Raw genomic sequence first — 72,089 nt, 5'->3', positions numbered from 1 at the left:
TGTTTGCTTCTTACCCAAATCTTCCATGAAACCTTGCATCCACACTATCTCCTTGCACACTTCTGTAGCCGCAACATATTCTGCTTCTGTCGTACTGATAAATACTATCTTCTATAACTGAGAGACCTAACTGACTGCAACACTACCCAGAGTAAAGACATAACCTATAGTGCTTCTTCTGTTGTCGATATATCCTGCCAAATCTGAATCTACTTAGCCTTGTAGCTTAATTTTCGATCCACCATAGCATAGCCCTATATCCATAGTACCTACCAGGTATCTGAGGATCCACTTCACAGCTCCCAATGTTCCTTCCCGGGGTTGTTCATGAACCTACTAACAACTCCCACTGCTTGAATAATGTCTGGCCTCGTGCTCACCATAGCATATATGAGACTCCCAATAACTGACGCGTATAGGACTTTAGCCATGTAGTCTGGTTCCTCCTGCATCTTTGCACCTTGCTCCTTAGATAGCTTGAAGTGGTTGGCTAATGGAGTGCTAACCGACTTAGCACCTCCCATATTGAATCGATCAAGTACCTTGGTTATGCTGTCTGTGATAAAATAGTTTCTTGTTTTCCCTGTCATGCTTTATCCTCATGCCTAGGATTTATTTTGCAACTCCTAAATCCTTCATGGCAAATTCTTTAGACAGTTATCTTTTGAGATCTGAGATGTCCTTCATGCTTGAACCGGCCACAAGCATATCATCAATGTACAGAAGAAGGATGATGTACAACGTATCAAACTTCTTCAAATAACAACAGTGGCCTGCATGACATCTCCTAAAACCTTTTCTCGACATGAAACTGTCGAACTTCTTGTACCACTACCTCAGGGCCTGCTTCAGGCCATATAGACTCTTCTTCAATCTACACACCTTGTTCTCCTTTCCTGGTGTCATATATCATGTCGGCTAATGCATATATATTTCTTCTTCAAGGTCCCCATGAAGAAAGACTATCTTAACATCTAGCTGCTCTAGATGTAAGTCCTCTGTAGCCACTATACTCAAGACCATGCAAATCGTAGACATTTTCACTACAAGTGAAAATATTTCAGTGAAATCGATACCTGCCTTTTGTTGAAACCCTTTCGCAACACGATCTTTTACACTTATTCAAAGTAGAGTTATCAACGGCTAAGGCAAGGTTAGTCCAAGCCCGACCTACATGGTAGAACTTAAGCCTAAGCCCAGCCAGGGCCATTACAACCAAAATGGATTGGCCTGAGCCTGATCCTGTAAGTTAATAAGCAACACAAACCAACTTCAGACTAACCCAAGATGAATCTATTTACCACCTCTAGAATTGGAATACTCATTTAGAAAAATATTAATTTTTTTATTATTAGTCATTTAAGAGAACATTAATTACAATCAAAATTAGAATAGTCATTTACAAGAATAAATTTTTTAATCTAAATAAGTCATTAAATATTTTTAAAAATACTTTAAAAAAAACTTTTGAATATATCCTTGAAAATCATAAACCAATTAGTTTGGGCTAAGTTCAAACCGGGTTAACGGACCTTTATGCCTAGCCCAATAATAAGTGTGCTCATTTTTAAGGCGAGGGCTAACCCTCGGGTCACATATACCAGCTTGAATTCTAGCTCGAAGTGGACTAAGCCCATGGGCTCGATGGGCTAGCCCGACCCATTGACAGCCTACCCTAATTAAGAGGGAATATATGATGGTTCAGGAGTTGAGGATGCTCGAGGATATAGTAGAGTATGATTTTGAGTACGACCTGCATCTTCTATCGTGCAGTTATCGAGCCTGTCGATTCAACCCTCTCTTGTCGCAAGGGTGGTCGAGGCTCAACAGGCCGATGAGTCGTTGAAGAGTTATATGGCTGAGGCGGCATCTGAGAGTCAGGCAGATTGGCAGATTAGTTCTGACAATGGACTTCACTTTAGAGGCCGATTATGTGTCCCGAATGTTCTTGAGTTACGCAGAGATCTTATGACCGAGGCACATCGATCGCAATTTTCTATCCACCCTGTCTCGACGAAAATATACCGTGACATGAGGCGACAGTATTTTTGGACGGGGATGAAGCACCAGATCGCTAGTTTTGTGGCCAAGTGTGACACGTGCCAATGTGTCAAGGCCGATCATCAGAGAACCCCTGTTCTATTGCAGCTGTTGAGTGTCCCGATGTGGAAGTGGAAGTACGTGTCGATAGATTTTATTATGAGCTAACCGAGGACTCAGCGCTGTCATGACGCCATCTGAGTTGTTGTGGACCGTCTGATGAAGTCGGCACAATTCCTTGCGATTCGTGCGACTTGGCCTTTGGACCGGCTTGCGAGATTATTCGTCGAGGAGACTGTGAGACTGCATGGCATTCCAGTTTCAATCGTTTCTGACCGAGACCCGAGGTTCACGTCTCAGTTTTGGGAGAGCTTTCAGAGAGCGATGGGAACTGATTTGCAGCTCAGCACGGCGTACCATCCGCAGACCGATGGCCAGACCGAGAGGATTAACCAGACCCTTGAGGATATGCTTTGGGCCTACGTGATTGATTTCAGGGGTAACTGAGATGAGCATCTATGATTGGCTAAGTTCGCATACAACAACAACTATCAGGCGACCATCGGCATAGCTCCTTTTGAGGCACTATATGGCAAACCATGCAGATCACCGAATTGTTGGACCAAGGTTGGAGAGCGCCGTCTCCTAGGTCCCAAGCTTGTGCAGGAGACGTGAAATGCTATCGATATCATCAGGCAAAAGATGCACACAGCTCAGAGCTAGCAGAAGAGTTGATGATCGCCGGCGCCGTCCCTTGGAGTTTGATGTAGGAGACCATATGTATCTCAAGGTCTCGCCCATGAAGGGCGTAGTTCGATTTGGAGCGAAGGGCAAGCTTGCCCCGAGATTCATAGGACCTTTCGAGATCACTGGGTGCATTGGTGCCGTGGCCAATCGTCTTACCTTGCCATCTCAATTATCTGGCGTCCACAACATTTTCCATGTTATTGATTGGCAGCCGTTAGAGATTCGTGAGGACGCTTCGTACATTGAGCAACCAATTTATATCCTTGATCGGAAGGAGCAGGTCCTCCGGACTAAGGTTATTCCATTGGTGAAGGTTCGGTGGGGTCACCATTCTGTTGAGGAGGCTTCTTGGGAGCGCGAGGCCGAGATTTGAGAGCGCTATCCGCATCTCTTTGATGATTGATTATGTATTGTATTTTGTATGTTATCTCTGATTTTATATGATGATGTTATATTTCTTATTCCTCATGAGTTATGTCTAGTTGCGATGATTGTGTAAATTTTGAGGATGAAATTTTTATTGGGAGGGGAGAGCTGTAAGACCCGTATCCTAGACCGTACCATTCCGTAAGTTACCGCAATCCTTCCTTTCGAATTTCGGCAACCTTCGACCTTTATATGACGTTTGCGCGCGATCCTAAGCTATCCTGTCAACCTAAAACTTGTACCCTAGTAACCGCGTCATCGTCACGATTCCGATGCTGCGTCTCGCGCGCTGAGGTGATACTCAGGCCAAGAGATGTAGGCCCCGCATTTAGTTCGAGAAAAATGTCTCACGTGCGAATACCGAGAGAATCTCTACAACATGTTAAATTAATCAACCACATCACATCTCATGTCAAGTACACATCACCTTTCACCCATTCCCAAGCAACCCCAAAGTCAAAAAGTTTTACACAAGCCCATACCTTTCATACACTATTTACCCCTAAAGTCAAAAAGTTCTAACACCCATCACTCACCACATCCATCACTCCATCACCCATCTCTCTCTCTCTCTCTCTCTCTCTCTCTCTCTCTCTCTCTCTCTCTCTCTCTCTCTCTCTACAACCCTCTCTCTCTCATTTCTCAAACTCACTCTCCCAAGCAAGAAAAGAGATCTCACGTCCAAGCATGTAACGACCTTAGAATTTCTGTGCTAATCTTTCCTTAAGTAGTTGTTTTTGGGGTAATTAGCGCTATACTCGATTGCTTGTGAAATTCGCATCAATCACTTTAAATTGTATCTGCATGGCTCTAAACTTGTAGATTAGTTAGAGCTACGTTACTCTGAAATCTGGGATCCATCGCTAAATCCAGTTGTTTTGGAGAATTTTTGAAAGATCTGGATCGAACCTAGACCGCGCGTCGAAAGTCCGATAGCGATGATCTTAGGCTGTTACGGTCACCGAGTTGGGCTTGACCATCACCTCGAAAATCAAGTCCATTTGATTTTATGGGTCGATTTGATTGAGTTCGGAGTGAAGAGTGTGAGAACGGTTGGATATTTAATAAGCTTTTATGAAATCTGAGTCGTGTCGCTTGCGCGACGATTTTAAGCTATCTGACCGTTGGATTCTGACCCAATTTCACCCTCTGATCAGGGAAGGTGGCCCAGGCATATCCTAGTGCTTGTGGACCTGATCGAGATTTCGTGACCGTTGAATTGAGTGTGGTCCGCCACAGCTGATCTGAAGAGCCGGTCGGTATAAAAACTCAGCTTGACCTAGATCCATGGTCAATGAGCTTAAGTCCGACCTTTCGTGGTTATAGGCCCACCAGAAGTGCTTCGTTGGATCGTAAGAGGCAGGTTTTGGTTATACTTTAAGTATACCTTGACCCTGGGATTATTTTCATCAATTTGAGGCCTATTTATAGTCCTTAAACCCTAGCTCTCTTTTCCATACGAATTTTCTCTAACCCTAGCTTGGAAAGAGAGTGGAAAAGAGAGAGAAAGTGAGAGAGAAGTTGGTGAATCATCTTGGATTCTTTCTTGTTCTTCTTCATCTTTGAACCTTCACTTAGAATCGTTATTCTGACGGTTCTGAGTTCATTTTTGGGTAAGTTAACCTAACCCTAATCTGTGTTAGAGCTTAGATTAGTCTTGGTATTGTTGTATCTCATTTCTATCCTTGTTTTAGGGTATTCGTTCGCCGTTGACGAAGACAACTCGTCTAAATCAGTTTGGTGTTTCTTTTCTTGCTTAAGGTGCGGACTTTAAGTGTATATGTTATGGTTCTCAAGGCTTTCAATGCCAGTTAATGATTTATTATTGTTATGGATGAGATTTCACATGCCAAATGTTGTGTTTACATTGCTTTCCTGTTATGCATGTGTTATATTGAGATTTGTGTATTCTATGTGTATGTATAAAGTACCGTATATGTATAAAATATGCACTTGTGTTTGCCATGATTATTTGTCATGTATGTATGCTAGATGTATGTATGACAACTCCTTGGTAAAAGGAATTGTCTAAATGCATGTATTTCAACATACGTCGTGTATGTTGTTCCATGTATGCTAAGCGTTTGTAGAAATGCATGAATGATCTAAAGTGTAACTTATTACACTAATTGCGGGCGTTGAGAAGTGATTCTCAACACTCCTATTGATGTGCATGATTTCCTTATGCAAGTTACATTCCATGTTATTTAAATTCAAGCATTTCATATGCTTACATTTATGTTAAGTTGATATTCTTCAAATGTCTATGTACCATGATTTGAGTTGTTGTTCCTTTACTGTTTTACATCCAATATGAACATCTGTAGTAGTGAAATGTGTTTGGGACTATGCATTAGTCCAGGAAATTGGTAATCGACCCTATGTTCGTGGTTGAGGTTGCTTTCGCCACGTAGGACGTATTAGACGAACCCGAGCCGTATTAGAGTTGTTGGCAGTGGTTTGGCCACGCTGAGTGTTTGCGCACTCTATGTCGCTCAATTCACCGTGCGCTCGTGCTAGTCGAGTTCGTCAAGTAACCCGATTGTCCGATATATGTTCACCATGTATGGTCGCTACTGCTTGAATCTAAGGTACCGAACTTACCAGTGAAATCCTGATAACCATGGTACCTTGATCCGCTAAGACTCATGAGCCGGACATGGTGGTATGGGACACCGTGGTCAAGCTGTCGGCCTACGCTGGGGTGACGAGCCTCCCCGTAGTGATCAGTGAGCAATTAAACTCGTGAGCCGATTATGGTGGTATGGGACACTATATTCGTGCTGTCGGCCTACATTGATTGGTAACGAGCCCTTTGTAGTGACCTCGAGCATACTTGGATACCGCAATGAGGTGACGAGCCGAACTGTGGTAGTAAAGGTGTGAAAGGCGTGATTTGATTGGTGACGAGCCCTTTGCTATGACCTCAAATATATGATCGTATGAGATGTCTAGGATTGACGACCCTAGAATGGATCACTGTTTGGATGGTAACATGAGGAAGGTATCTTAGCTTCTCAATCCTGCTGTATGAAATGGACTAATAACAACTTGGTAATCATATCCATGCACCGCATTTGCATGTGCTTTGTAGATGTGGCGCACTTTGAGGTGGTGTCATGCATAACGTAAGATGAAGACGCTGAGGGTGTACGCGTGAGGGCACGCATCGTATTGCATACATCCTTGCATTAACAAGAGTACTTAGGATTTATTTAATTGTTCTGTTTTATCATTACTGTTTGATTGAACTGATAACATGTTAACCAGTGCCTTATTGTTCCACTGAGTTGATCACTCACTCCCACGTTTCTGGGGCGGTGTTAAACACCCACCAGACTCTGTCTTAGGTTCTGATGTTGCAGATGTTGATGCGACTTTTGAGGCAGAGCGGGAGATGGATGATGATGAGGCTGCCTTCTCTTATATGCAGTTTTCAGACGGGTTCTAGCGAGCCTTAGTCTGATGCGCTGGATGCTGGGATTATTTTTGAGAATTTAAATGATGTAACTTGATACTTATAATTTTGTTAAATAACACTTTCATACGACCTGGCTTGTATATGTACTTCAGGGATTTACACTTGTACACATATTTTTCTATAAGTCTTCCGCTTGCTTTATTCACTTATCCCTGAATCATATCTGTGTTTTGGCTTAATCTATTCCATGTTTTATGCACTAATACAGTCAACATATATCCATCATTAAATGTGTTGCATAAGTGATGTTTTGGAACTCGGGAGCTGAGTTATGCTCGACCCCCGAATTTCAGGGCGTTACAAAGCTCTTCACCCTCCAAGAGAACTTTGTGTGTGGCCCACTTCCTACCCTCTCATCTCCTATCTCAACCATTCAAACTCCATATCTTCTGTTAGGATCGAAGCTAAGGAGCAAAGGAAGCAAGAAGGATTGGATGGTGGGTGATCATGGACCCACATCTTTCCCTTTTGTTATTTATTTATTTTGTGATTTAAGGGCCACATATGGTGGGACCCACCTTAATGTATGTTTGTATACAAGAGGGGCCCATAGTGGCGGGGCCCCTCCGTCATTATTGATCTCTCTCCTCTCTTTCTCTCTTTCCCTCTTTCTCTGTGATGAATGGTCCTCCTATGATGTATGTATTTTATCCATGCCACCCGACGAATGGGACACCTTGATCCCAAATTGGGGCATGCATGATTGGACGGTCACACATGCCCGGATGAAGGGAAAAATAAATATCGGCTTGATCCAAATCTAGTGGCCCACTGCGTGGGACCACTGTGATGAAGGTGCATCATTCAGCACCATCCAGGATGGTGGCTGGACGCTGGGCATATGAATGATATAAATACATACATATATATACATATATACACACTTATGAGATATGTATATATTATATAATATTATATTATATTATAATATTATGATATGATATAATCTTATATTATATTTTTTATATATATATATACACTGTATCTATCCATGCATGATACAGATATGCATCTGTACGTGTGGGCCATGTGGGACCCTGAAATGGCCAAGCTATATGTCCTAGAGGGGGGGTGAATAGGACTATGCCAAATTAAAAATAAATACAGTGGAATATGAAATAAAGAATAGATAGCAATCACAGAATAGGAATAGAAAGCAACCTAAAATAGAGAAATAGAAACACAAATTGTTCTAAGGACAACCTTACACCAAAAACCAAAGTTTATGGTAAGACAACCTTATTTCTAGAACAAATAGAGAAACTGAAGCTCAACGTAATAATAAAGAGATAGCAAAACTATAATGTTGAAATGTAAATCTAAATTATTACAACATTCCCCACTGTGCTTGAAATGTAAAATTTACAACATTCACATCCACACATACATTCCACAATTCTGAATGATAAAAGATAGGAAATATAAATCACACATCCACAACACAGAATTATAGTGGTTCGCTTGTGTGTTCACCAATTGTTAAACAACAGCCACACAGAATACTACTCCACTCCTAATATCCTCACCTAGGGGATATTAGCGTTCACTATCAAATAGGTTTTCACAGGTTCACCCAAAACCTTCACAATTGTGTCTTTTTCAAAGGGCTTACACAATTCAAAAACCCTCACTTCTGAGTTTTCTATCTCTCCTCAGATAACCAACAACTTTGAGATTTTTTTGGCTTAACCTCAAACAAAACCAAACAATGTAAATTACACAAATTGTAAAATACCTGATTTTCTCCTTCGTTGTAGCAGCCCACAAGAACCAAGTCAGAGTAGAGATTTGAATGTCAAAGTTCAATGTCCAATACTCACTTTATAATGGTTCTAGGTTCTAATAGATTTTAAATTAAAACAGAAGGGCTAGCTCTAATTGATTTTGATTCCAGAAAAAGGAAAACAACAATTCCTCTTTTTCAGATTAGATTGGAATGCAAGAAACAAAATCAATTAAGAAAGCTAAAGAAAGAGAATATTAAATATGCACACTTAGCTTATATGGAGCACCGACTTATCTCTCAGAAGACCGAATTAATTTAGCTTAAAGTTCATATTTAATTCTGAGATTTGTGCTCTATTTATAGGTGAGCAAATCACACCTTCGACTGGTCTAAGGACCTCTATGACCGATCGTAGAACCAACAGATTTGAAAAATTCGGGCGCGATAAGATTTGGCAGTTTTACGACTGGTCATAGGTGGTCTACGACTGGTCGTTGGTCTCCTACGACTAGTCGTAGGCTCTCACGACTGGTCAAAGCAGGTCAATTTTCAGTGCTGTACATTGAGTCGTAGGTCTATGACTGGTCGAAGATGCAGTCGATACTCTTCCTACGACTGATCGAACAGTCCCCAGGACTAGTCGAAGCCTAACAGAAAATTTTCAATTTTTGTAACAAACTTACGACTGATCCAGGAATTTCTTAGATAGGTCGAAGCAGTGCTAGGACTAGTTGAACAAAGTCCAAGACTAGTCTTAGAACAGACCAAACTCACTTATAGAAAACATATGAATTATGTATCCAAAATGACCTACTCTAAAGGTCAACCTAAGGTCAGTCATACCTCAGGAGTGAAGTAAGGACATTGAACATAGGAGACATGTGACCTTTGAAGTCTTGATGGAGCTCAAACTTGAAAGCTACTTGAGATCTTGAGGTAGAACTTGAATGCATCTTGAGATCTTGATAACAAACTCACTTTCTCGAGTCTTAACTTGTGAACAGTGCTTGTCACCCTCAATTAATCTTGAGTAGAGCATTGTTCTTCATAGATGCAAGCTTCATAACAGTGTCTTTGGCACCACAAATTTGACAACACAAAGGGATATAAACTATGGCACTTACAATCTCCCCCTCTGTCAAATTAGTGACAAAACACACTTTCAAGATATGTTTCATAACACAGAATATCCGATTAAAGAATCATGCACCAGTTATTATCAACCAGCATCCTGCAGACTTGAAACCAATTATTATCAACCAGCATCCTGCAGACTTGAAACCAATTATTATCAACCAGCATCCTGCAGACTTGTAAATCAATATTCAGTCCACCTCTGCACACCACTGCACATACTCCCCCTGAGTAACATACTCATAAAACATCATACAAAACAATGCTACTCCCTCCTCATGACAACATCCATATATAACATATAACATATCCATACTCCCCCTTTTTGTCACAATAGGACAAAGGAAGCACAAAATAGATGGCTGAGGAGAAATAATCAATGAGAAATATGAGAGGTAACATAGAATAAGCAACATACATAATTCATAAACTGAGTTAAGTTAAAGAGAGCGACAAACTCAAGACAAGTTAGGAGTAATAAAGTTATTACAAACCAGTAAACTTAAAAATACTAATTTGACCCAGATGAAGGAGCAGAAATGAAAGGATCAAGTTGATGCATGCCTTTGTTCAAGCGTCTAAGATATTTGTGAATATATTTAAACTGTAAATCATGGGCAACAGACATGCTTTCCATCTTAGCATTTAGACCCTCAACTTTATCTTCCAATGCACTTAGACGTGCATCAAATGAAGAAGGCTCATAATTTGGATCATTTGTAGAATCGGACTCAAGCTCTTTAAAAATATCATCCATGTTAATATCATCAGGAGAAAGATCACCAGCTTCTTCCTCATGTTCAGCTTCCAGACCGCCAACACCATCACCTTGGCCAGGAAGGTAATCCAGTTTCATCTTATTGATATTGGAATTGTTAAATATCAAATGATGGATAGGGGCCTCTCTAACTGGCATATCGACAGACATATGTGTAGCCAACACAATCATTAAATATCCAAAAGGAATGTCACTATGACGAAGGATGGAGACGAAACTGAATGATGAAATGACAAATCAAGGATGGTAAACAAATGTTAACACCTCTAACAACAGAATGAAGAATACGAACCATGAAGGACATCAATTCAGATTTGTTACCCGACCGAGGATACAAATTAGACACAAAGATTTTGTGAAGAATTCTGTATTTGGGTAACAAATACCTTGAGGGAAGCGCATTCCCTTTATGCGTCCATTGTACATCCAAATTGCATAAGTCCTTAGTCAGCATACATTTTTCAGTGACAGAGGGTTTATCATATAAAGTATGGATAGGAATACCCTCATCATTCACTGGAATATCCATAAGGGCTGAAATTAAATGTCGATCAACTTCAAATGGCCCTTCTTTTGTGGAGATAGAAAAAGTTAAATTTTCCAGAGAGAAAGCACATATACATGCAAACAAATGGACCGGTACGCAGGCCCACCCCAAAGCACTAAGTTATCAACCTATGGATTAGAGCATAGGAAAAATATCAAAAGGAGCAACATGATTAATATCAACTGGATACTCAACAATAACATTACGCAATCGGATGTCCCGTACATAAGATGGATCGTCCTCAAGAGCCCTAAGATGACGCTTAGTGATAGGGGCTGACATAGAAGAAGAAGACGGACCACGGGATGTAGATTTTTTTCCTTTAGAAGCCATATGCAACAAAGATTTAAAGAATATAGAGAGTTGCAAAGGATTGAGAAATGGGTTTTCTCAAATCAGATTTTTCAAAAGAAAATCCTCAAATCTTAACTAAATTCGAAATAGATAACTCCAAGAGAGAAATAGAAGCAATCTGGACACAAATCTACAAGTAAAATGCAAATAGAGCACTAACCTCGAAGATTTTGGAAGATGGGTTCGACTAGTCGTGTGTCGGCTCGTTAGAGAGAAAAGTTGAAATGAAGAAGAAGATGTTTTCCCCAAATTTTAAGTGAATCCACGTGATTCACGACTGGTCATGGATATACACGATTGGTCGTAGCACGACAGGTCGTGAATACTCACGACTGTTCGAGTACAGGCCAAAAAAATCTGATTTTTGCATATTTTTCAAGATTTGAAAACTAAACTAGCAAATATAAACACTATGATACAAATAAGCATAATTAATCATTTTAAAATGCACATACCAAGATCAAATTTTATTTTGTTAAATCTGCTTTTGTCGAGCAGTTTAGTGAAAATATCAGCACGTTGATTCTCGGTAGGGATATATTCCAAAGATATAACTTTTTCTTGTACTAATTCTCGAATATAATGAAATCTAATGTCAATGTGCTTAGTACGAGAATGCTGAATTGAATTTTTTAAAATATTTATGGCACTGGAATTATCACAATATAATAACATAAAATCCTGTTTAATTCTATAATCACTTAGCATACGTTTCATCCAAACAAGTTGTGTACACGCATTACCAGCTGCGATATATTCAGCTTCAGCTGTTGAAAGTGATATAGAATTTTGTTTCTTGCTAAACCAAGAACTAAACAATTTTCGATATAAAAACAATCACCACTGGTTGATTTTCGATCATCAAGATTACTAGCCCAGTCAGCATCCGAATACCCAGCTAATTGAACACTAGTCTCATGTGGATACCAGAGACTGAGATTCACAGTACTTGCGACATATCGTATAATCCGCTTGACAGCAATCAAGTGCGATTCTTTAGGTTCAGACTGATATCTAGCGCAAATACCAACACTTAGAGCGATATCTGGTCTACTAGCAGTTAAATACAATAGACTACCAATCATACTCTGATATAATTTTGGATCCACATTTTTACCTGCAGAATCTTTTGAGAGTTTCAAGGTTGTACTCGTAGGAGTATCAAAATTCTTACCATTCTCAAATCCAAATCTCTTAATCAAATTCATAGCATATTTAGATTGAGAAATGAACATTCCATCAGTTTTTTGTTTTACTTATAACCCGAGGAAATAATTCAATTCCCCAACCAAGCTTATTTCAAACTGAGATTTCATCATATCTGTGAACTCAATAGTCATGTCAGTACAGGTAGATCCATAAATGATATCATCAACATAGATTTGTACTAATAAGATGTGATCCTTATGTTTTTTAATAAACAAAGTTTTATCAACACATCCCATTTGAAAATTATGGCTTAATAGAAACTTTGTTAGTTTCTCGTACCATGCCCTAGGAGCTTGTTTTAAACCGTAAAGTACCTTTTTAAGACGATATACATGATCAGTATTTTTGGGATCTTCAAAACCCATTGGTTGTTCAACATAAACTTCCTCATGCAGATCGCCATTTAAAAATGCACTTTTCACATCCATTTGGTAAATCTTAAACTTTCTAAAACACGCAATGGATATGAAGAGTCTGATTGATTCAAGACGTGCTAATGGTGCAAAGGTTTCATTATAGTCAATACCTTCAATTTGAGTGTAACCTTGTACCACTAGCCTAGCCTTATTTCTAATTATATTGCCAAGTTCGTCAAACTTATTTTTGAAAATCCATTTGGTTCCAATGATGTGTTTATCTTTAGGTCTAGGTACAAGATACCAAACATCATTTCTCACAAATTCGTTAAATTCTTCTTGCATCGCAACAATCCAATTTTCATCAGCAAGAGCTTCTTTTACGTTAGATGGTTCTATCTGAGATGTAAAACATACGTAATTGCATATATCCTCAAGTTGTCTACGGGTACGAACACCAGTGAGAGGGTTTCCAAGAATCTGTGTAGTTGGATGATCTTTAACAATCCTCAGTTCAGAATCAGTCTGATTAGATGAAATATCATATTAATCAATTACTAGTACTTCATCATTATCTAAATTTGAGACTGGTGTGTTCAAGTGATCATCAATGACCACATTGATGGACTCTTGAATCACACCGGTCCTTTTGTTCAGAACCCTATAAGCTCGACTGTTTAAAGAGTATCCTAGAAAGATTCCTTCATCACTCTTCGTATCAAACTTTCTCAGATTTTCACGATCTCGTAAAATATAGCACTTGCTGCCAAAAACTCGAAAGTATTTGACAGTAGGTTTTTTATCGAACCACATTTCGTAAGCCGTTTTATTATTACCTTTACTAGTGTAAACTCGGTTAATAATATAGCAAGTTATATTGACTGCTTCAGCCCAAAAATTCTTAGAGAGCTTCATACTATTCAACATGACATTAACCATTTCTTGAAGTACTCTATTTTTTCTTTCAACTATACCATTTTGTTGTGGAGTTTTGGGCACTGAGAATTCATGTAATATTCCCTGGTCACTACAGAACTTCTCAAAACCGCTATTCTCAAATTCAGATCCATGATCACTACGAATCTTACTAACTTGAGAGCCTTTTTCAGTTTGAATCCTTTTGAGAACTTTTTTTTACTTCTTCTAGGGTTTCTGATTTATCCCTTAAGAAGACAACCCATGTATAGCTGGTAAAGTCATCTACTATTGCCAAAATATATCTTTTGCCACCTCGACTTTCCGTCCTGGTAGGTCCTACTAGATCCATATGGAGAAGCTCGAGTGGTCTTGATGTGGTATTGGAATTCACCTTTTTGTGTGAGTTCCTTGTTTATTTGCCAATCTGGCATTCACCACATATTTTATCTAATTTTTATAGTTTGGGTAGACCTCTTATAAGTTCCCATTTACTCAATCTATATAGATTTCGGTAGTGTACATGTCCAAGACGTTTGTGTCATAAGTCAGTCTCGTCTGTATGGATCATGTAACACAATTGAATAGATGAGCTGGATTCGCTAACAATATAGCAGTTTTCAGACGTTCTACGTCCAGTTAGTATTACTGAACCCTTGTTGTTTAGAATCTCACAACTTTGATTAGAAAACCGTACACTATAGTTATTATCGCATATTTGAGATATGCTAAGCAAGTTATGTTTTAGACCTTCAACATATAAAACATTTTTAAACAAAGGAAGGTTATAGAGTTAAACAGTACCTTGGCCCATAATCTTGCAGTTGCTGCCATCACCAAATGTAACTGAACCATCAGTCATGTCTTTGAGATCGGTGAATAAACCTTTATCACCAGTCATATGCCTTGAGCATCCACTGTCTAGGTACCACTGTGAATGGCTTGTTGCTTTGAAAGCGGTGTGAGCAACCAAGCAGGCCACTTTAGGAACCCATTTCAGAACTGTTTTGGGTTTAGGAGTATAGTTGGTCTTCTTCTGACTGTTGTTGAAAGAAAGACCTACTGAGTTAGATTTTAAGAGCTCCTTGAGTAAACCTACTATCTTTTCAGCAAGAGGGTTTCGGTTCTGATTTTTAAAGTTGTCATGGCTGCTTTTAGGTTTTTGAAAAGTTTTTATATTTTTAGAAAAACTTTGATAAGTACTTTTCCCTTTTGAGTTTGAGGACTCTCCTTTCACAAACTTGGGAGGAGTATACTTTTGATTAGGAGTTGTATTCCCAATCCGGATCGATCTCCACTTTTTCTTGATCCGGATAATAGTTTTTCTAACTTTGGATCTCCTTGGGCATACCTCCATGTATCCTTTAAACTCAGAAGAGAAGATACTTCATTTTTAAGTATCTCATTTTTAGATTTCAGATTTTCAATCAGCGAGGTTTTGAATTCTAAATCGCATTTTGATTTTTCAAAACAATCTGAAATTTGGAATTTTTCTAAAACAAGTGATTCAAAACATTCTTTGAGTTTAAAAAACTTTTCTTTTTGAAGTTTAAGTTTGACAGCAATTTTACAACTTTCCTTGTATAGGGCATTGTGAGCATCTTGAAGATCATCTTCATTTTCATAATCACTGTTCAAATTTTCTTCACCAGTCAAATCATCATGATCTGAAAAAGTGAATTTGGCTAGAGTCATAAGGGCTTTAACTTCACTGCCCAACTCAGTTTCAGAATCTTTTGATTTAGAAGAAGCTTCAGAATCAGATGATTCATCCCAAGTAGCCAACATACCCTTTCTTTTTGTTTTGTCCTTTTTAGGACATTTGTTTGCTAAGTGCCCATACTCTTGGCAGTTGTAACATTGACTATCTTTCAAAGACTTCCAACTTTTAGATCTAGGTTTAGATCTTTTCTTATCATTTGATTTTTGAAAATCTACCCTTTTCTTGCATTTGAAAATCCTATAGAATTTCTTCGCTAAAAGAGCCATATCATCTTCAGAATTTTCTAAATTCGAGTTTTCTTGAGAAATACCTTTAGAAGATTTGAGAGCAATGGATTTACTTTTAGGAGCTTTAAAGTTTAACTCATAGGTTTGTAAAGAACCAACTAGTTCTTCTACCCTCATATTATCTGTATCACGAAGTTCTTGGATTGCGGTTACCTTAGAGTTGAACCGTTCAGGAAGTGAGCGTAGTATCTTTGCACGCACTTTACTTTCTGGGATTTTTTCGCCAAGACCCCACATTGAGTTTACAATGTCATTTAATCTTATGTAAAAGTCCATAAACATTTCATTTTCCTCCATATGAATTTCTTCAAATTTAGTTGTGAGGAGTTGGACTTTAGATTTTTTTACAATTGTAGTACCCTCATGTGTCATTTCTAATATATCCCAAGCTTGCTTTGCAATATCACAGGATATGATTCTTTTGAACTCATCCGGTGATAGTGCGCAACTGATTGCATTTAGTGCTTTTGCATTGGCACTTCTTTCATTTTTCTGAAGGGTGGTCCATGAGAAATATGGTGTTACTTTCATTGATTTTGAACCATCAATACCAGTCACTTCAGTGGTAGGTGAGTTTCATTCAGTCACTGTGGCTTGCCACACACACTCATCCATTGATTTGAAGAAGATCCTCATCCTGGCTTTCCAATAGGCATAATTGGAGCCATCAAAGGGTGGAGGCCTAGTGACTGATAGGCTATCAAAATTTGACATCTTATATATAGCTTAGATCATTAGCTCGGGAATTAAATCCAAATAAAAAGCAATAAGAGTGAGCTATTAGGCTTTGATACCACTTGAAATGGCCAAGCTACATGTCCTAGAGGGGGGGTGAATAGGACTAAGCTAAATTCAAAATAAATACAGCAGAATATGAAATAAAGAATAGATAGCAATCACAGAATAGGAATGGAAAGCAACCTAAAATAGAGAAATAGAAACACAAATTGTTCTAAGGACAACCTTACACCAAAAACCAAAGTTTATGGTAGGACAACCTTATTTCTAGAACAAATAGAGAAACTAAAGCTCAACGTAATAATAAAGAGATAGCAAAAATATAATGCTAAAATGTAAATCTAAATTATTACAACATTCCCCACTGTGCTTGAAATGTAAAATTTACAACATTCACATCCACACATACATTCCACAATTCTGAATGATAAAAGATAGGAAATATAAATCACACATCTACAATATAAAGAATTATAGTGGTTCACCTGTGTGTTCACCAACTGTTAAACAACAGCCACACAGAATGCCACTCCACTCCTAATATCCTCACACAGGATATATTAGCGTTCACTATCAAATAGGTTTTCACAGGTTCACCCAAAACCTTCACAATTGTGTCTTTTTCAAAGGGCTTACACAATTCAAAAACCCTCACTTCTGAGTTTTCTGGCTCTCCTCAGATAACCAACAACTTTGAGATTTTTCTAGATTAACCTCAAACAAAACCAAACAATGTAAATTACACAAATTGTAAAATACCTGATTTTCTCCTTCGTTGTAGCAGCCCAGAAGAACTAAGTCAGAGTAAAGATTTGAATGTCAAAGTTCAATGTCCAATACTCACTTTATAATGGTTCTAGGTTCTAATAGATTTTAAATTAAAACAGAAGGGCTGGCTCTAATTGATTTTGATTCCAGAAAAAGGAAAACAACAATTCCTCTTTTTTAGATTAGATTGGAATGCAAGAAACAAAATCAATTAAGAAAGCTAAAGAAAGAGAATATTAAATATGCACATGTAGCTTATATGGAGCACCGACTTATCTCTGAGAAGACCGAATTAATTTAGCTTAAAGTTCATATTTTATTCTGAGATTCGTGCTCTATTTATAAGTGAGCAAATCACACCTTCGACTGGTCTAAGGACCTCTACGACTGATCGTAGAACCAACAGATTTGAAAAATTCGGGCGCGATAAGATTTGGCAATTTTACAACTGGTCGTAGGTGGTCTACGACTGGTCGTGGGTCTCCTACGACTGGTCGTATGCTCTCACGACTGGTTGAAGCAGGTCAATTTTTAGCGCTATACATTGAGTCGTAGGTCTACGACTGGTCGAACAGTCCCCAGGACTAGTCGAAGCCTAACAGAAAATTTTCAATTTTTGTAACAAACTTACGACTTATCCAGGAATTTCTTAGATAGGTCGAAGCAGTGCTAGGACTAGTCGAACAAAGTCCAAGACTAGTCTTAGAACAGACCAAACTCACTTATAGAAAACATATGAATTATGTATCCAAAATGACCTACTCTAAAGGTTAACCTAAGGTCAGTCATACCTCAAGAGTGAAGTAAGGACATTGAACATAAGAGACATGTGACCTTTGAAGTCTTGATGGAGCTCAAACTTGAAAGCTACTTGAGATCTTGAGGTAGAACTTGAACGCATCTTGAGATCTTGATAAAACTCACTTTCTTGAGTCTTAACTTGTGAACAGTGTTTGTCACCCTGAGTTGATCTTGAGTAGAGCATTATTCTTCACAGATGCAAGCTTCATAACAGTGTCTTTGGCACCACAAATTTGACAACACAAAGGGATATAAACTATGGCACTTACAGTCTCCCCCTTTGTCAAATTAGTGACAAAACACCTTGCAAGATATGTTTCATAACACAGAATATCCGATTAAAGAATCATGCACCAGTTATTATCAACCAGCATCCTGCAAACTTGTAAACTAGTTATTATCAACCAGCATCCTGCAGACTTGTAAATCAATATTCAGTCCACCTCTGCACACCACTGCACATACTCCCCCTGAGTAACATACTCATAAAACATCATACAAAACAATGCTACTCCCTCCTCATGACAACATCCATATATAACATATAACATATCCATACTCCCCCTTTTTGTCACAATAGGACAAAGGAAGCACAAAATAGATGGCTTCCTTGGGAGGCCCAGTGCGATGTATGTGAGGCCCATGAGAGTGGCCCAATGTGATGTATATATGGTCACTATATTATGTATGAATTCTTTATGTAGGCCACTCCTTGGGAGCAATGTTGGTTAGACGTCCACATTGATGGGCAATGATGGTTAGATGTCCTCATTGTGACCTTTCCTAAGCCTTGTTAGGCCCATTCTCTTCATGGGTTAACCCAAATAAGTGGGCCCCATTCGCCGTATGCGATTATCGATTCCAATTTTTTATTCCGATTATGAGTATATGACAACATAACATCATGATACATGTCCATACGCATCATCTGCATGCTTGCGATGAGATGAGTGATTAATCATAGCACATGTCATTGGACAGATTATTATGGACTTCCTGGTAAGGGAAGTTACCCTCACGAGTGCACGGTACGCACATGTTTGCTCTATGACTGGATTGCGAGATTCATACATCTTGCATTGTGTGACATGGTTACTGTACGCCCTAATGACATCAGGGTCGTAACCTCCACGGGTGTATTGTGGTTGGCAGGATTGGATACCGAAAATCTTGTTCTACATGGGGTGCTATAGATATCCCTAGGTGAAAGTCCCTAAACCTTTATGGTACCAAGAGGTTACTGTAATGTCTAGACTAAGTGGGTGTATAAGCGTCGAGTGCCGATTACCAGAAGGCTACGCTTTCCACTATGTCATGGTCGGTTAGGAGAGGGTGCGGCCTTCCCGCCCAAGAGGAGGGGGCAAAACTAGGCTGAGTTTGACCAGCTCGAGGAATGGGTCCACTATTGACAAGCCAAGCCCGATATTAGCAAGCAGATAGTGAGGTCTCTTCCACTCACCTTATTGTACGCGATGAGGCGATAATCTAGTTTGGAGTGCACTAGACCCCGATTATATTTCAGAGTTAAACTGTATTGATATGTGAACTCAGATAAGGATTTGTATGCCTGAGTTGCATCTTGCATCGCATGGCCTTAGTATGGCCGACATCATTCATGCCTTGCATCACATAACCTTGGTACGGCTAATGGTATTCATGGATTCATCAGCATGTTCCGCATTACTCTGATACTGCATAATTGCATTACTACCTTGCGCACATACTTTCACCACCCTCTAAGCTTTCCATAAGCTTATGCACGACTGTTGCGTGCAGGTGACGTTAGACTGCAGCAGCGCTGAGGCAGGAGCGCATAGCAGATCATCTTGGAGCTTTTTATCCAGTATCATTGTATTTCCCTTTATGCTCGTTGTACATATAAAGTTTTTGATTATAGTGAAAATGTGATAGAGTTTTTGGTTGTTGTTTGTGGGTTATGCCTTTGGTTATGCTTATCATGAATCAAATTGATGTTGAAAATCCTCCTCGTAGCATCCCAGGATCGGAACCTGGCGAATGGGCGCTGAAAGCCGAGAATGGGTTACTACAGAGGCTGTCGACGCCGGATTCGGTGATCAGAAATTTTGTGAGCTCGGTTTCCGAGTTTAGGGCATGACAACAACTGCCCAAAAGGTCTTGGGCAATCCTGCATGTAACCTTATGCTCCTGGCGCGCTCAAGGATGGTTCTGTTAATGCGCTCAATTGCACCATTCTGCTGCGGTGTCCCTGGAATCATTTTCTGATGTTTGATTCCATTTGCTACACAATACTCCTTAAGTTTCTTATCACAGTATTCTCCCCCATTATCAGATCTGAGACATTTTACTGTTTTACCTGTCTCATTTTCTATCATTACTTTTCACTTCTTAAATATATCAAATACATCAGATTCGTACTTTAAAAAATAAATCTATAGTTTTCTACTAGCATCATCAATAAAGGAAACAAAATAACGTGAACCACCAAGAGATGATACCTATGCCAGTCCTCACACATCAGTGTGTACAAGCTCCAACAGATGTGTCTTTGGAGCGCGTCCTGTCTTCTTGAAGCTTACCCTCTTCTGCTTGCCATACACGCAGTCCTCGTAGAATTCCAAGTCAATAAACTTCAGCCCTGGTGGCTTCCCTCTTGACAATAGTACTTTCATCCACTTCTCACTCATATGTCCCAACCTCTGATGCCACAACTGTCCATTCACTCCAGTTGATGACTGCAAGTGAACTATATGATCCTGAAGTTACATACAAAGTACCTTTCTTCTTGCCTCGAGATATCACCAAGGCACCTTTTGTGATTTTCCAAGAATCACTAGTGAATCTCGTCACATGACCGGTATCGGCCATCTGTCCCACTGAGATCAAGTTCCATTTCAAACTCGGTACATGTCTGACATCCTTCAATTTCAAAGTCGTTCCATCTTTCTGATTTATATGAATGTCTCCCTTTCCAACGATACTGCACGGCCCATCATCACCCAGGTAGACTCTCCCGAAGTCACCTGATACATAATTACACAGAACTTCCTTACATGAAGTGGCATGAAACGAAGCACCCGAGTGTATAACACAAGACTCATTCCTCGTATTAAGAGACAAGATCAACGCCTTTGTGTCACTCTCCTCAGATAGATTCACTGAATCCTTCTCGCCTTAAGAGCTTCCTTCTTGTTTCTTGAGCGTCTTGCAATCACGTTTCATATACCCCTTCTTCTCGCAATGCCAACACCTGTCTTTGTCTTTTGGTCCCTTGGACTTCTTCCTTGACGTAGAACGTCCGTGTTTATTGCCTCCTTTGTTCAGTGATCTTCCTCTTCCTTCAACGTTTAGAGCATTCTCTGAATCCCCTGAAACTCCTGATGCCTTTCTTCTAGATTCTTCGCTGAGAATTAGACCAGCTACATCATCAAATTTCAGCTTTGTCGACCCTGAAGAATTGCTCACAGTAATCACCAAACCATCCCGACTGTCTGGCAAACTGGACAAGATCAATAACGCCCTGACCTCATCCTCAAAAACAATGCCAACGGATTCCAACTAGCTCGTGACTGTATTGAACTCATTTAGATATTCAGCCATGCTCCCACCATCTGACATCTTCATGTTGATAGTTGTTTCATAAGATGAACCTTATTGGATGCTGAGGATTTTTCATACATGGTGGCTAGGGCTTCCATTAATTCGTTTGTAGTTTTCATCTTGGATATATTAAAGGCGACGCTCTTAGACAAAGAGAGTCGGATCATTCCTAAAGCCTTCCGATCTAATAAAAACCATTCATCATTTGTCATCCTTTATGGTTTCTTCTCTTTTCCTCCTAGAGGAATATAGAGGTCCTTCTAATACAGATAATTCTCCATCTCCATCTTCCAGAAGGTAAAGTTTGAACCATCAAACTTCTCAATTCTAGTCTTCCCTTCTTCCATCATCGCTCCCAATAAAACTAAACCAATAACTCTGATACCAGTTGTTGCGCAGCATGCAAACAACGCAGTGAACTGAGATCCAATCTCCGATCTCACCCACAAACGATAAACAGAAAGAAATATAAACTAAAAAAAAAAATTAAAGCATTTCAAACAAACTACAAGACAAGATATACGTGGAAAAACCCCAATAAGGGTTTAAAAAAAAAATCACGGATGCAAACTTCCACTATGAAGAAAAACGAAGATTACAAGGCAATATACTAACCTCTCCCTTGGAAGTACAGAGAAAACTCTTTGCCCACACCTTAGAATTATTTCTTATACCCTAGAAAAGCCCTAGGGACACCTATTTATAGTTTAGGCAACTTTCCTTTCGCACATCTGCGAAAACCGACTCAAAAATTCGCAATCCGCATCAAATCCAGAAATGAATCTGCGTAACCTCGACTGGTCGAACAAGCTGCTCGACCGGTCGAGCGGACCCCTTGACTGGTCGAGCATGGGCCTCGACTGGTCAAGTACCGCGGAACCAAAAATCTATGCTCGTTGGACTTTAAGTCGAGCTAGTCCTCGACCAGTTGAGCAGGCCACTCGACCAATCGAGCGGCCCCTAGATGTGGCTCCACATCTCAACAATTTGCAAGCAATGTTAGTTATGAGGCACATTACTGTCAGTTTATTTACATTTGCAGGTAATATTGGTGACAAGCCATATTACTGTTGATTTGATTATTTTGCGGGTGATTTTGGCGACAAGCCATATCACGGTCAATTTGATTCTCAGGACATTCATACACATATTACGTCATACATGCATTTAATTAATTAGATTATGAAGTTGCTTGTAATTATATGCAATCATTACTTGTGCTTGATTGTATTGATACTGTATACTTAGAGGAATGGTAACACTAAGTTGGTCACTCACTCCCACCTAGGATAGTGTTTCGAAACACCAACCAGATATCAATGATGCAAGTACCATCGAGATTGTAGTCTTAGACGAGACCTATGTGGATCCAACGGAGAATTACCATTTTTTTTCAAATTGCTAACGAGCGAGCCTAGTCCAGCATTGCTTCCAGTGTGTTATTTCTGTTGGAGTAGTTGTATAGATTAATTAGATTTTTGGTACTTTGGACATGTATATTGAGTCCCCAGCTGAGTTGACTCTTATGTTATTTTGGATAACTGTATGGCTACTTTTATGATTGTTTATCACCACTTTACTTTTAGACTTTATATACACAGTTTGGTGAGTTCTTCATGGCTTGGTTGATACTTTTTTGTACTTAAATTGAAATCACGCTTCCATGAGATATAAGTGACACTTAGGATATTATGAATCGACCATGTACTGGATTCCTGAAATTCAAAATGTTACATCATGATAATGTCTTATGAATGGCTATGAAAGCAATTCTGAAATACATTTATACATTTATATGATCCAAAATCGGGTTAACAACCAAGCAATAGAACACCCACTCTAGTTTTATCTTTTAATTGATGATTTTTCTCCGTAGATGTAGTTAAGGGCTTGTGCCAAACAATAGCATGGAATGCAACCACTCCTAAACATCAATTAAAGCCACTTTCCATGACTTTAATATTGACTTTCTCATACGTCACTAACTAATCGACTTTTGTACGTTGTCATCTCTCATGATCAAATCCATAACACCATACTTGTAGACACTTTCGATGTGCACATCATAAGGGCCAACCACTAGAGGGTTTCCCCACGATGTTGGTTGTGATTGTCTCATGAATGATTCTTGTTAATTTTCAACTAGCCAATAGAGCTCAGACATCGCATAATCGAGACAAGATAGGAAATCAAACATCCTCGACTAGAATGACTCCTATAGTTGATTTGCATCTGGACATCCTCGACTAGAATGACTCCTGTAGTTGATTTGCATCCGGATATCCAAAGGGACTTAGTGATGGAAAAGGAAAGGGGTTTGGCACCATTCTCTGCCTGTACTAATGTATGGTCTCTACTTTAAAAGATTTAGAAATTTTAAAAAATTAGTAAGTTTTAGAGAATATTTGCTCGACCGGATTACAATTGTGGAGATAGAGCCCTTAACATCAACTGTAACTGCGAAGACAGAGAGAAGGAAACTAAAGTAGCTCAATTGCAATCCTGATCATAGAGACGGAGTGATCAACATTGATCATGACTAAGGAGATAATCAGTGCAGGAAACTAAGAGATGATCGATGTTGAGCACTCACATCTACATTCTGAAAGATGTGATGTTTCTACCAATTTTGTCTTTGGACTTTCCCTTGCAGTTGATATTCTAGGTGGCTTGAGATTTTTCATCATCCTTTTATCTAGTCATGAATCAACCTCTAAAAGCAAAAACTATGTTAGAAGGGATCCTTAGACAGTGTTGGACTCTTTCTTGTGCTTAAATTTATAGATTAGGCTCATTTACTTTCCACCCTCAATCTAGAGTTACTTAGAAGGCTCTCTGATGTTAACAATTGAAAACAAAAGGCCTTGTAATTCTTGAAGATGCGAGCTCTATGCCATTTTTGTCTTTGGGATTTCCTTTGCAGTCAATGTTCCAGGCCTTGTCTCGGTGGCTTGGAATCTTTTATCATCCTTTAATCTAGTCATGAATCAGCCTCTAAATGTTGAAATTGTGTTAGAAGGGATCCCAGACCTTGTTGGACCCTTTCTTGTACTGAAATTGATAGCTCTATATTGGGATCATTTGCATTACTCCCTCTTCCAAAGCTATTTAGAAGGCTATATCTGTTGTTGACAATTGAAGACAAAGGCCTTGCAATTTTATTTTTTTGCCTTTTCAGATTTGTTGCCGCTTCCGTTCCAAGTGTTTTAATTGAAGGGCATAATGAGGAAATCCCTGCATTTATTCAAATCCTAATAGCTCTTCCTAGACAATGCGCTTGTTTGTTCGTTCATTGCACTCCGCTATTACTCGCCTAGGTGAACGAGTGAAGATAGTGAGTAGGAATAATAGAGTGCTCTCTCAGGTGTTGCCGATCCTCACAAGCGAGCTAGCTTGTCTTATTTGATCTATCTCCTCTCGCTCTCTCTTTCACCGGCTCAAGTTGTGAGCTTTTTTTTTTTTTACTTACGGCAGCAAAAAGGTTAGTTAATTTAGAAAGCGCTCTTTCAAAAATAACTTAACACCTAAAAATTACTTGTAATCATTAATAAAAAAAAATTCTTGCCTTTTTAACTTTTTGCTTTTTTCTACTCTTTTTCCTCATCTTACCACATGATGTACAATCCACATCAAAGTTGGCCCCACATTGAAGGTGGGGCTCACACAATGGATGATCTCCATCAAAGGTGGGCTCCATGTTTACATAATATAGGACACACATCAAGGCAGGCTGCACATAATGGGTGGTCCACATTGAAGGTCAGCCCTAATGATGAATGGCCTACATGCAAGGTGAGCCCCCACATCATGGACAACCCACATTGAAGGTAGAGCCAACATGATGGGCGGTCCACTTCAAAGGTGGGCCCCACATGATGGGAAGTGGACCCCACATGATGGATGACCCATATCAAGGTGGTCCCTCACAATGAACATTCCACCTCAAAGGTTAGCCCCCAATTGTAAATGACTGACATCCAAGGTCGGCGAGACAGCCCAAATCAAAGGTGGAGCCCACATGGACGGTCTACATCAAAGGCGGGATCCACGTGATCGGCTGTGGATATTGAAGTTGAATTCCACATGATGGATAACCACATAAATGTGGCCCCCACATAATGGATGCGCCACATCAAAGGTCGGTCAGCCTCTAGTGATGAATGGCTGACATCTAGAGTGGACCTCATGATGGATGTCTTACGTCAAAGGTGGGGCCTTCACGACGGAGGATCCACATCAAAAGTGGACTCCACTTGATGAGTAGTGATATTGAAAGTTGACCCCACATGATGGACAATAACATTGATGGTGAGCCCCATATGATAAGAGGACACAAACCCATATCAATGTGGCTCCACATGAGTACACTACAGTTAATATCAAAGGTAGGCCTAATGATAAATGACCCACATCCAAAGCAGGAACCACTCATAATGGACGAGTTTCTTCAAAGATTGCACCACATGGTGGATGGTCCAAAATAAAGGCGGGCCCCGCACAATGGATAGCCCACGTTTAAGGCAGGCCCTGCAAAAGCGAATTGTCAGTGGATGGTCTGCTTTGAAGGTAGGCCCCTCCCTTAAGAGGGTTCACATTGAAGACGTGACTCAGGTAAACCCAACATAATGAACGGTTCATGTTAGTTTGGCCCCACGTGATAGAGAGTGGATATTAAAGATGGACCAAACAAATAAAATTAAGGGTTAGTGACGTAGGAAACTAAGCATAAGGGTAAGTAGTTATGTGATGTTGGACCAACATAATGAACTATTCACATTATGTTAGCCCCACAAGATAAAACGGCAGGTATCAAGGATGGACCAAACAAACAAAATTGAGGGTTGATAGGTATGTGATGTTGGAAACCAAACATACTTCGGTAAGTTCAGGATCCTTCGCCACCATTTAAAATCTAAGAAATCATGAGTCGCATGTCAATTACCATACATTCAAGCTGCATGACGCCCACCGTAATGTTTTAATATTAGACGTTGCATATCATCTTTAACGATAGATTTAAAAAACAAAAAAATCTAGCCTGTTCGGTAACTTAAAAATTGGGCCATGCAAGGGGACACTCGTGTGCAGCAACCATGGATTCACTTAAGTAGGCCATGCAAAGGGTGGACAATCGCACACAGCCACTTTCGGAATTACTTAAGGGGGCCATAAAAAGGGATAACTGTGCACAGCCACATTGGATTCAGATCGCACTTTGCGTATGGGCAGTTGCAAGTCATCTGAAGGTTAGACGAAAAAAGTCTTTTAGTCTGTTCTGTAACTCAAGTGGACAAATAAGAAGGGAACAATTGTGCACAGCCACTTTTGGAGTCAGATCGCGAACTTAAAAGTGTATGGGCAGTTGTCGTTCAAGCCCCATTGTGGTGTACTGCGTTGAAGGAGAATTGAGGAAAGCAATGGAGTATAGCCACTGAGTGTGAAGGCCCAAACAAAAAAAATTTGACTGAGAATTTTAAACATATTAGTCCCATATTTAGTTTTTTCTTTTCAAATCATCTTTATAGGTAGAGCTGAACACAAGCCGAGCTAACTCAATTAACTTGCTCGGTTTGACTCGAGTTTTAACTATGTTTGGCCCGAGTTGAGCAGAATAATTGTTAGAGCTGGCCTGAGCTCAACTCATATTGAATCGGTCCAAAACTCGAACTCAGCTTGGATCAGTCTGACACGGCTCGCTCAGTTAATTGATATAAATATCGACTTAATAATAATAATAAACACCCTAACACCCCCTCCCCCTTCTTCTCAGCCCAAACGAGCAACTCCTACCCCAACCCCCTCCCCGAACCACTCATCCACTCATCCAGCCGTCGCAGGACTGAGCCTCTGGTCAGAGTCCCAACTTCAAAGCCCGTGCAGCCGTGCCCATATTTAGTTTTTTTCTGTTCGAATCATCTTCTTAGGAGACACATATCAAACAGAACTCCCAAGTGCAAACATAGAATCCTGCCTATTTGGTATGCTAAACAAGATGACATCTGGGAAGTCAGAATTTCCCAAATTCCACTGGCTCGTCAATTGTAATTTTGGAATTCCTAAAATTCCTTGGGCAGCAGCAATTGGAATATCTATTTCTATTTCTTTCCCTACAAACTTCATGCCATCAAACAGGCCCCAAATAACAACTAGGATTCACTATATGCCTAGAAGTAACTTGAGGAAATTGGTGGGGGAAAAAAAAAGTAGACTACAATAACAATAATGGATGAGATAATTTTCCATGCAAGAAAGAAATAAGGCTAAATAAAACCAGCTAGACATAAATCCTATGAAAATTTGAAAACGAGCAAGATGAGGCTTATTCTCAGCATGAGGTGCAAGTAGTTTTGAGTTGCCAAAGTCTAACATCAAGGTATTCGTACCCACAAACAGCACCGCACCTTGCCTTGCTCCTACCAAGAATCCACCGTGAAGTTAGCCTATCCCAACAGGTAAAAACGGGAGGGGGGTTTTATAAAAAAAATAATAATAATAATAAAATAAATAAAAATAAAAATAAAAATAAAACAAACTTGCTAGCAGCATAGTTTCACTCCAGAAAAACGAAGGACAGTTTATGTTCACTGGTCAAGGTCAATCCATTGGCAGAGAGCAGGAAAGAAACCATCGGTTTTGTCCAATGGAAGGAGAGAAAAAACAAACAAACATCAACTGTACATGTATAAAATCCATGGTGATTCGGAGACGAATTCGTAGAGGATAGCCATCGGTTTTGTCCATGCTCAACACGAATACACAGAGCATAAATTTGTCCACAACCCATCTCAAGAATATCTTTCAATAGTCTGCTGACCAATTACATCCATTGAAACTAATCTAGTGCAGTACAGAAGGTACACATATAACTCGCAGATAGAATTTTCAGCTTGGATAACAATCATTAACAAAAACCCTAGTACCGAGGATGCCTCAGTAGACAGCCAACTAAACTGTTGGGTAAGACTACTAATAAGCACTTACGCTCTCCTCGAAGAAGAGTTGGCCCGAGCATTACCTTGAGATCTTATCCTCTCTCGGTTCGGTGGCGACTCTGTTGATGGAAGTGCCCATCCTTGTGATGCCCGTCCATCCCGCCTACCACCACTATTTCCTATATTGTCTTGTACAAGATTGTAATAGAAAAATTAGCAAACCCCGAGAAAGAAAATGTAGCAGAATCTCATCACTAAGATTACTTCTATACTGGGATATACAACATGGTTTCCAGATGTCGGATACAAAAACCATGCTTTATGTATCAACCAATTTCTTCTAATTCACAAAATACCATATTAATTCACCAGTTCAGCGAATGATAAGAGACTACTCAGCAATTTTGTACCACTAAGGCACCATACATAATATATAGAAACACAACATCAATTGGAAAGAACCACTAACTCACCTTCGTGGCCACTGTTGAGCATGTCGAATTCGTGGTTCCATCCAGGCAAGTGCTTTTTTGCATTCACCTTCCATGCCTCTTCAAAACCAGCAAGCTCATCTGAAAACCACTGGCATTAGTCTCATTGCTCCTTACCCAAACAGAGAATTATAACCCCAACTACTCAATTAATGGCACACGCATACCTCCGTTCAGATTGTGCAGTGTCTGGACAGTGTCCACTTTCCCATCTGATTTAAGCTTCCTTGTGACGGAGTGACCCTACAATAAACGCAAGCTCAATAACATAAATGCCAGAGACCTGTGATGCCATCATGTACTTAAATGGACCGAAACAGTGTCTTGGCTCTACCACCAAATAATAGAAAGTCATCGGAGAGATGATGATTCACACCATAATGGATGTGAATCTGTTTCCAGCAGCATGAGCCATAAATAGTGTTACACAACCTGATTCTTGTCTCAAACCCTTCTTTGTTCCCATTTTAAGTAGGATCTGAAAGGAAATGGAGAAAGATCCGGGCAGAAAGGAATACCTCTCACCCGCACTATGCAAGACAGCGGGATGTGCCTAGACAGGCAGATTATAAATGAGATGAAAGAAAAAATGCAGACGACAACTGTAATACCTTGTCATGAATTCCTCTAGAGATTCTGTGACTTGCTCTACCAGTAGTTGTATCTGCCTCTTTGCTCTCTTCCAAAGTCATCTATTCCACAACCAACCAAACAAACAACAAAAACTTATCCTCAACATATCTTTAATAAAGATAGATGTGAAAAACAAATTTACTTACTCCATCACTACCCGTCCTCCTGGTTTTGGATGAAGTATAATATGCCCCATTGGCACCACCATAAGTCACACTGGAGCTCTGAAAGCTGAAGGTCTGGCTCTGCGGCCGTGTTCTCTGTGCCCTGTTATATTCATTCCTACACTGCATATGCTTACTTCTCTCTGCAAGATGCAACTCCAATCGCAGTTTTTTTAAGGCCATTTGCAAGTAACATTTCACGTCGCAAGCTAAAAAAACTCAAAAAACAAAAGAGAAATTAAAAAGAACTCTACCAAGTCTAATTCAAAACCATCTTTAAAAGCACCATACCTTCAGTTTCTTCATCCGGGTGTTGAACAAATGGCTCATCACTGGACCTGGAATTACCCTTCCCATCCTTACCCCTCCTGTCTTCACCTTCATCATCAGAGGATAACTCCTGTATTATCGGTCTGGTCGATTTACTGGGTGGCAGAGCTTGGTGCTCCAGGAAACCAGAGTTGGGAGAATCCATGAAAAGGCTCCCACCTTCACCAAAAATGCTGGGTCCCAGCATGCTAGGGCCAAACATGCTTCCGAAGGGGCGACTGAAAAAAGGGTCATCAAATGGGTCCTTCCCGAAGAAGCTAGACATGATGCTTTTGTGATCCCCAAAACTGCCAAAACTAGCAAATGGATCCCCAAAATCAAAGAAGTTGCCTCTGCCACCTCTACCCCTCTGCATTTTCTCAATGCTAACCTCTGAAAATTGGCAACCGGGTGTGAGAAGTCTCAAGCTTCGCAATGACTAGTGTGAGAAATCTCAAGCCTCCCAATGACCATCTCAAAACATAAGAGGGAGAGAGAGAATAATAATAACTTCAAACCCGATCAGTGCAAAGTAAGGAGCAATGATCATAAGGGCACCAATCATCGCAGTAATCTAGAAAGGAAATGTGCAATGATTACAATTACTTTTACCTGTCTCTGGACAACATCTGCATTAGACCGTTGATTCCTATATTTGGTTCAACGGTAGTAAAATCATAATTATGGCATTTTTATATTACTTTAATGTTAAATCATCACCAAAATATACTGATGTCGCTAGTTGGATTCGAGATTTTCATGGTAATGCCATGAAAAAGTGCAATGACTAATAATTCCTTTGCCTATCTCCTAAATATATTTACATTTAACCGACGATTCCCTTGTTTGGTTTGGCATTGGTAAAATCGTAATGACAAGTCTTTTCCTTTACAAGGGTAATTGGCGAAACAAACAGGCCTTAAAACTTTTCTAAACAAGAAAAATGTAGTCTGCCGTCAATCAAAGGATAAAATATTTCCAAAACTTCTAGTTTTTCTTCTTCTTTCTTCTTCTTCTTCTTCTTTTCCTCTTTCCCTGAAACCTAAAGGCATGTAAAGGATCAAGGAAACCTGAAATCGATGAGAGGGAGATAAAGATTACAGAAAACCATCTAGGGAATTAAACCCAATTACTCCAATATCCACAAAGAAGCCGGATTTCAGTTTCCAACAACAGAAGGCATAATATTCAAAAGCTACAGCAAAACTATACCCTGTAACTTTGAGGGGCTACCTCCTCACATAATACTATAAGAAAGGAGTCTACACATAGAAACCTCCCTTCTTCTCCTAACATGAGTACATAGGCTTGAAGAATGCTAGTCTTACAAGTCTCGACATCAACACATACGCAAAGGCTACAAGCCGTTCATCAGGTGGTACTAACCATGGACATTACAAGGTCCAAAACCCAACCCAGTTCAAATATTGTAACATGGTTTCATGGAGAGAGGGAAAAAAAAGGTTGAGAAACAGTGCACATTCAGCACTCGAATTCAGCTATTGGTGTATTCCAATCGGCCTAATTTACTAACCTGGTTGCATAGTACAGCCCAACCACCATGTGTGGCATGAAACCTTAACATCCTTTCTACAAACTTTCATCATTGCGGAGAAATCAACAATCTGAATGGTGGAACTAAAAACTCCAAATCTCCAACGCACATCTGCTTTGATTGGTTCTCACAGGCAGTATGGACTCAAACACCAAATCTCCAACACACATCTGCCATGATTGGTTCTAACAGGCAGTAGGACCCAAACCCTCAACTCCCGTCTCTCCAGTCGGTTCACCAAACACATGAACATCAAACCAATCAAAGCACATCAAGATGCCCAATTTTTTTCCTACTAAACTAGAACTGGAAACTCTCAAAAAGGCATCCAAACCCATAATTCCTGTCTCTCAACCTGGTTCACCATATGTTGAGGGTCAAATATTACATATTAGACCTCAGTTGTTACCTGACTTGATTTTACGAACATGATACCTTTTAACGTCCTATTTTAATCGTGTTTTTATTGCAAGGTGAATTCAGGAGCTTGGACTGAAAAGGGGAATTAAAGGCATAGATTTAACGCTCAGGAATCACCAAGGCAAGAGACAGATCATAGGAGACCAAGATTAAAGAATTCACACGCCAAAGATCCGAGAAAATCGAGTGATCAACAATAAAGAGGCCTGAAAGTCGTCCTGAATGCAAGATCACAGGGTTCCCACCATCCATCTGGCTTGAAACTTTATATCTGGCCTGAGGACCCTAAATTAACCATATACGTCGAATTTCAGCCATTGGATCTTTGTAGAAGTGGCCCAACGGACAAATCAGCCCATAAAATACTGATCGGGGGCCCACCTGATATCTAGATATGCTTCAATGTTGGTCCCAACCCCTTTAATGGGATGACAAACGGATGAATGGAGCAGATTTTTCATGAACATCGCGATGGACCCCACATATACATGTGGGAGTGCACTAGTGGTGCACTCCCGCACCGCACCGTACTGCTGAGCTCGGTCAAAACTCTTTGACCTGTGCTTCGTCGAAAATGGAAGCTTCCCTTTTGAATTTCGCCAGCGTCCAAACAGACGATCTCTGTGGGCCATCTTCATCAACTGGTTCGACGATCCGAACCGTCCATTGCGTCCAGGGGGTGGCCACGACCCTCGCCAAGGTTTCCTTTTGGCCCCATGCACACGTACACACGTGGATCGCCAGAAAACGCACGATGAACGACAAGGTGATTTGATACAGTGGACCGCACCACAACTCAACCAAAACCACTCCTTCCCGACTAGTTTTTCGCCAAGAATCTAATAGACAGAGTGAATTTTCCCGAAAACATCACTTAGGGGCCCACTAATCATCACAGCGCCCTCTGTTTCCGCAAGCCCTACGTCCATAAAAACCAACCGTTGTGGACCGTTCTATGATCAAGGGCAAGGTCGGATCCATGATCTGGACTGTCCACATGCTACAACAGGTGGCCATAACCCTAGCCAAGAAGTCAGATCCCGAGTCTGGACGATCGGCGTCCAAAACCTGCATCCAAACAAAACATGTTTCTTGTGCACGCAGCTTTGGCTGCGAAAATTCTCCACCGCCTCTGGCTATGAGCAACCGACTTTCTGCCGACTCCAGCAACCTCCACCAACCCTTGCTGCCTATAAAAGGAGAGGAGAGAGAGCTTGAGGAATCATCATTCCTAGGACATGGGAGCAAAGGAGAGAGAGAGAGAGAGAGAGAGAGAGAGAGAGAGAGAGAGACGTGGGCTGGCCTTCATCAATCTTCTCCTTCCTTCTTCCGGTTTTTCTTCTCTTTTTATGCTTTCCTTCAAGTTTAGCTTGATCATGTCCGGCTACACCTCTTAGCTAGGGCTAAGAGGTGAAGCTTGTAGTGTGATGGGAGATTTTTCAGATTTTTCTTTATGCATTTTGATTCATGCTTAAATTGAACTGATTTTGATTCTAGTTTGATTATAAGGAATGCCTTTAGTTTTTAATGGTTTGTTGTGACTTAAATTACAATAGATCTGCGATATCTTTGGGTATGTTCTTTGCATTAGTGAGATTGTGAAGATAGGGAAGCCCTGTTGTTCACCATCATCTCACGGGGATGGTTGGATGATGGAATCCTTCCTAATGTTTACAACTCTCGTAGATTGATTGTGGATTGGTTAAATTCTATTGTTTACTTTGTCTCATGGACATGATTTTGTGATGGAATCACTTCTAATTCTCATACCTATCTTCTATTGAAAACTATATCAAAGGAAGTTCAGAATTGGTTTTTAATGGAATATCTTCCAACTGGATGAAGATGGGACTCTGATTCTAGTTGTGTTTATAAATCAAGCATAAATCTCCCTAATCTCTACAAGTGGATCCTTGGCACCCTAGTTTCCCACCTTTAAATTTCACAAGTTTTAGTTTAATACTTCACCATTATTCTCTTAAATTCTTCTAGTTTAGATTACATCTTCGTCTACTTCCAGATTACGTACAAAGTTCAGTCCCTGTGGATTCGACCTCGGTCTTAACGAGATTATTACTACATCGCAACCCTATACTTGGGGTGTGAACACCATACACATGAACCGATCAACCCAATCAAAGAAAATCAAGATGCCCTTTTTTTCCTACTAAACTAAAACAAGAAACTCTCAAAAAGGCATCAAATTGCGCAATTCCCGTCTATCAACTTGGTTTACCATACACATGAACTGATCAAACCAATCAAAGCACATCAAGACGCCCTTTTTTTCCCTACTAAACTAAAAACAAGAAACTCTTAAGAGGCATCCAAGCCTGCAATTCCCATCTATCAATTTGGTTCACCATACACATGAACCAATCAAACCAACCAAAGCACATCAAGCCACCCTTTTTTTTTCATACTAAACTAGAACAAGAGACTCTAAAAAAGATATCCAGACCCACAATTCCCATCTCTTGACTAAGTTCACCATACTTTTTTTTTATGACGATAAGGTGTCCCTACCCCTTTTTTTAGTTCACCATACATGTTATGATCCCAATGATTTAAAGAGCCTAGCTTGACGCATTCCATCAATCCTAGGGCTTTTGGCGTATTGGTTAGGTTCTTAACAATTGGTATCAGAGCCAACATTGTGTCCTCTATTCAAGTCACGGAGGGGGCGACCTGTGGAAAGGTCAACCAAGATCAGAGTGAACATGACATGGAAAGGACTACCTGAGCAACTAAAGTGCAGTCGCAAAGTGGAAAGGGCCACCTGGATAACCAGAGTGCAGCTGCCATGCCCTAGAAATGGCTACTAGAAAAAGAGGCCAAAGTGAGTGCCGCCATAGAGTGAGCCGTCGTGGACATCAACTGCAGAGCATATGGTAGAATGTTATGAGTAAGGTATTCTGTATCGATAACGGTGGTCGTAACGGTCACCACCATTACCGATACAGGTATCGGCCATAACAGCTAATAGGGGGGTTTAACGACCCCTATAACATTTGGAAATTTTCTTTTGCCTTAAAAATTCTTTAAAAAAATTATCTAGGAAATCTAAAATGATGTAAAAATTCCAAATATGTATTCATTTTTTGTTTTGAACATATTTATGGTAGTGTAACGGTAAACTCTTTGGTGAGAGTATTGTATTGGGTTGTCTAGTGAATTTGTGAATATAATTATGTCTCTAAAATTTACACATCACAATCAAACATTAGAACTAGAAATCAAAAAAAGGCATAAATACTACTTTTTAAATTTTTTGAAAAATGGCCTTAGACTATTCGCTCAAATCACTTCAATCTACGTTTTAATCTTAAAAACTATAAGAAGAATAATTGAAATTTGTTGTAAAATAATCTAAAAGAGTTTTTGGAATGAGAAAAGTTAAAAAATAAGGAGAAAAATGAATTTAAATAGAAAAAGTCGTTTTTCGACTGTTAAAGAGGTAATGGTCATCAGGCCCCACAACGACCTTTACAACCACCGTAACGATCGATACAGTCTCAAAAAACCAAGGTGTCTCGTATCGGTATCGGTTGGCGTAACGGTGCCCTCCGAAACCGATACGGATACGGGGGCGTAACGGCGATACGAGGGCGTAACGGCCTGTAACGGCGCAAATTTTTTTTTTGCCAAAAAAATATGAAAAAATATGGATTAAATCCAGAATATTCTAAGCATTCCAAATATGCATTCATTTATAAATTGGAACATGTTTATGGTGGTGTAACGGTCCACTCTTTGGTGAGAAGTTGTATCGGACTGTTTGATTAATTTTTTAACCAGGTAACTTGAATTTGACTACAAAATTCATATATAACTTGAATTTGACTACAAAATTCATATATTTAATTTTTTAAATATGTAATTTACATACTTAACATCTTGATATCATTTCTCCCAATAGTTCTTTAAAAAAATAAAATTAAATTCAGGTAGATGGCGTTGCCAATTTGGGGCTGACTTGGAGGACCAATTTATTCTCCAAATTAGCCTCAAATTCATGCCATTTATTGTCATTATCCCACTTATAAATTGGTGGACATTTATTGGATAGTGAATCATAAAATAAAAATAAAAATTAAAAGGCCTTATTTTAAAAAATAAAAGTTCACAAATTAACAATTAAAACTATTCAAATAATTTGATTTTGGCATTGTGAGTTAGCAATTGCAGTCCATAATTTAATTGTCAAATTTCAAGTTAATATATGTCTCTTGTACAATTTTTTAAGGTTTGAATTAGGAGGGACTCGGATGTAAAGTGCAGCACACGTGTCAAAGTTTTTTGGGCCTCACCCGTGATGAATGTGTTATATCTACACCATTCATCCATTTTGCCAAATAATTTTAGGGCATGAGCCCAAAAATGAGGCACATCCAAAGCTCGAGTGGATTGCACCATAAGAAACAATAATAATTAAACGTTCACCATTAAAAATTTATTGAGGGCTAGAAAAGTTTTAGATCAAGCTGACATGGGTGTTTTCCTTTCATCCACGTCAATGTGACCCAATTAACAGGTTAGATTGAAAGTAAACATTACCATGGACTTTAGGAAATTTTTAATGGTGAGCATTCTATAACCACTATTTCCTATGGTGTGGTCCACCTGATATTTGGATATTACTAATTTTTTGAATCCTGCCTTAAAATGACGATGCAAAATGGATGGATGATATGGATAAAATATATACATTATGGTGAGGCCCACTCGGTTCTGATATGATTGAATGGAAAATAAACGTTACGTGCGCCCTAAATTTTTTAACCGTGAAAATCATTATCCCTGCTGCTGTTTTTGGTGTGGTCCAGATGATCTCTGGAAATAATTCATTTTTTGGCCGGTGCTCTAAAATGATCTCTGAAAATAGGTGAACGGTGTAGATGTAATAAATACATCACCGTGGAGCCCATATAACTTTGATCTCATTTGAACCGTTCGTACAACTCGGAGCTCGAGGAGTGTCAGCGCTCGTCTTTGCGTGACACGTACCGCAGTCAGCTGCGGCAAATTAAAAAAAACGGAGAGAGAGGGAAACGAAAAGAAAAAAAAGAGGGAAAGAAAGAAAAGAAAAAAAGAGGGAAACGGGAAAGAAGAGATTGAGAGAGAGACAGAGAGAGAGTGAGAGAGAGAGGAAGAAGAAGAAGAAGAAAGGAAGCAGCCGCAGCCGCAGCCGCAGCCGCAGCTGCTCGAGAAGAAGAAGAAGAAGAAGAAGAAGAAGAAGAAAGAGAAGAAGAAGAAGAAAAGAAAGGAAAAAAAAGGTAAGGTTTTTTTTTTTTTTTTTTTTTTTTTTTTTTTTATCTCGTTGTCACAGAATTCCCACCGTTACCGTTACGTATCGGCCGTTACGGCCGATACGTAACCGATTTGGGACACCCTGCAAAAAACTAACTGCCTCGTTTCACCCCGTATAGGCCTTTACAGGCGTATCGTAACGGATGAGGAACACCTTGGTTATGATCCTAATAATTCAAAGAGCCTAGCTTGAAGTGTTCCATCAGTCTTGAAGCTTTTCGCGTATTGATTAGGGATCATTTGGATGGTGGTAAATGGTTTAAATTGTAAATGATTTAAGATCATTTACAGGCTGAAAATGATTAACAACCTATCTGCTTGGCTTTAAGTTGTAAATGATTTACTAGTAAATCATTTCCAGTGTTTAGATAGCCTGTAAATGGTTTATATCCTACACACCTAAGATAGTTTAGAGAAGTAATTCATTAAAAAACATTTAAATGGCATATAAGAGTAGTGGATTTTGAAGTGTATAATTGGGTTAAGCCCATCTCACTAAAGCTTAGGGTTGATACTAACATAAAACCTAGTAGGTGAGCCATAGAAGTGGGCCCACGAATTCAAATGCTTTCTTATACGGCCAGTAGCAAGATCTGTTGCCATTAGCAGAGGGAGGGAGAGAGGGAGAGAGATTGTGAGATGAGAGAGAGAGAGAGAGAGAGAGAGAGAGCGCTATTGGAGTTCTCAGATACAATGGAGGGAGATGCGTATCTCCCAACCTTCAAAAAAAGAACCATTGGAGGCTTCTTGCTGGTAAATCATTTTCTAGCAAATGAAATCCCAACTTTTTACTAGCAAATGAAAAGGGGAGAAAGGTGGTAAATCATTTACAACTAGTAAATGATTTATAAGCATTTTAAGGCATCCAAATGCGATTTACAACTTGCCTCATTTACCACCATCCAAACGACCCCTTAGGTTCTTAACAATACACATGAACCAATCAACCCAATCAAAGCAAAGCAAGATGCCCGTTTTTTCCTACTAAACTAAAACAAGAAACTCTCATAAAGGCATCCAAACCTGCAATTCCCGTCTCTCCTAATCAAACTAATCAAAGCACATCAGGACGCCCATTTTTATATTCCTAAACTAAAACAAGAAACTCTCACAAAGGCATCCATAGGGCCTGTTTGGATGCCTGTAAGTTCTTTAAGTTGTAAGTGACAAGTGAATCACTTACATGCTATCCTGTTTGGATGTAAGTTGTAAGTCGCTTACAGGTAAATTGATTTTTGTGTTTAAGTAACCTGTAAGTTAGTTGCAGGTAAAAACCTATATATTCACACGGCGCAAAGCTTGGAGTAGGAAATTATTCCAAAATGTTATAATCATAAAAGAGAACTTGGCAGAAATTATGACATTTTGTTAAGCCCATCTAGAAGCCAATTATTAGGCTAAACCAATCATCAACTGGGTCATAAAAATGAGCCAACAAATTCAAATTGCCTACAATATAGAAATCCTGGAGATGCTAAAATGTGCCAAAACAAAAAAATTACAAGGCAATGGCCTAATACAACTTATCTGCAACTCACAAGAACAAGAGAAGCATTGCACAATAGCGTTGGATTACATAATCAGATGCTATAACTAGAATTCATGGCTCCCTAATCCAGACTATTGACCGTGCTCGCCCCACTTAAATAGGGCCATGTAAAAGAAGACGAGATCAACTGCTTCAACAACAAAAGGTTGCATAGGGACACAGAGACAGTCGAATCAATTGATCCAAACCTTTCCATCAAGTTCAGCCCATAATTAATAAACCACCAAGCAAAAATTACACCAGTCAAATGATTGTAACCGTCCAATCAATTGCCAAAAAATAGACAACGAAAATTAGTTATGAAAATAATAGGTACAATAAAAAATTGCAAACATCCATTTGGAGGGACCATAGTTGATTGCTTATGGTTGTAAACAACCCACCGATATATGCTCCATGGAAAGAAAGAAAGAAAGAAAGAGAAAAATAAACAAAAGATTCATCTTTTTACCAGCGGAGCGATTGGAACAGGGATTTTTTCTTTTGACTTTTCTTCGGGAAGAACGCAAATTTCTTGCCGCTGAAGGAACGAAAATGAGCAATTGACGAGATAGAAGCCGATTGCCATTTATTCAGAGAGAGAAGTTACGGAACGTTCTGGTAACGGTGGAAGAGGCGGTATCCAGAGAACTCTAGAATGGCCGACCTTACACGTGTCATGTCCTGCTTCATTTCGGGCGCGGATTTCGTACTACCCCAGCCTGTCCCGAGCTCGGGACAGGCAGGGGCTACGAGGGCCACTCAGGGGCCACCGTGATTTATGAGTTTTATCCACACCGTCGATCTATATTTTCATATCATTTTAATTTAAAAAAAAAAATTAAGGCAGATCTACGTCTCCTGCGGATCACACCGTAGGAAGCAGCGTCACTAAGGACGTCTACTATTGAAGCCTTCTTGGTGTCCACCGAGTCGATTATTTTCCATCCAACCTGATGATATGTTCATATATAGTTGGATATAACTAAGAAAAAACAAATATAGTTTTATCCAACACTTACGTGGTTCGTTAGAAATTTTCAACGGTAGCAATTTAATTCCCAATGTATGGTCTATTTGAGCATTAGACATTCGTATTTTTGGCTTAATTATTTAGAATGATACGTGAAAATGAACGGACGGTGTGGATAAAGTACATACATCACATTGGCTCCTCAGTGACTCTTAGAGCATCTGCCTGTCCCGAGCTCGGAACAAGCGGGGTAGTACCTAATCGGCGCCCATTCAGGGATCCGTAACCCCTCCTCTCCGGCGAGGGACGCGGATTTCATGCTACACCGTCAGTAGCGTAGCGTGGTGGCTACTGGCAGTGATCCGTGGGCTCCACTATAATGTATGGATCCTATCCACGCCTTTCATTCTTTCATCAATTTTTTCATCCTATTTTATGGCGTGAACTCAAAAATGAAGCATATCCAAATCTCATAAGGAAAGAGTGTTGATTGAACACTCACCATTAAAAACTTCATAAAGTCAGACAAAAGTTTTGTATTAAGATAATACTTATTTTTTTCTCTTAATCCACGTATGCGTGACCTAATCAATAGCTTGGATGACAAACAAACATTGCAGTGAAGCCTAAGAATTTTTTAACGGTGAGTATTCAATCACCACTGCTTTCTTGTGGCGTGGTCCACTTGAGATTTGCATCTAACTAAATTTTGGGATTATTCTCTATAATGATCATTAAACATAGATAGACGGCTTGGATAAAGAAAATATATACCATGCGGGGCTCACGGAGCACTGCCAGTAGCCACCTTGCTACCGACGCTGTCTGTACGCAACCTACGTCCGGGAGGGGAGGAAGCGGATTGGCTGGTGTACCTCACACCACTAACCTAGCTGGTGTGTATGCGTCGTGCGAAGACAAGCGCTGACACTCCACTTCCAAGTTCTACTAGCGGTTAAAAGGAAATCTAAGCAAAGCGGATTCGCTGGTGTACCTCGCACCGGATATATAGCTGCTCCATTGATTTCAGCAAGTTCTGTGGGTCTGATCACAGGAAACGGATTGGCTACTCCCCCGCCACTAGCTCCATGGCTGGTGGTCGGTGTGATGTGGGCCCCACCATGATGTATGTGTTTCATCCATTCCGTTCATCCATTTTTACAGATCATTTTGTGGCTTGATCACAAAAATGAGAGGGATATAAATAGCAGGTTGACCACACAACATAAAAACAATAGTGATTAGATATCCACCATTAAAATCCTCCTAAAGCCTATTATACTGTTTATTTGACATCCAATCTATTGATTATGTCATAAAGACCCAGATGAAGAGGAAAAAAACAAAGACCAGCTTGATCCAAAACTTTTATGGCCGCCAAAATGTTTTTAATGGTCGACACTCATTCAACGTTGTTTCCTGTAATGTGGTCTACTTGAGATTTGGATATACCTCATTTTTGGACTCATACCTGAAAATTATCTTTAAAAATAGATGGATGGAATGGATGAAACACATACATCATGGTGGGGCCCACATAGCACCGATCACCGGCCATTAGCTAGTGTCAAGGGGAGTGGCCAATCCATTTCCTTGATCATAAGCCACGTGTTATATTCAAACCATCCATCCATTTTGCGAGCTCATCTTAAGGCTTGAGACAAAAAATAAGATAGATTTAACTATTAAGTGGACCACATTGCAAAACCAGTGGAAGATTAACGTCTACCATTAAAACCCTTTTTGGGGTCACAGAAGTTTTGGATCAATATGAAATTTGTTTTTCCTCTTCATTCAGTTCTCTAGTTCTCTGCGACCTTATAAACAGATTGGATGTAAAATAAACATTATGGTGGGCCTTAAAAATTTTTGAATGGTGATAATCATTATCTCTGCTGCTATTTATGGTGTGGTCCAAGTGATCTTTGGATATGATAATATCTAAAAGTAGATAAACAGTATGGATATAATAAATACATCACCGTGGGGCTCATGTAACTTTGATCTCCTTTGAACCGTTCGTACAACTTGGAGCTTGAGGAGCGTTGGTGCTCGTCTTCTCAGGACACGTATCTACAGCAGCTATATAGCTAGTGTGTGGTACACCAGCCAATCCATTTTTCTACCTAAAGAGAACATTTTAGTTCTTGATAGTCATATCCAAAATTCAAGTGAACCACACCACAAATAGCGATAGGAAATTGACTGTCACCATTAAACATTTGTAGGGCTATTAAAACTTTTATTTTCCATATAATCTATTCATAATGTCAGGAGGACCTAAATGAAAAGGAAAAATAAATATTATATTGATCCAAAAATTTTGTAACCCTAAAAGAGTTTTAGAGATAGAAATTCAATTCCCCAAAACTTTTTCCCATGTGGTCCACTTGATCTTTAGATATATGTTTATTTTATGGCTCAAACTTTTGGACTAGCCTCCCAAGTGGGTGGATGGTTTGGATATAACTCATACGTTAAGATGGGACCCACAGAGCCTGGTGATGTCAACACACCAACTAATTCGATGGTGTGTGGAGCGAATCCACTTCCCTCCTCAGAGAGGATTAAGCGCGGCCGCCCTGGCCTCACCTCAGAGGCTGCGGCTCTTACAATGGGCCCACATAAACAAGCCGTCCATCCATTTTGCCTGAGCAGTTCAGGGCATGTGCCTAAAAATGAAGAAGATCAAATTCTCAGAGGAACCATACCACATGAAAAAGTGACGATTGAATGCATTATCATTCAAAAAAATTTACACCCACTATAATTTTTCCTTAATGCTTATTTGTCATTAATACGTTGATAAGGTCACAAAAGGAAGTGAAAGAACATTATCACTTTGATCCAAAACTTTTGTTACACATTAATGATCAATCACCATTCTTTCCAATGAAATAGTCCACCTGAGAATCTGACCTTCTTCAATTTTTTGACTCTGCCTTGAAATAATTATATAGAAAAATGTATGGACGGCATGAATGTAACATATATATACATCAAGTGGGCCCAAAGTAACGGCCGCACCGTCTTAGGTAAGACATGACCGCACCTAATCCGCTCAGGTCTCGGGGGAGCGGATTGCCTGTGAACCGTGCCGGGGCTTTGTAGGGCTCATCTGTCCATCATTTTTAAAAGATCACACGGGATTATAAAAATCAGTTAGACACAAAACTCAAAACTCAGGTGTGCCGCATCAAATGAATCTCCTTTTGCCCAGGTCGGCAAACCACTCCCCTTCTCGGGTCTATTTGATACGCCGGCACTTGAAAATTGTAAATGTAGTATATACTAGGCGTCTGTGCACAAGTCAACATCTCACAATCGAAGTCGTTGAGCAATCTAATCCCTGCTTCACTGACACTGGTTTGTTGAAACAGCAGCGGTGAATATTTTTTCCCAATGAGTTTCTAACAAATCCGACTATTAGAGGATCCAATAATTGCAATTTTTATTTCATAATACATCTTATCTGGGTACCATTATTTGTCTAGCTTTATAACAATTCTTCATCATAATTTTAAAACCAAGAACTTGAGTCGGAAGACCAATGACTTGTGACTTGAACAGGTGGACACAGTGGCTCGACCGAGCATTGTAAAATTTCACCAAGTCCATAAATACCCTGTGCGTTGCCGGTAGCTTTAAAAAATATGTCTAAACATGTGTTATGAATAAAATGAGGCTAAAACAAATGTATGAAATAGATGAGCCCAGACTCGAAGAATATGGATTACTTGAGGGCAGAAAAATCATCGCGAATTTTGATAGTAATTAATGACTTTGGAGGTTGGCTTTGTTCACCGACTTCAAAAGATGACCCCTACCTTAGGTACCTCAAGTACAGACCTCAATTACCAACCTTGGCATCGAGTGACAACCTCAACCGTTGGCTTCGAGAGATAACCTCAACCTCGACTTCGAAGGTTGGCCTCGGATACCAATCTCGACCTCGGGTACTAACATTGACCTCGAATATCGATCACCAGCTTGGAATACAAATATACTTAGAATATATTTGAGATAATATCTTCCTAAGATTTTCATCATGGATCTCGGGGAGATAACCATGGCATATCCGAAAGAAGATTCCTTCCGCAATACACATACATCATAGAGAGGCTGTCACGCCCCAAACTCGAAAACCGGGCTCACAAAATTTTCGATCGCCAAATCTAGCGCCGACAGCCTCCGTAGTACCCCATTCTCGGCTCCCGGCACCTATACACCAGGTTCCGATCCTGGGATGCTACAAGGAGGATTTCAAATCATCAGTTCAATCGTAATGAGCATAACCAAAAGCATAACCCACGAACAATAAACACAAGAACACCATCACAAAATCCACTATGATCAAAAACTTTAAGTACAAAGCGTCTGAAAGGAAATACAAGATAATGCGAATAGCAAAACTCCAAAGGCTCGACCACACACTCCTGCTGCTACTATGCTACGGCTGCAACCTGGCGTCACCTGCACGCATCAATCGTGCATAAGCTTATAGAAAGCTTAGAAGGTGGTGTAAGTGTGTGCGCAATATGAGCGTGCTCAGGATGCAAGGTCAGAAAAATACGGGATCATGCTGATGAACACATGTATGCAATCAGCCATACCAAGGCCATGCTATGCAGAATGCAAGTCAAGCATGTCAATCCTCATCCACATATCAATGCAGCTCCTCACTAGAGCATCAAATAGTACGGTTCTCAGTATGGATAATTACCGGGGTCAAGTACACTCTACGCCAGCTTGCCGCTCCTATCCAGACGCACAATTGGGAGGGTGGAAGAGACCTCACTATCTGCCTGCCAATATCGGGCCCGGCTCGTCCATAGCGGACCGATTCCTCAAGCTGGTCAAACTCAACCTAGAAATTACCCCCTCACTCAGGCGGGTAAGGTCACACTCCTTTCCAACCGACCACGACACAGTGGGAGACACGGCCTACTGGTATACGGCCCTCGCGCGCTCATGTATCCACTCGGTCTCGACGTTGGAGTTATCCTCTAGTACCATCGGGTTTAGAAATTTTCACCCAGGGACATCTATGGCGCCCATATGTTAGAACCAAATATTTTCGGTATCCAATCCTGTCATCTACGATATGTCTGTGGAGGCTATGGCCCCGATGTCGTTAGGGCATACAGTAACTACAATCACACAAATGTAAGTGCATGAGTCACACTATCAGTCATGCAACAGTCCTGCGTGTGCCATGCACTTATATGGGGCAATTTCGCCTATCAGGGAGCCCATAAACCATCTACCCGAAGGCATGTGCAATGATCAATCAATCCTTACATCAGGCATACATATGATGCGTATGATCATGAATCTATACTAAGCATGTTATGTGGTAATGGGCTCTGATCAAAACGAATATGGGCCTAGACAGACTATATGCTACAGGTATGGGCCTATTAATGGGCCCTAGGGAGAGAGTGACAATGCGGACATTTAACCAACATCATCCTTACAATGTGGACATCAAACCATCATTGCTCTCAAGGTATAACCCACTATAAAATCAATATATACCATGGTGGAATCACACTACAATGGGCCTTAAGTACGTCCTATTGGGCCTTGACCCATGGGCCTCCAGTACATCAAATGGGCCTCAACAATGGGCCTTAAATTATCTCCAAAATGGTTGGACAGTTGGATGAAACACATGCATCATGATGGAGCCCACACTAATGGAAGGTGTGGATTATAATACATACATAGGTGGGTTCTAAGTAGGACTCACCATAATGTTTATTCTTCACCCAGCCTAGGGCCCAACATAATGTTTATTTTCCACCCAACTTAGGGCCCAACATAATGTTTATTTTCCACCCAACTGTTCATAAAGCCACGTGGACCAAGGTAGGGCCCACTGTAATATTTATTTGCAATCCAATTTATTCATAAGGTCACGTGGACCTTGGGTAGGGCCCACTGTGATGTTTGTCTACCATACAACCTGTTCATGAGGTCACGTGGACCTTGGGCCCACCGTGATATTTATCTGTCATCCAATCTGTTTATAAGGTCACGTGGACCAGGGCCCACGGTAATGTTCATTTGCCATTCAAACTGTTGATGAGGCCACCCAAACCTGGGGCCCACTGTGATGTGGTCCACAGATCCAACCCACCCATTATGTGAGTCCCACTTGGCTGACCGTTCAGACCAAGTTTCAGCTGCATCCAAATTTCAAGTAGGCCCCACTAACTGATTTATATATGTTTCAGCATGTCTTCACATGATTTTAAATGGTGTGGCCCACCGGAGAAATGCAGGGTGTTGATGTTCTAAACGCATCACGATGGGGGCCCACAGCTGGAGCCGTGAGGCCCAGCCGGTCGTCCGCCATCGGCCAGCGCAGGCGCTGCCTGCGCCTTCTGTCAGTGGCAGCAATTGCTGCTGCTGCTTTGTGTTTTGTCTTTTTTAAAAAAAAATGAAATTTTGTGGTTTTTCCCCTGCAGGACCCACATCAGATGAATCCACTCCAGCATTGGATTCCACGGTCCAAGACCGACCAAATGAGTCTAACATGCGGCCTGTTTTGGGCGAATAGAAGCTTCAAAGTGTGTTTTAATGGTATACACTACTATTCCATATGGTATAGCCCGCCTGAGAATCGGATTAGCCTCAAATTTCTGCTCAACGCCTAAAAACACGTGGGGAATGGAATGGATGGCGTGGATTGGATTCATATATCAAGGTGGGGCCTACATAAGCGGTCCACCCAAAAGCAACCTTCCTTCCCTTTTTCTTTCTTTTTTTTTAGTACACACCCACGTCAGTGTACACACTCCATGTTAGCCTCTCCCATCCACGGTTACACGTCCAGCGTCCCTGGACGCTGGACAGTGTTGCTACAACACATGCACCATGGTGGGTCCCACATGTACATGGCCCACCACCATGTATAAATATATATATATATATATATATATATATTAATATAAAAATAAATATAATATACTATATAACATGTGGAACTTTCCACCATCCCAAAATGGACGATGGATTTCGCCTAAGATGTGGTAGGCCACACCATTGATGAATGGAGTGGATTTAACATGATTTGGTGGGGCCCACTTCATTCTAGGGAGAGGAAAGAAAGAGAGGGAAAGAGAGATATACGGTGATAGAGAGGAGGGACCCCGCCACTATGGGCCCTCCATTGATACAACACATACATCAAGTGGGTCCCACAACAAGTGGCCCTTAAAATTGGAAACAACGGTAGATCACCCACCTTATCTTCCTTCTTCTTGGTCCCTTAGACTCCAATGCTCCTTAGCTTGCCTTTTGATTGAGGTTGGTGGAAGATTGATGGTGTGGATGAGAGATGAGAGGGTGGGCCACACTTGGCTTTTGGGAAGAGTTGGAGAGGCTTGGACGTGTGAAATTTATTGCTTGGAAGAAATGAGGGAGAGAGAGAAGTGATGGATGATAAGAGGTGATGGAGTGATGGGTGATGAAAGGAAGGGTATGGGTTGGGTTGAAAATTTTGTAAAAGTGGTATGGTTGTGGTTGAAATTTGGAAAAAGAGGAATGGTGAGGTGAAAAGAGAGTGGACTTTTGAAAAAAGAGGGATGGGTTGTTGTACTTGAGGTAAGGCTTGTACTTGACATTGATTGATGGGACTTATCGTAGAGATTCCCTCGAGATTCGCAACGCGCAGCGTTTCTTCGGAATGAACATAGGTCCACATCTCCTAGCCTAGGTATCGATTCAGTGCGCAAGTCGCGGAGTTGGAACCGCGGCGACGGCGCGATCGCCAAGATATAGGTTTCGGATCGAGCCGACGTCAGTGTGCAGGACCTGACTTAGAATCACGTGCAAATGTCGGTTATGTTGCGAAGGTTGTCGAAATTAGACCGGAAGGACCGCGGAAGCTAACGGAACAGTACGGACTAGGACACGGGTCTTACAGAGGCATTGTCATATACGTCACCGCTCCCAAAAGGTTATAAATAAGGACTCCGCCTACAGTGAAAGGTAGATGCACACAACTATCCTGATTCTTCTAATCCTTCTGCAAACCTACCTTACTTTGGCATCGGAGGGTCCCCGGCATTAACCGGCGCCCCTAGTGTTTTCTCTTGTATTTTAATTAATTGCAGGTACTCAGTGGCTTGCAGGAGGTAAGGTAGGATCGACCAGATTTCTGCATTAAGAGTTTGACGTCGTCTATGGGAACGAATCAAAGTCGTTCCCATCTCACTGAGGTTCTATAATGGTGAAAGGAAGAAAGAAAGCATTGACAACGATCGTAGCAACTGCTTCTCCACCAGTGGAGCAGTCTGCCAACCATGAAGACCTACCCTTGTAGCTCCAGGCTGATTATGCGCCTGCAGGCTGTGCGCAGCGGCCCAATAACCGCGAAGGTCGGCTTGTCTCTCTGGAACATCAAGTCGAAGCCTTGGCCGATAATACAGATCTTAGAGAGACAAAACCCACCTCTCGACCCGGGGGCAGATGTAGAGCTGGGCATCGGTCCAAATCGGATCAGATTGGGTCCAACTCGGTCCGATCCGAAATCTCAATGGCCTGACCTGAACTCGATCCGATCCGGGACCGAGTCCGGGTCACCTGACTTGGACCGATCCGAAATGTGTTTTGCCTAATCCGATCCGAGTCCGACTCGATCAGGAAAACCAAGTCGGATCGGATTGGGCACTGTTCGGATCATTCTTGATTTTTTAAAAAAATTGAAAAAATAAAATAGATGCTTGAATGTATGTATACGAGGGGATATGCACCAACGGAAGAAAAATCAACATGGAATAAATCTAAAGACTCAAAAGGAGACCAACTCAAGAACGGCAAGAAGAAGTTTCCACCATGAAGATTAGGTGGGCCCCACCGTTTATCTGGTCCGGATGTCATACAGAAGCAACACATTGTGGAGACTGGTGGTCGGTGCAATCAGAGTTCTTGAGGAGCGGGCCATCGAAGAGACCGGCAGCAACAATCACAGAGAGGTCCAAGACGAAGTCACCGATTGCAATGTCAAGGTAGGGTTCTCCGCCTTCTAAGGGCTTGAAGACGTTGTACAAGAGGTTTTCAAGAGGGAAATGGGAATTTGGCTCCACATCTATTGTAAGGTATCAGAAAAATCCGTACAAAGACCCGAGTACCACCTCAGGTAGAAATCACTAAGGACCAAATCCTTTAGAAATTAGACGAAAATTAATTAAGTGCTAAACAAAATTAATCAGTAGATTAGCATGAATCGCTTTCTATATGATGTGTAAGATCCAAAACCAGTAGAATCATTAACGCTACATTACCCAAAAACCTAGGATTAATCCCTAAACCCAGTTGCTCTCAGGAGCATCACGAAACTTCGTATCAGACCTGGACCCGCGTTGAAAGTCCGATTAATGCGAAACTATACGGTTATGACTGCCTTACTGGGCTTGACAACCATCTCGAAAATCAAGTCCTAATAGTATCCAAAAACGTATAACTTGAGCCTGGAGCGAAGTGTGTGAGAAACGCAAATATCTTTAGGAAATGAACTGAAACTTAAGTGAATTGAGCCGTTCACTTGCGGACCAAATTTAAGGTTCTAGACTACCAGATTCTGACCCAACTACACCCTCGGATTAGGAAAATTTTCCAACACAGGTCAGTGTACTTGTGGCCTTGATCGAGTGAAGATAACCGTTGAACTGAAATTGGTCCGCCGCGGTTGATCCGTAAATCCGATCAGATCAAAAACTTAACCTGACCTAGATCCAATGTCAGGGAACTTTTTCCCTATAGTATGCAAGAAATGGGCCTCCAGATGAGCTCTGTTGGACCGAAACAGCCACCCCTTGGCTATATCCTAAGTATACCATGGCCCTGAGGCCATTGAGATCAGTTCTGGGCCTATATAAGTGCCTTAAACCCTCTCTCGCCCATTCCATACGAACTTACAAAACCCTAAGAGAGAAAAGAGAAGAAGAAAGTGAGGAGAAGTGTCTGAGGGTTGGGGTTTGCTGCAGTGATTCTTCCCTGCCACTCCACATATAGAATCACCCCTACCGTATCGCTATTTCGATGATTTCGATTCCGTTTTTGGGTAAGAGATCCTAACCCTAATCCGTTTTAGGGATTCAAATAGAGTAATTGGTGAAATAGCTAACCTATTACATGTTATAGGTTGTCGTTGTGCCGTATACAAAGGCTTAGTGTTTAAACTGAGTTCATTACGAGTCTACTGGTGAAAGATGCGGACTATAAACATTTAGATTATGGTTTTCAAGGCTTTCAATGTCAGCAATGATTTATGTCTGACTTGATTGCTATCACATATGCTTAGATACGATATTTTCCGTATATTACAAATATATGTAAACTATGTTGATTTTAAATGCATTCCATGTGTTTGTTGAAATGCCTAAATGAATATGGAATTTGCATTTGTGCTTGCCATGATTATTAATTGTAAATATATGATGGTTGTATGTGTGACAACTCCTTTGTGAAAGGACTTGTCATAATACACATTATAACTAATGTATTACATGTATATGGATACGTGTAGTCTAAGTATTTGATAAAATGTCTGAATGAGAAAATGCTTGTTGAACTGTTTTTAATAAGGGTGTTGAGATTGGATCCTCAATCCCCTTACCTGTAGTTACAGTTTCCTTTATGTAACCTATCCTACTACTACGTGTTATGTGGATGAAATGCCTACATATGATAACACGTGTGCTATGTGTTTGTTGAAATGCTTAAATGAGATTGATACTGAAATTGGTCGTCACATGCTGTCTTTGACTCTCACCTGTGAATGCTATTTGTTTTGGAATGTGATTGGGGCTACGATGTAGTCCAGGCAATCGGTAACGGTTTACGATCAGTGGTCGAACTATTTTAGCCATGACGGATACGTTCGATGAATCCGAGTCATATGGTGATTATCGATAGTGGTTAGGCCACAAGGAGTGTTTACGCTCTCCATGTTGATTAATTTAATGTACGCTTATACTAGTCGAGCTTGTCAAATAATCCGATTGGCCCAATGTATGTTCACCATGTATGGACGCTACTGCTTGAATCTAAGATACCAAACTCACCAGTGAAATGCCCATTTAACCTTGGTACCTCAATTCGCTAAGACTCATGAGCTGGGCATGGTGGTATGGGACATCGTGGTCGAGCTGTCGGCCTACGCTGGGGCGACGAGCCTCCCCGTAGTAACCAGTGAGCAACCCAAACTCGTGGGCCAAATACGGTGGTATGGGATACTGTATTCGAGCTATCGGCCTACGCTAAGGTGACGAGCCTTTCCCGTAGTGACCTCGAGTATAAACTAAGGCCTACGCTGATGGTGACGAGCCTTTTCGTAGTGACCTGAACTTGCCTGTCCACTGTTTTTCAAATCAGGGGTAACATTGCCCTATAACCTGCCTATCGTATGCGATTAACTAGGATTGACGACCCTAGATGGATCATCATTTGAGTCAAATAATGTAAAGGGGAGGTACCTTAGCTTCACAAACCTGCTGTATGAATAATTCTAATTAAGAATTTGGCTAATCACATACATGCACCACATTTGCATGTACCTTTGGCGTTGGAGTTGAGCACAGAGGAAGGGGTGCATGCCACGATCATGAGATGATGTCGCAAAGGGAGTGCAGGCGAGGGCATGCATCATTAATACATACCATCCTTGCATTAATCAGAGTACTTAGGAATGTTTACTATATTGCTTTATCATTACTGCTTGACTGAATTGATGACATGTTAACCTTTGTGTTATAGCTCCACTGAGTTGATCACTCACTTCCACTCTGGGACGGTGTTTTAAAACACCAACTAAACTCTATTTTAGCTGCAGATGACGGTGATGCTTATGAAGCGAAGCCTGACTTCTATGATGATGAGGAGTTCTCCTACATGCAACTCTCTGGTGGGTATATGTAGACCTGGAGTTGCGCCGACGGGATTGCGGGGTTACAAACTAGTTGAACATTTCGTTGTATCATTGTGTGAATTTTAGAACTATACATGTAATTATTTAACCTGATAATCTGTTCATACTCTAAGGGCTTACAACCATTTATATGCTTTATACATGTATCATAGTCTTCCACTTGCGTAATTTAATTAGCTCTGGAGTATGACATGCTGATTTGGTATAATCTCATTCATGTTTAATGCACTAATACAAACAACATTTAATCATCATTATCTATGTTGTATAAGTGATGCATTGGAACTCGGGAGTTGGGATCCTGCTCGACCCCCGATTTTCAGGGCATTACATCTACGAAGGATTTCAGCGTCATTTTCTCCTATGAGAGCTTCTGAAGCTGCTCTTAAGAAGAAAGAGATGATGATGAGGGATTTGGAAGAGGAGGAGAGGCACGTGGAGTTTATATCAAGATTCAAGAGTTATATAATGCTCGGGCCCAGTACGGCTTGTACACCATCCTATTCGGGTTCCATTTTGTGCAGAGAGTAGCCCAGACAAGGAACCAGATTGGCTACTCCCCTGCCACTAGCCTTGTGGCTGGTGGTCGGTGCTATGTGGGCCCCAACATGATGTATGTGTCTCATCCATGCTGTCTATCTATTTTTTTTTATCATTATAGGGTATGAGACCAAAAATGAGATATATCCCAATCTCAAGTGGACCACATTACAGGAAACAGTGTTGAATGAGCGTCAACCATTAAAAACTTTTTGGAGGCCATAAAAGTTTTGGATCAAGCTGATCTTTTTTTTTCCCTTCATCTAGGTATGTATGACCTAATCAACAAATTGGATGTCAAATAAACAGTACAGTGGGCCTTAACAGGATTTTAATGGTAGATATCCCATCACTATTGTTTTCCTGTGGTGTGGTCCACATGAGACTTATATCCCTCTAATTTTTGGGATCAAGCCATAACATAATCTGTAAAAATGGATGAACGACATGGATGAAGCACATACATAATGGTGGGGCCCATGGAGCACCGACCAGTGGGTTTTGTTCTTCCCCTTATACGGAGCAATTGATATCATGACGAAGTGACTCTACCAGGACCGGTTTCTAAGGCTGGATTTACAAAATCCATTAGTCAAGTGGTGTATCCAAGAAGGGTTTCAAATTCCATCTCCAGCGTGAGTCCCAAACAGCACCTGCTTATAATCCACAGGTTAAAAAATCCCACTCCCTCCCGATACCATTTACTTCCACAAGCCAAATAGTCCCTAAACGCAGACGGATTCTGGTTTAAATGGTAGGAAATGAGATGAAGACGAAGAAAAGTCAAATTACAACTCTTCCTTCTCGAAAGATAAAAACCTATTTCGTGTAAGTAATGGAAACCCTCGTTTCCTATTTAAAATAGAACTCTTACATAAATATATGGAGTCCGTTCTGCATATACCTGCTGAAGGGAAACAGCGTTTCACTGGTGTAAGACCCAACTCGAGTGCATGTGTGTGTATGTGTGTGCATTTCGTTTCTCTTGGCCCTGCGGTCCTACTGGTCGAATCGACCAGCGACCCCTCGATAGTGTTTGCGGTCATCCTTAAGTCTGGTCATCTAGACCCAACTCGAATCAAGCCGAAACTTATGTCATCTTGTTTGCATCGTTGTTGCGGTTCCAACGCTGCATCTTGTGCGTCCATCCGATGTGTGGATCATAAGTTGTGTGCATCTCATTTTTTAGCACTTGATCATGATCATGTGGCCCACCTAGGAGTGGTGCACATATTTTTCTAGATGGCTCCCTCCCTATGCACAAGTTTCAACACACACCACCAATATACCACCCAAACTCCCATATCCTACACCACCCACTACCCACACACTACCCACGCCTCTAGCCTACCTAGAGCCTAGCAACTCATGATGAGTTTTTCTTCCCCAAACCCATCATTGCCTCTCTAAACAAGAAATCCATCATTTGCTTTTCTTTCCAAAGTCTTACAAGTCATCATAACTCCCCTACAACACTCCTCCCTCTCCCTTCTCTTTCATTCTCTCTTCTTCTTTCCTTGTTAGCCTTGGACGTCCAGCCCATTTTCCCTTCATTCCAGCCCCCTTGCCTCCTTATTTCCCTTCCATATCACCATTACAATCTCATCTTGGTCATTGATTCATGACCCTTGAAGCTTGAGGTTCATGGTGATGATGGAAACTTGAAGATCCAAGATGTGGGTGCTCTCTACATGTAGGATTTCATTTCTATAGTGTAGATCTTCTATTCTCTCATTTGGGATGTGTAGGACCCACCAATCAATGATGTAGATCCTACACAACCCCTTAGATGTGGCCATTTGACCCATCTTATGCATGCATGTCCCATGCATGGGGTTTCTCCTTGATGGACCCCATCATGGAGGTTTCTCTTAATTCCATAGCATGATGGGTCATTTAGACCCTTGCATCATGGTGGGATGGCATCCCAACCATTCATCTTAAATATAAATCATGCATGACGAAGATCTATAATGTAATATGAATGTGAATGAAATGTGTGGGTGTGATTGTGTTCGGGAAGGCTCAATAATGGCAGAGCTTCTCCCTATGGCCAGGATGTTTTTCTTCTTCTCACTTTTCTTCTATTTCTGATGATGATGAGTGTGGCCCACTTGGTGGGCCCGGATTGTCCAGAAGGTCCAGCTTGGGTGGGACGCTATACCTCCCTACACCATGGTTTTGGGTGTCCCATTTGCTGACTTTAATTGATGCATGCAAGTGAGATAACCTTTGATTTGATTTAGACATTTGTAGGGCCCCCTTAGGGTGGGCCATAGCACCTAGTTTTGGGATAATTTCCTTTTTAATTAACTCATACATTTAATTTAATCCAAGTGTATGTTGTTGTCCAGAATTCTCTGGATAGTTTCTGGTTGATTTTGGACCAGGTTTTGGGACTGTTTGGGGGACCTTACTTACCCATCAAATATACTTTTCTGAAAGGTAGGGATCTCATCTTGAAGTCCCCCAAATTTCAGCCCCATCTGACCTTGATTGAGGTCCCAAAGGTGTGGCCAAAGTGAGGTGGACAGTAAATTTTCTAGATTGTTCCAGCAACATGTTAGTTTGAAAATCCTTGATTATTAAATAACTTTTGCATTGGTAGGCCACTTCTATGGACCCCAACCTGTGGTATACATATGAGGGGATGTAAAAACTATTTTTCCCCAATTTTTTTGGAGGCCCTCAGTCCACACCATTGGAAGCTCAAATCAGGGCCAGCCTAAATTCTGCATTAACCAAATTTTTAGGCAAGCAGTTTTCTTTTAATTCGAATAAATACTTTCCTAATTCAATAAAATCTGAAATTTTGCCAGGGGGTGGCCCACCTATCAAATTTTGGGGCCAACGGACCCCTGAGCGACCTTCAGCGAGGGCTGGACCGGCTCACCAGGCTGGACGCCCAAGGCTGGGATGTCCAACATGGGCTGGCTGTCCACCCTTCAAGCGGCCCACCTTAATGTATGATTTTATCCACGCCACCCCTCCATGTTGTGGCCCACATGGGCGTGGCCTACCTCCCAGTGGGACGTCCATATGTGGGGCCCACTTTGATGTCGTTTAGGGGGCAGCCGTCCTGGCCCCCATGACCGTCCAAGTTAAGATGCCTAGCCCATTGGGCTGCTGCTGGATGTCCAGTCCAGCAGCTGCCCACTTGATGTATGTGTTTCATGATCACTACTTTCATCTGGTGGGACCCATTGTACCATGTGTGGGTCACCAGGAAATAAATAAATACATACATTAAATTATTGTTGGATTTCCAGCAAGCCCAGATAGTGGATGGGCTGGAATTTCAGCAACAGGCCCAAAATGGCTAACCATAAATGCATGTTTTGGGGTAGCATGGCCCACCAGATTTTGGGATATTTGTAACATCTCGAAAAAATCCATACAAAGACTCGAGTACCACCTCAGGCAAAAATCACTAAGGACCAAACACTTTAGAAATTAGACGAGAATTAACTAAGTGCTAAACTAGATTATCTGTGAAATTAGCTCTAACCACTTTAAATACCAACCGCAAGACCCAAAACTAGCAGAATTGCTAACGCTACATTACCTAGAAACCTAGGATCAATCTCTAAACCCAGTCACTCTTGGGAGCACATTGAAACTCTGTATAGGACTTGGACCGCGCGTCAAAAGTCCGATAACCGTGAAACTATACAATTATGACCACCTTACTGGGCTTGACAACTATCCCTGAAATCAAATCCAAATAGTATCCAGAAGCGCACAAGTTGAGCCTGGAGAAAAGTGTGTGAGAAACGCGAATATTTTTAAAAAAGGGACTCAAACTTAAGTGAATTGGGCCATTCACTTGCGGGTCAAATTTAAGGTTCCAGACCGTCAGATTCTGACCCAACTACACCTTCGGATCAGGAAAATTTTCCAACACATGTCAGTGTATTTGTGGCCCTGATCGAGTCACGATGACTATTGAACTGAAACTGGTTCACCGCGATCGATCCGTAAATCCGATCGGACCGAAAGCTTAACCTGACCTAGATCCAATGTCAGGAAACTTTCTCCCGACCGTATGCAAGAAATGGGCCTCCGGATAAGCTCCATTGGACCGAAAAAACTACCCTTTGGCTATATCGTAAGTATACCATAGCCCTGGGGCCATTGAGATCAGTTCTGGGCCTATATAAGACCCTTTACCCACCCCTCTCTCATTCCATACGAATTTCTAAACCCTAGGAGAGAAGAGAGAAAAGAGGAGGAAAAGGTGAGGAGAAGTGAGAGAGAGTGAGGGATAGTTGCAAGGATTCATCCCTACCGCTCCACGTGCCGAATCATCTTACCCGTATCACTATTCCAACGATTTCGACTCTGTTCTTGGGTAAGAAATGCTAACCCTAATCTATTTGAAGAAATCCTAACCATAATCTATTTTAGGGATCCAAATAAGGTGAATGGTGAAATAGCTAACCTATTTCGTGATTTAGGTTACCGTTGTGCTGTAGACAAAGGCGTAGCGTTTAAACTGAGTTCATTACGAGTTTATCGACGGAAGGTGCGGACTATAAATGTTTAGGTTATGGTTTTCAAGGCTTTCAATGTCAGTTAATGATTTATGACTGACTTGATTGCTATCACATATGCTAGATTCAATGTTTTCCATATATTACATATATACGTAAACTAGGTTGATTTAAATGCATTCTGTGTTTGTTGAAATGTCTGAATGATTATGGAATTATGATTTGTGCTTGTTATGATTGATGGTTGGGAATACATGATTGTTGTTCATGTGACAACTCCTGTGTGGAAGGATTTGCTATAATATGTGTTTTAACTAATTTATTACATGTATGTAATATGTGTAGCTGAGTGTTTGATAAACTGCCTGAATGAGAAAATGCTTGTTGTAATGCATTTAATGAGGGTGTTGAGATAGGATTCTCAATCCCCTTATCTATAGTTATAGATTCCTTTATGTAACCTATCTTACTACTATGTGACTTATGGATGAAATGCCTATGTATAATAATATGTGTAGCATGTGTTTTATTGAAATGCCCAAATAAGATTTATATTTAGATTTGGTTGTCACATACTGTCTTTGACTATCACATGTGAATGTTATTGGAGTGTGATTAGGCCTACGATGTAGTCCAGGCGATCGGCAATGGTTTACGATTAGTGGTTGAACTGTTTTCACCACGTTGGACACGTTCGATGAATCTGAGTCGTACGTTGTTTGTCGACAGTGGTTAGGCCATGCGGAGTGCTTATGCGCTCCATGTCAATTAATTCAACATACGTTCGTACTAGTCGAGCTTGTCAAGTAACCTGATTGGCCCAATGTATTTTCACCATGTATGGACGCTAATGCTTGAATCTAAGGTACCAAACTTACCAGTGAAATGCCCGTTTAACCTTGGTACCTCGATCCACTAAGACTCATGAGCCGGTCATGGTGGTATGGGACATCGTGGTCGAGCTGTCGGCCTACGTTGGGGCGACAAGCCTCCCCGTAGTGACCAATGAGCAACCTAAACTCGTGAGCCGAATACGGTGGTATGGGACACTATATTCGAGCTATCGGCCTACGATAAGGTGATGAGCCTTTCCCGTAGTGACCTCGAGTATAAATTAAGGCATACGCTGATGGTGACGAGCCTCTTCGTAGTGACCTGAACTTGCCTGTCCATAACTTTTCAAATCAGGGGTGACATTGTCCTATAACTTTCCTATCGTATGTGAATAACTAGGATTGACGACCCTAGATGGATCATCGTTTGGGTCAAATGATGTAAAGGGGAGGTACCTTAGCTTCCCAAACCTGCTGTATGAATAAGTCTAATTAAGAACTTGGCTAATCACGTACATGCACCGTATTTGCATGTGCCTTTGGCGTTGGAGTCAAGCACAGAGGAAGGGGTACATGCCGCGATTGTGAGATGATGTCGCAGAGGGAGTGCAAGCAATGGCATGCATCATTATAACATATCATCCTTGCATTAACCAGAGTACCTAAGAATGCTTGTTGTATTGCTTTATCATTACTACTTTATTGAATTGATAATATGTTAACCTTTGCCTTATAGGTCCACTGAGTTGATCACTCACTCCCACTCTGGGACGGTTTTTTAAAACACCAACTAGACTCTATTATAGTTTCAGGTAAGGATGAGGCTTACGAGATGGAGCCTATCTTCTATGATGGCGAATAGGAGTTCTCCTATTTACAACTCTCGGGCGGGTTTATGTAGACCTGGAGTTGCGTCACCGGGGCTACAAGGATATGAATTTGAAGACATTACACTTTATCATTTTGTATATTTTGGAACCAAACATATAATTATTTAACCTGGTATCATGTTCATACTCTGGGGACTTACAACCACTTATATGTTTTATATACTTATCACAGTCTTCCGCTTGCGTAATTTAACTGTCTCTGGAGTATGATATACTGTTTTGGTATAATCTCACTCATGTTTAATGCACTAATATGGATAACATTTAATCATCATTATCTATGTTGCATAAGTGATGCGTTAGAACTTGGTTGTTGAGCTTGTGCTTGACCCCCAATTTTCAGGGCGTTACAAGTTGGTATCAGAGCATGATTTGGATTAAACTGGAACTGGGTTATGGTAATATGATGCACACTGATGTACTTTGACTTAGGAGGGTGTGATGAAATGTAGAAATAGTCATAGGATGCCTAGTTTCTCCAATCGAAGAAAGTGACCGAAATTGACCGTTGAAACCGGGCCCGTAGGCCTCGGTGATCATGTGAGATGGTCTCAAATCCTTTCCCAGACCGTCAATCAATAAGTTTAGATGAGGATTTGGTGCATTTTGCACTCAAAGAACCTGAAAGGTACGAATATACTTGTGATGGGACCTAAAAACGCTTCAAACGGACTCGGGAGCCCAAACGATACAAATTGAAGGGATCCGAGGTGGGTCCCGCGCACATCCGGTGTCCCAGGGGGATAGCATCGCTGGTTTGGGGAGGCATCCCCTCACTGTCTAGTGACTGGGGATGGCATCCCCGATTTTGGACAGCGGGCCTGTCGGGCCGCGCCGGGCCGGTCGGGCGGGTGAGTGTAAATGGTTGTAGGGCCCACAAAATCGTGTGGGACCCCTTATATTACCCCTTTATGCTTCATTTCCCTCATTCTCACCCCTCCAAGCTTTCTAAATCTCTCAAAACCTCATCTTTCTCCCTCAAATCCCCCTCCATTTTACCATCTTCTTCATTTTCTTCACCATCTAATCTCTTTCCCTCATCCTCCTCAAAACCCTATCTTCTATTATTTCCATTTTCCCTATTTCTCACTCATTTAGGCACAAAGTTCATAGCTTTGTGTCTCATCTTTCAAAAAAACCTCCAAATCCACCTTCGGTATAAGGTTATTTGGTTTCCATGGCTCTTTTTGAGCTTGTGGCTGCCATTTTCTCTATCCACAATTTTTCCCTTATGCGAAAGAAGAGAGCTCCAATGGATGAAGCTGGGCCTAGCCGCCCAACCCGTCCAAGGAAGAGATCGGGCGCAGAGCCAAGTACGAGCGTCGCACAAGAGCTGAGGACGAAGCAGGAGCTCGATCCCCAGGTTCCCATTAAGAGAGCTCTACAACCTAACATTGCACATGGTAGATTTCAGAGGCATAGGGTTCTCTTCAAAGCGCATATGGACGAGAAGCTATTTGGGCTTTATCTGCTGATGGACCACCTGTCGAACGCCAGATGGGGGCCCGTATTCGAAGGCAAGTCACGTGTGACTGTGGACACTGTCCTTGCCTTCTACGCCCATATACAGGACACATCGCTGGAGCTTCTACAGTTCAAGATTCCTGTGGCAAGACGGGAAGCAGTAGTCGATGTCGGTTTGATAGCTCGAGTCATAGGGATATAGCGTGGTGAGGTGTATGCTGATGAGAAGTATTTCAAGAGTGTGTGAAAGAGATCACCACACGTGATACCTTTGTGGCCGCTTGGTCCACTAGAACCGTGGCAACTACCTCTCGGTGATCAAGATGACTACTAATTTTCACCTACTCCACCATATATTCACATACAATGTGTATCCCAGGTGGAGCAACCGCACTGAGTGCACGAGCTTGATAGTAGACTTCTTGTATCGTGTTGGGCAGGGAGACAACTTATGCCTACCTACCTTCATCCTACGTGAGATAGTCCTGACCGCCCGTTCTACTAAGACAGCTACTACACTTCCCTTTGGCCGACTCATATGCAAGCTTGCTCGTGAGTTCGGTTACAGACTTGGCCCCGATGAGTTGGTGTCGATTCACTTTATAAATGACACCACACTCACCAACATGAAGATTGGGCCGCAACCGCAACATAGTGGGTCTGAGGACGAGGAAGGCAGTGAAGAAGATGAGGGGAGTGGAGAGGAAGGGAGTGAGGAAGAGGAAAGTGATGGAGAAGAGGAAGAAAATGAGATAGAGGAAGGGGACGAGCAGGAAGAGGAGGAAGAAGAGGCCCAAGACACTGATGAGGGCTCTCCTCCTACTGTACATGTGAGCCATCCTGATCGGGCTGCTTTCGAAGCCCGCTTAACTCAACTTGAGGAGGCCCAAGTTGCCTTGCGACGAGAAGTCAAAGAGACCCGGGCTGAGGTAAGGCAAGAGCTTGAAGAGAACAAGGCCTTCATGAAGTGAAAATTTAGCAAGGTGTCTCGCACCTTGAAGGCTATCCTGTGTTGTCTACAGAACAAGTGTGCACCTCCACCATCGCCAGATTCTGACGACTAGTCTTATGTTGTAGTCGTCCTTGAGTCTTCTTTGCTTTCTTGTTTTATGTGTTATAGCTTTAATAGGCTTAGTAATAGGGTAGGTTGATGGTGTGCTTGTTGTTTAAGGCTTTGATTAGACTAGCTCACATGCGTTCCCTGTCATGATTCATGTAAAGTTATATCTCCTGTATTATGACAAATTTTATTAAATGGAATGCATACAACTCCTTTTGTTATGGAATGTGTAGAATGCTTGAAGAATTGTGTGTTGTATGCTAAATCTCACTCAAATTGCACCCTATGTTGTATATAGGAAATGCTAGCTAAGAACACGAGGAGTATGGCACGTCTCACGCTTGGCGACTCGAGTGATGAGGCACCTCCCCTTAGCGATAGCCATATGGACCACAGTTTGGGCCCGGATCACGAGACTATGCCGGATTCTCAGCCAGCCACTGGCCCCATTAATGGGCTGACACCTGTTGCACCACTTGTGGCACCACCGGTTCCTGAGCAGAACCGCGCGTCTACCTTAAGTCGCACGTGCCTCAGTCAGCTCCTCCTCCTGATAAGTTAGAGCAAATGATGCTCTTGATGCAGCAGCAGCAACAGCAGCAACAACAGTTTTTGTCCACCATCACAGGGGCCCTCGCCCAGAGCATGGGTGTGGTTCCACCTGCACCACTTGTGCACCCTGCTGGAAACGTGGGTGCTAGCGGCCTATTTGAGCGATTCCAGCGCTTTCGACCTCCTACTTTTATGGGTACTCACAAACCCGAGGAGGTTGAGTATTGGCTCGACTACATCTCTAAGATGCTAAAGCTGCTGCACTGCACTGAGGCAGAGTAGGTGGAGTTGGTCACCTACATGTTTGAGAAGGAGGGTAGCCTCTGGTGGGATAGCATCCTTCGGACTATTGTTGTTGGCTACGTATGGACGTGGGCAACTTTTGAGACCCGCTTCCATGAAAAGTACTTTCCCCTCATGTATCATAATGAGAAGGAGAGTGAATTTCTTTGCCTCTATCAGGGAGGGATCACAGTGGCAGAGTACGAGAACAGGTTTACGGAGCTAGCCAGATATGCTCCCTTGATATTGGCAGACCAGCCGATGAGAATGCGGTGATTTTCTGAGGGTCTGCGACCCGATATACGCTCAAAGATGTGTTGCGCTAGCATATCCAACTATGCTGAGCTAGTGGGCATGTCTTTGCGAGCAAAGCAGCATGGAAAAAATTATCCAGCACTCATGTGCCTATGGTTCCTAAGCTGCGACCAGATTTGCCGAGTAGGCCGTTCCTTGGCAAGAGGCCCTATGCAAACTCGCCTCCCAGACTTGCGGCTCCACCAGCCCCGATGAGGCGATCAGACTTATGGTGTACATACTATAAGAGGTCGGGCCATTCAGATACTGATTGCTTTGCCAAGATGAGGGATATTGGCTTCTCTTCGCCTCAGAGGACCAACCGTCAGATGCCACCAACCATCTCAGCCCCACCTCTACGGTCAGCACCAACACATCCATATTTTCGGCCGCCTGCACCTCGTTTTAGGCCGCCTCAACGGCCTATGGCACCTCAGCCCAACCATTCTCAGCAGGCGCGAGTACATGCACTTGCAGTTGAAGTGCCTGAGTCAACATCTACAGTCCCTTTGGCTTTCGAGCTCATTACCCACAAACAAGGTACACCAGTCACTACCAAAAAAAGGGGCAAAAGATACAAACCACGTTAGGTTTTTGCTACGGATATAAACCGTAGCTACAGTTACTACGGTTTTAATCCGTAGCAAAAAAGTTGACACACCATAAATAATTAATGGTGTTATAAGGGGCTATATGGGGCCTAATATATATATATATATATATATATATATATATATATATATATATATATATATATATATATATATATATATATATATATATATATTATCTAAGCCATCCATCTATTTGGAAATATTACGTTAGATCATGAAATAAAAAATAAGCTAAATCTAAGGCTCAAGTGGACCACACGGTAGGAAAAATGGAGATTAAATCACATTTGCTTCCCATGGTGTGGTCCACTTGGGCCTGCAATCTACCTTAATTTTGGGATCATAAACTAAAATAATTTAATAAAATTAATGGTCAGAATGGATAAATCAAATACATCATGGTGGGCCCCACGGAGCCCCTGTCAGGACCGTCCACGATCCGTCTCACGAAACGTCGCCCAATTTTGGGTGCACGCTCGAAACAGAGCCACGCCCAAAATGGGTTATCTCTCTCTCTCTCTCTCTCTCTCTCTCTCTCTCTCTCTCTCTCTCTCTCTCTCTCTCCCTCCCTATCTCTGCTCCATCTCTCTCATTCTCCTCCCTCTCTCTCCAATGCATCTCTGCCGTCTCTTCTATCTCTCTTCTATCTCTGATCCATCTCCTCCATCTCTCTCATTCTCCTCCATCTCTCTCCCTCTCCCTCTAATAGCGCATGCATCTCCCTCTCCCTCAAACAGCCCACGCATCTCCCTCTCCCTAGGGTTTTGGTGAACCCCTTACCTAGGGTTTTCTCATTCTAGCTCACGGCTAGAAGGAGGGGCAACCACTCTAGTTTATTCCTCAGCTGGGAGGTAGCAACAATGGTAATGGCAGAATGCTACCTTTAAGGCCGTTGATTCGAAAGCGAAAGGTTGATATATTTGGGGGTTTTTAAATTTGGTGGTTTTTTTGGATTTAGGGGTTTTTTAATTTAGGGGTTTTCAAATTTGGAGGTTTTTGGATTTAGGGGTTTCCAAATTTGGGGGTTTTCAGATTGATATTCGGAGCGGAGATGGGCTACAACGAATGGGTTACCGTTTTGAGTTTGTTCTTTTCAATGGTGGATATTTATTTGTTCTTATTTTTGCCTTTACTTTGAATTTCCTCATTTTATGTTGTTTTCTTTTCCGATCTGTGCTTTTAAGCCGTAGATCCGAATCTAGATATGTCAAGACTTATATATCTGGCTCAAAAGCTTCTTAGAAGCGTTGGATCTAGCTATATCGATTTCATTCCATTGGATTTATTTTTTTAATGTTTTCCGGATCTATAATTGTCTTTGTTTCTCTGATTTATAGCTTTCTGTGCTTCACAGATCAGATCTGATTTATGTTGCATGTATTAGCTCTAGTTTGTTCATTTAGCTTAGCAAATCTTTTGAATTGATGGTTTTGTGTTTGTTATTATGGCACTATCGAGATTTAGCTTACAGATCTACACTTACAACAGAGTGTTGGCAACACACCTGCAATACACATTTCATATATGTACAATAATCCAGATCGTCCACAAATCATAGACCCCATTGTGGTTGGACATTATACATTTGATGAACAGATTAAGGCTATACTCCATTCATGGTGGGGTCCTTCCAGTATGGATTGATTTACATGATTCTGTGTATACTTTCTATGGCAAACTCATTTCGTAGTCCACCCCTGTCTGAATATGATTTGTAGAGGTGGTGTTTTGTTCTTTATTTTCTATTGTATACTTCCGAATCTTTCTCATCCTTTCTTTCCTTCTGGATTATGTGGATTTTTTCCTCAACAAATAGATTCATTGCTTCATTGCATTCTTGTTACTGCATTGTAGCCTGTCAATGTGTTTTATATGCTTTCTTCTTTATTCTGTTGGAATATGAAGCCCTTTTTGTGCAAGTATCATGGGCAATTTGAATGATTTGAATGAAATCACACATTCATTCATGTCATCTAATAACCTGTTAGAGAATGCAGAGTTGATAGGCTTCAGTCACAAATTGCTTGTTATCTCACTGGATCATGCAATACACTTGTCGCATTCATCGATTACTTAATGCTTCCCTCTTATTTCTCATATTAAGGTTAGGATGAGGCAGATTCCACATCCTCCTATTTATTCTTCTATTTCCTTCTTATCCTAAGTTTTCTTAGTCCTATGAAAAATGTTAGAATTGTTGGTTATTTATTATTTAATTGTTAGCCAAATATTAATAATTCAGTACCATATTCATGTAGCCATCCTCGATTACTTGGGATAGTCAGTACCATATTTGTGCACCAAATATGTTTGATTTGCTGAGATATTTCTCATGAACCCAAATATTCTTGGTTGTTGTGCAACACTATAACTCGTTTTTATAATTTGATTTGCTGAGATTTCATCTCTGTCGAGCTCCGTCAATGTGCATGAGAAGGGTAATTTGATTTTGCATATGACATACGAGGAGGAAGCGCAGAATGCGGTGGCGGAGCGCGGCCTCGCACCTTCGGTAGCAGTGAAACGGAGATTGGAAGTTGCAGTAAGATTCTGATTTTGGATGTATGTATTTATCTAGTTTGATTTTGGAAAGGAGAATTATATAATACTCAGGCTCGTACGATGCTTGATACACAGGCATTCAGAATCTAATAGATTGTGCATCCCATTGTCTCCAAGTCACAATCTCAATATCAAATTGGTTGAATAATCCTAACCTTTGATTCATGGACACCTTTTTGTGGAAATAGGATAGTTGGTTTAGTTTTTTTATTTATTTTTAAACCTTGTAATCAATGTCCTCCAATTCAAAAGTTAGATGATCTGACGAGCTTAATTTTTTATTCACGATACATCTATACTAGGTTCTATAATTTGGACAGTTTAATTTGAGCAGTTGTATGCCTTGTGTGCAATTTCTTAAGTAATTTGTAAGCGCATGAGTATCATCCATTACACTTTGCCAGAGTATGAAAGATTTGCTCTTTGGGAAGATGATATCATAACTCTGTTATGTTCTGTTCTTTTCTGGTTTTTTAATCTTATAGGATTCTATTTTTTTCCCTATCCTTTTTTCTGTTTTGGATTTGGATATTAATTGAACTTTAAAAATGGTTCTTATTTAAGAGATACTATTTTAGGCTTCTATTTCAGTTTCCACAAGAGGTTCGTGGTGTCAATATACTTTTTTTCCATTAGATGTTGGATTTTGATTATTTTTTCTCCTTTTGTAAATGGCATGTTTTGATGAATGCATTGAATAGGGTTAATTTTATTTTGTGTTTGAAGTTTGTGAATTCCTGTGTGGGGCTTAAGTGGTCCCACCTATGATTGAGTTGGACCATTTGGAATTTTATAGAATCGGAGTTAATTGGTACTCTTGCAGTGTGTCACGGTTGATTTGCAAGTGCTCAAAATTTTTATCATGTGGCAAAGGCATACATTAACTCAAAATTTTAATACTCTTGATCTCTGAGCATGGAAATTCATTAAACTCATACTACTGGCTAGTTCCATTTCACTGTCCTTTTGGTTGACTCAATATTCTTGTTAGGTTATCTAACAAGTTGGGTGTAGAGGTGCATGTTAGTTTACCAAGCTCATCACCTTTCACCCTATTATGTAGTGGCTTTCCTTTGATTTGGGATTTAATTGTGCAGATATGAGATATGGTTGCAATAGCAAAGATAATGAATGCAACATTGGTCCTTCCTTCTCTTGATCACAAGTCCTTTTCGATAGATCCGAGGTATGAACTCTTGCCTACAACTACCATGAGAATCTTTCACTGGTTTTGGTAGACTAGAAAACTAAAAAAATGGGGCTTAATGTAGTTTCAATAGAATCTTGTAGTGATTTTAAGGACCCTTTTGATTGGAAGTGCTTCATAGAAGTCTTGAAAGATGATGTTGAGATAGTGGAGTTCCTCTCACATTTAAGTGTAAAAATGCTACATATTGCATATGGCTATGATATTCTAGTTTGGGGATATTTGGATTATAGTCCATCTACAGTAGGAGACCCATCAAATGGATAATTTGGATGGGAACTGAGACCTGATTAAACTAGGTGATTTGTGAGACTTTTTTCTATTTGGTGTATATGGATTGTTTGATCTGATAACAAAGAGTGGCCCATATCTTGAAGGCAAAATTTTCCACCAAAAGCATCTCACTATTGTATTTTGAGGTTATTTTTTCACTGTATCCATATTCTCCTAACATTCTTCACTATTGTATTTAGAGAAGATAAATTTCTTATATGCTTCTCTCTAACTTTGAGATTGATGGTTACAGGGTAGTGTAGAATGTGGTTATCCCATTTGACAGTTGTAGATGCAGCCATTACGAACTTTATGCAATCCTTTGTACTGCTACATATATCTTCATTATTTAAGTAAGCTCTAATCCAGTCATGTGTATAACTGCATGATGATGGAGCCATGGATCACTTCTAATATCCAGCCATCACTTCTGTTGATTTTTTTCATTGCAGTTTTCATTGATATCTACGAGCATGGTTTGGACTGCAGTTTGTCTGTCAAAGCTTGAGTTCTGAGGTTGCGGTGGAATGAAATGTCAGGTAATTCTATTTATCTTCTAGAATGTATGTGTACTTTGAATTGAGGATTGATAGGGATGTAGAGGATAGGCTCTTATACCCTTGTAACCATGGAAATCTAATTTAACAGGTTTCTTTTGGGAAAAATTTCCATTCATTTTTTGGGAAATGGTGGAAAAGGAAATCGATTTCCACACCTATTTTTGCTTTTGTAATCACAGGAAAACATCACATCTATGGAAATTGATTTCATTTCCACTGTTTTCTAGAGTTCTCCACCAATCCAAACTGTTGGAAGGAATAGAAAAAGCAGCATGGAAAAAGGTAAAACCGCTCCCCTCAGTGAAATCTTCCTTGATGTCTTTCTTGTCAACATTTATATACCCATTGCGGCACTAGTCAAGGGGTCCTTGGCTGGCACATGCACTGTTTCTCTTTCCTCATGCAAACTGTTTATGTTGCCCTGCAGGGTGGTGATGTCAAAATGGCAGATGACACAACGTCAAAGACCAAAAAGAAGGCGGTAATTTTCTTGACTATGTGGCTTTGATACTTTTTTCAGCTCTATATTACAAAACCTGACAGCCATGTACTAAATTGATAGAGCCTAAAACACTTGCAACGCTTAGTGCCTAGACTTCTAGATCAAAAACCCTATTTGTTGGCAACCTATCCTATTATGTCGAAAGAGCTTATGTGTAAATATCATTTAATACCAGAGAACTACTCTTGTGATAAGATTTTAATTTCTCAATGTGTATGGGAAATAAGATGGCTACATCTGATAAAATGAGATAATTTGATTCCTTTGTTCACCTGCAAAGAGGAATTCTTCAAAGGTGCTAGTGAAGTTGTTGATGTCCGATTTGCATCAAATGAAGAAGGTGACTTCAAGGGATTCGACCATGTTGAGGTTTGCCACTGAGGCAACAGCTCACAAGGTAAGTTTTTTTTTTTTTTTTTGAGTTACCCATGTTATGTCAACACGATATTGTTGGTAGCATCGGTTGGATTTACTGTTGCAGAGTTGTCTTGTTATTTAATCATATCTAAGTTTCTGGTGTCCGGCTGCCAACTAAATTGTTATTCAAATTGCTTTGGATTTCATGGTTATCCACAACCGCCTTGCTGCTTTTGCTACATCACTCATGTTAAGGGCCATGTGTGCAGAAATTGATATGGTTTTCTTGGTGCATGCATATACAGACGCCTGATTTTTTGTTGTTCCTTCACATGGGTAAGGTTCCTTGTTTGTTTAATTTTTTTTTTGTTCCTTCACATGGGTAAGGTTCCTTGTTTGTTTGGTTTTTTTTTTTATTTTGTCTTCGCAGGGCCAAGTTTCCCTATTGTTTGATTAGAGTACCCATTAACAAGAGACAGAGCAAAGTATATATCAGTGCGCCTCATGGTTTGGGTTCCAGGATCAATCTTATAAACACCAATGATACCATACATATGATCTCCAGGATTAGGATCAATCTTATAATCCTTCAACCTGAGGATTAGGTCTTCAGTTTATATTAGTCCGCCTCATGGTTTGGGTTCCAGGCATTGATCTGATAGGCCCTGCTGCGTATGGTCCATGCCTCCAAAATCTCCCTGTTAAGACAATCCCATTTGTTTAAACATTGTCTTACAAATAGGTGGTTAAGAAAAATGCAATCACAGTCAAGGTTAACAAGTAAAATGTCAAAGATTGAATGACTGGGCTATTCAGGTGGCGGTCCATCGACAATAGTGATCATCAAATCAATGGTCTAGATCGCCAAAGCTGCTTGTACAAAACAGAAGAAGGTCCTGCACACATCTCACTTAACCATTGCCAAGATTCCATTGACTTGATGTTCCAAAAGGGTAAAAGCAGAGTTATTTCCATTTTTGTTTTTAGGTTCAGTCACTTTCTCGGGTTGTAATAGGGAAGATAGCACGAGGAGTTGTGTTCATTTGACACATGGACAGTCGAAATTCCACTACGGCATGAGTGTGTGGGGGTGTGTGTGCGTGTGTAAAAAAAAAGTAGCACACACAAAATGTCTATCCTATTAAGTACTTGACCTGAACCAACTTGTTGTTTTATACCTCTTTAGTATATTTGTTTATTCCTGGTGAGATTTGTCTGTTGATACTAGTACTCTTTTTAGCATTCAATTGATGCATGCTTGTGCCACATGTACAATGTTTGTGTGCATGCATATAGGTTGATATATTCTGCTAGCATCTAGAAACTAACTATTGGATTGAAGAACATTTTCCCCCACTAAAGATCTGTACCATTTTTGACAGATATCACAATGATATTGATGTTCATGTCTTATTGCAAAGTATCAATGAAGGTTTCTTACAACCGGCGATCTGTGTGTGTCGGTTTGTGCAGGGGCCATACTATTGTGGTGCCAGAGTTGACAAGGCATTTGGATGATCCTGCATTTGGACGATCTCTGCTCCTATTAAACTTACAACCAGCGATTTGTTGTATTCTGAAATTTGTTTATTTAGAAATGTGAATGTAGGATGCATTGTATGATTTGATTGTTATTTATAATATGAATGCATCGTTTTCTTTTCGATTGCATTATATGTACTATTCTTAGAAGCATTAATTATATTAGCTTAGATGAGTTGATTAATCATAGTAGGTTCTTGCAATGGTAACAGACAGCATTATTATGATTTTTATAAATTTTTTTAAACATAGCTACGGATATTAGCCGTAACTGTTGTTCTCAAGACCGTAGCTATTACTAACTTCAGCATATTGTTATAGATTTCATTCCACTTTTAGCTACAGATATTATTCGTAGCTGTATGTACATTTCGCTATAAAAATTTAGCTATGGCTTTTATTCGTAGTAATTGATATCTATTGCTACGGATATAATCCGTAGCCATTGGTTTTTTGACCTTTAGCTACCCCACCAATAGCGACGGACGTGCTACGGACTAGATCCGTAGCAAAAGGTTTTTAGCTACGGTTTTTGGCCATAGCCTTTGCCCATTTTTCTTGTAGTGAGTATTTTTATTGGTGGACACCGGATCTACTATCTCGATGATTTCATGCTCGGCAGTTAAACGTTTAAGGTTGAGTACAACCCTTATGGTAGGGGTGAGAGTGATCGCAGCAGCAGGAATATTTACAGATGTTACTAAGTTGCGTAAGGGTTGTTTGATAGACTTAGGGAGTAGAACCATACGCATTAACCTGATTATCACTTCCTTATATTATTATGACGTCATCCTCGACATGGATTGACTTACCGAAGTGAAAGCTGAGATTGACTGTGACACCACACTAGTGACAGCTCGCGGGCCTGAGGGCACAATTATTACATTTCCCGTGCAGGTCAGTTGCCCTTTTCAAGTTCTTTGTTATGCTTCCTTATTGAAGAATGTTGATAGTCTGACACTTGGGAACACACCAGTAGCTCAGATTTCACGGACGTGTTCAAGAAGACCCCGGGACTACCTCCTCGAGATCGACTTTACTATCGACCTTGTGCTTGGTGCGACACCCATTTCACTGCTGACTTATTGCATACCTCCATGTGAGATGGAGGAGCTGAGGAGATAGATCGATGATCTCTTGGATGCAGGCTTCATACGATCAAGTGTATCTCCTTGGGGAGCACCCGTGTTGTTTGTGAAGAAGAAGGATGGATCACTACAATTGTGTATTGATTATCGCAGACTGAAGCAAGTGATGGTGAAGAATAAGTATCCTTTGCCCAGATAGATGATCTGTTTGATCAGTTGAAAGGGGCACGATACTTCATTAAGATCAACTTACAGTTAAGGTATCATCAGTTGCACGTCAGAGATGAGGACATGCAGAAGACAGCTTTCAGGACCAGTTTTGGGCACTACGAGTTCCTTGTGATGCATTTAGACTCACAAACGCACCGGCCGTGTTCATGGACCTGATGAACAGGGTGTTTCGACCATATCTATTCCGATTCGTTATCGTGTTTATAGATGACATCCTAATATACTCCAAGAGTCGAGAAGATCACGAGGAGCACATGCGAGCGGTCTTTAATACTCTCAGGAAGAACCAATTGTTTGCACAGTACAAGAAGTGCAACTTCTGGAAAGAAGAAGTCAAGTTCCTAGGACAAGTGGTGTCCAAGGAAGGGATAGCTATGAACCTTGCTAAGGTAGCCGCAGTTCAGGACTGGGAGCTGCCCGGTTCGGTTACTGAAGTGAGGAGTTTTCTTGGCCTGATAGGTTACTATCGGCGATTCATTCAGGACTTCTCCAAGATAGCCAGACCCTTGTCTCAGCTGACTCGGAAAGATCTTAAGTTCGCCTAGAATGAGAAGGCAGAAGCAGCTTTTCAGGAGCTGAAGGACAAGTTGACGTCCGCCCTTGTACTAGTATTACCAGAGAAAGGGGTCAAGTATACCATCTACACCGATGCTTCTTAAGTTGGTTTGGGCTGTATCCTGATGTAGAAAGACAGGGTTATTGCCTATGCACGCGACAGTTGAGGAAACATGAGGAAAACTACCCTACGCACGATCTGGAGTTAGCGGCCGTCATCTTTGTATTGAAGCTCTGCAGACATTACCTCTATGGGGAGGAGTTCGAGCTCTTTTGTGACCACAAGAGCCTCAGATACATATTCATACAGAGAGACTTGAATATGAGG

General features: G+C 40.8%; 1 protein-coding gene and 1 long non-coding RNA gene across 6 annotated transcripts; one reads left to right on the top strand and one right to left on the bottom strand.

Annotated features, from left to right (window-relative positions):
* Nucleotides 1-28,273: 28,273 nt before the first annotated feature.
* On the bottom strand, nucleotides 28,274-39,584 carry LOC131246182 (uncharacterized). Of its 3 annotated transcripts, none has more exons than XM_058246089.1 (7): nucleotides 39,424-39,584; nucleotides 30,121-30,531; nucleotides 29,812-30,038; nucleotides 29,644-29,724; nucleotides 29,200-29,275; nucleotides 29,015-29,113; nucleotides 28,274-28,729 (listed from the first exon to the last, which is right to left on the bottom strand). In XM_058246089.1, the coding sequence occupies exons 2-7, from the start codon at nucleotides 30,512-30,514 to the stop codon at nucleotides 28,587-28,589; spliced, it is 1,020 nt and encodes a 339-aa protein (XP_058102072.1). In that variant the 5' UTR covers nucleotides 30,515-30,531; nucleotides 39,424-39,584; the 3' UTR covers nucleotides 28,274-28,586. The 3 variants fall into 3 exon arrangements, with proteins under 3 accessions (XP_058102072.1, XP_058102073.1, XP_058102074.1); XM_058246090.1 differs by having other exon boundaries at nucleotides 28,274-28,720; XM_058246091.1 differs by having other exon boundaries at nucleotides 29,812-29,972.
* Nucleotides 39,585-63,522: 23,938 nt separating this feature from the next.
* On the top strand, nucleotides 63,523-68,205 carry LOC131246181 (uncharacterized). 3 transcript variants are annotated; one of them, XR_009171227.1, is made up of 7 exons: nucleotides 63,523-63,747; nucleotides 65,283-65,426; nucleotides 66,544-66,632; nucleotides 67,180-67,279; nucleotides 67,379-67,465; nucleotides 67,575-67,768; nucleotides 67,914-68,205. It is a non-coding gene; the product is annotated as an uncharacterized LOC131246181 (long non-coding RNA). The 3 variants fall into 3 exon arrangements; XR_009171228.1 differs by lacking the exon at nucleotides 67,180-67,279 and having other exon boundaries at nucleotides 67,416-67,465; nucleotides 67,914-68,202; XR_009171225.1 differs by lacking the exons at nucleotides 67,180-67,279; nucleotides 67,379-67,465; nucleotides 67,575-67,768; nucleotides 67,914-68,205 and adding an exon at nucleotides 66,737-67,132 and having other exon boundaries at nucleotides 63,524-63,747.
* Nucleotides 68,206-72,089: the final 3,884 nt, after the last annotated feature.

Source organism: Magnolia sinica, chromosome 5, assembly GCF_029962835.1.
Source record: "Magnolia sinica isolate HGM2019 chromosome 5, MsV1, whole genome shotgun sequence".
NCBI classification, from domain to species: domain Eukaryota; kingdom Viridiplantae; phylum Streptophyta; class Magnoliopsida; order Magnoliales; family Magnoliaceae; genus Magnolia; species Magnolia sinica.
Note: the sequence above shows the minus strand (reverse complement) of the source record. Positions and strands in the feature narration are given on the sequence as shown.

Bases quoted from the DNA above. Each gene is read 5' to 3' on its own strand.
- LOC131246182 (XM_058246089.1), bottom strand. From the start codon at position 30,514: ATGCAGAGGGGTAGAGGTGGCAGAGGCAACTTCTTTGATTTTGGGGAT. The intron at 30,039-30,120 runs GTATGGTGCTTT...GAGTTTTTTTAG, and splicing joins CCCGGATGAAGAAACTGAAG to CTTGCGACGTGAAATGTTAC. The intron at 29,114-29,199 runs GTATGCGTGTGC...AGTGGTTTTCAG, and splicing joins ACTGCACAATCTGAACGGAG to ATGAGCTTGCTGGTTTTGAA.